This window comes from Protopterus annectens, chromosome 16.part0 (genome assembly GCF_019279795.1).
Source record: "Protopterus annectens isolate FY-2018-M chromosome 16.part0, PAN1.0, whole genome shotgun sequence".
In the NCBI taxonomy this organism is placed as follows: domain Eukaryota; kingdom Metazoa; phylum Chordata; order Ceratodontiformes; family Protopteridae; genus Protopterus; species Protopterus annectens.
In genome coordinates, this window is record NC_056750.1 from 213,724,047 (window position 1) to 213,796,135 (window position 72,089).

The window sequence follows — 72,089 nt, forward strand, 5'->3', positions numbered from 1 at the left end:
CTTCTAAATCTTTGGACCCAACACTTTTCTCTAAGCTTATCTTTATTGCATCCAAAACTCATCCTGTTCCAGAGCCAAGTGTTTCTCTGGAGTCAGTGTCTCCTTGGCCCTGATCTCCCTTTCTTCAGTAGAGAACTAGTCACTGATCATTAGGACCACTGTCCACAGCTTCCTCCCTATGGTTAGTCTAGTCAGTCAGGAGCCTCTCCAAAGCAAATGTAGATCTCATGATGAGGATGTTCCTCAGGATTCATTTTGGAGTCCTCCTAACTCCGTCCACCACTGGGTCCAGGAGTCATGTCACTTCTCATTCTGTAATAGCTCCTACCATGATCCACTTGTTGGATTTGGGGGGTGCTGATCTGAGCATTTCTTAGAGTTTGTCCATGCCAGATCCAAAAATTTGCTATCTTCTAATCTAGCACCATCTCTGGCCCAAACAGCTCCAATATCTTTGGAGACAGAAGGATCTCTGATCTGAAGAGTTGGTGAGGCATCGGGGGGGACAGGCTCAACCCTGAGGCTTTTGGAGCTGTCCCTTCTTCTGGGAGCATCAGCCCTGGACAGCTTCAACTCCAGTGTCAGTCTTGAATCAAAGCTGAGTGGAATTCCAGGGTTTGCTCAGATATCAGAATTCATCTCCCACCAGACAAATGTCAAGATCTCCTTTGGCTTTGACTTTTGAGGCTGTCAAGAGAGCATTCCTGTGATCAAATGAGTGGAATTCTTTTTCTAGCTCAGTTCCTTCCCCCAAAGAAAGCCCCTGGGCCCTGATTCTTCTCATTTGGTACACTTAAGAAAGCAGGGCCCACCAAGTCTCTATGCAGTCTGTATTAGGGGACTTGCAAATGTCTTAGAATCCTCTCCAGAACACCCCACCGGGAGCCACCTTGAAAGCGCATGTGTAAAAGTAGGCATGTAGACTCCCCCAAGGAATGTCTCACAGAGGACACAGATCATGATGATTGGCAGGGCTCCCCCGGATACCCCTTTGAGAATGTCTTATTTGGGGAAATTTTAAGCTCCTTTATTAATGCTCCTTTTGATGGCTCAACACTCTTTGGGTCTAAAATGAAAGAAATGGTGACCGGAAGTGAACAAGATGGAAAGATTCCTTCTGTCACTGGAATATGGTTTTCTTGCCACAGAGGTCTTTTTCTAGGAACCAGAAAGTGGGTAAGAAACTATGGTTCTGGAAATCACATGGGTTCTCTCCTGACACTACTGGAGATAGAACTCCTTGAAGCAGAAGGGGGAGCTCTAATAATTGATAGGACTTGTAAGGCAGTAGTGGGCTGAAAAACCAAGGCTTCAGAGCTGCTTTTACTGAGAGGCCTTAATCAGCACTTATGAAGGATTGCTTATTCCTCCAAACAACAAATGGGTGCAAGAGGATAATAACCAGAGGCTACTACATTCCCTTTTTGCCCCTTCCCTCAAATTTAAAAACATCTACCAAATGTTTCATCCTGTCAAAGACCAGCAGCACCTAAAGAATTAAAAAAAAACTGCTAAAGAAGTGAGTCTTCCAAGAGGTCCCTCAAGACCAGCTAGGATTTGCAGTTTACTCAAGATTCTTTTTAGTGCCAAAAAGATCGGGGACCTCAGAACAATTTTGGTTCTCATTCACCTCAACCTGTATGCCTAGTAATTCCGAATGGTCATGGTTCAGTCCATTCTCCCACTACTGAGAGTGAACAACTGAGTGTGATCCATAGAACTACAGGATATGTACTACCATATCAAGATGGACAGGCAATCCAGGAAGTTTTTTTCTGCTTCCGGCTGGGAGCCAGTCACTTCCAATAATGAGCCCTGCCCTTTAGCCTTGCCACAGTCCTTTTGATGTTCAAATGGATGGCAGTGGTAGCATAGGTTCATAGGTTCATAGGTTCATACTAGGCTATCTGCCCTAGGGCATTTATAAGCCTAGCCAGAATGTGTTTGGCTTTCGCCACCCATTTTAAATTTATTTTGCTATGCCCTTTTTCAAGGTTAGTATACTGTGCCTCTGTCCAACAGTGACACAGAAGTGATACCCGGGGTAAACCTACGATCTCCCATCCACTCATCAAGATTCCTCTTGAAGAGAGTCAATGAGGGACTCTGCCTTACCTGGACTGGGATTTTATTCCAGAGTAAAGGGAGCCTCTGGGTTATGAATCTGTCCCTCCAGCATGTCCTATTTATTTCAGTGCTGAGGTTCAAGTCTCTCGAGCACGTAGCTCGATGGGATTTGGATTTTCTGAGGTGCAGCATGTCCATTAATTCCGGGTTGGACATGGCTTTATACATCAAGCACAGATCGCCTCTGAACAGGCGGTATGCCACTGAGTAGAGCTGGAGTTTCTTTAACCGGGCAGCATATGGCATCTGTTTGAGCCCTTTGATCCTCTTGGTGAGGTACTTTTGGGGTCTTTCCAGTTGCTGCAGGTATCTGGTAAGGTACATCCCAAAGGGGCATTGTACTCAATTATGGGCCTGATGAGGGATGAGTAAAGAGGCACGATGACCTCCCTGATCTAGATGTGAATCCCTTCATGATTAGGTGGGCTATATAAAATGTTTTTCTAACCACTTTGGCCACGTGGTTGTCAAATGAGAGATTGCTATCAACTTGGGTCCCCAGGTCCCTAATTACTTCTTCTGTACTTAATGGATTACCACCTATGTGGTAATTTGTGGGCACTTTGTTTTTGCCAAAGGGATGACTATACACTTTTGGCATTTAGCTTGAGGCCATGGCTCTGGCACCAGTTGTCTGTTTCTATGAGGCCCTTTTGGAGGATGCTTGTGTCGGCTGGAGAGTCTATTATGGTGCCCAGTTTGCAGTCATCTGCGAACTTGGTCAGCCACAGTCCTTCCGTGTTGGCCTGTACCTCCGAGAAATATATACCGAACAAGAGAGGTCCCAGGACTGAGCCTTGTGGGACACCACTTGTAACTGGTTTGGAGTCTGACATGGCTCTAGCAATTCTAACCATGTGGGTTCTGTCCTTGAGCCAGTTTGCAATCCATCTAGTGACATAGGGGTTTATATTTAAGCTGGTGAGCTTATCTATAATGCCTGAGTGGGGTATTGTATCGAAGGCTTTTCGAGGTCCAGGTAGGCTGTGTGGACCACCTTCCCCTCGTCAATGGCCTTGGTGACTGTTTCAAAGAAATCAACCAGGTTTAAGAGGCAGGATCTGCCCTTAACAAAGCCGAACTGGGTAGGATCCAGTGTTTGTAGGTCCCCAATATCTTTATTTATGAGGTCCATGATGATCCTTTCCATAGCTTTGCAGACCAAGCTAGTCAGGCTTATGGGGTGATAGTTTCCAGGATCCGTTGAGGCACCACCTTTATGGAGAGGGACCACTGTTGCTGTATGCCACTCTTTGGGCACATATCCTGTAGTAAGGCTGAGATTGAACAGTAGTTTTATGTTTGGGTTTAGCTCTTCTTGGAGTTCATGTAGGACGAGCCGGGACACCATCTGGTCCCATTGATGCTGTGTTTTCTTGCTTTGGAGAGGGCGGCTCTTACCTCAGCATCTGTGATGTCAGGGGCAGCACTCTGCTGGGATAGATATTTGCCCTTTTGGTGGGGAGAAGTTTGCTCTGAACCTGTCAGCTAGGATGTTGGCAATGTCTGTGGGTTCAGTGTACTTTTTGTCATTTTGGACTAATTCTGAGCATATCTGGGAATTACCACCCAGGTTCCTAACATAACTAAAGAAAGCCTTGTGATTATCCTTAGTGTCCTGTGCAATTTTTCTCTCGAAGCTGGCCTTAGACAATTTTATGTGTGCCCGTAGTTTTTGCTAATACTGATCAGTGATGCCTTCCCTTTTGGGATTTTGCTCTATCATTTAGTAGCTTCCTCCTTCTATTGTATAGTTTGTTTATGGCTGGGGTCCACCAGACAGGACGTCTGCCTTTGGAGGATTGGGTCTTGGTTTTATTTGGGATCGCATGATCCATGCATTCCTGAAGGTGTTCATAGAATGCGTTTATAAAGGATTCTGCAGTCTGGGCCGTATTTTCCACAGGCCGGGGCTTTGAAGGATTCCACCTCAGTTTTGAGGAGTGTGAAATTTGCTTTAGAGAAGTTTTTCACTGTGGTTTTCTGGGCAGGGGTGGGGTCGGGATGTGAATATCCAGTGAGATTAGTTTATGGTCTGATCTTACCAGTGAGGGATACACTTCTGGTCTGGAGCATAGAGTCCCCATGTTGGTGATGATCAGGTCCAGTATGTTTTCCCCTCTTGTGGGAGTGGTAACAAGTTGTTCCATAGCATTTGAGTTTATAAATTCTAGGAACCTTTGGGCTAGGGTGTTGGAGCTAGAGTAATGCTCCCAGTCTATGTTTGGGTAGTTGAAGTTGCCCAATATAATGGTGTTTGGAGAGACCTTCATATTTTCCAGTGTTCTCAGGAAGGCCCAGTGGGGTTCCTGGGTTTGGGAGGGTGGTCTGTAGCAGGCTATAAACTGTAAGGCAGTTTTACCCACTGTTAGTTGCACATGGATAGTCTCTGATGCTTCATGCTTTGCCACCAACCTGGAGGTGTGGGTACTTTGATGAATATCGATACTCCCCCTCCTTTTGTGGTTCGGTCCAAGTTTTGGGGCCGAAAAGCATGGTATGAGGTATAACCTGGTAGTGCTGGGGTGCTCTCGGGAGCCCTGTACCAGGTTTCTGTTACTGCACAGATATCGATGTTCTCCATGCTAAGGAGAGTTTCGAGTGCGCGCATCTTGAGGTTTAGACTTGGCGTTGAGTAACATTACTCTTAGTTTCTTATCCCTTGTGATACCTATGGAGGTGGGTTTCTCTTTTGGGCCTTGCCTAAAAAAGGCACTATGGGGGTGGCAAGAGCCTTTGCCAATATCCGAAAGCCCAGGGGTGATAGGTGCAAGCCATCCCTAGCGAAGCATCATGGCTTATCGAGCATATCATCCCAAGCTGACAGGCGTTGGATCCCCTTTGAATGACACCAGTACTTAAGCCAATTGTTGAAATTAATCATCTTGTCTTTATATTGTGGCATCATTCTTGGTGAGGGTAAAATGCTACTCAAGGTCAGGGTCATACCGGCCTGGGCTACATGCTCAGAGAGCTCCTTTATGTCTCTTTTCATGTAGTCCAGGGAGGTACGTTTCAGGTCATTCACACCAGCATGGACAATGACTGAGTCATATTTGTACTTGCCTTGGAGTGACCTGAGTGCTTGTTTTATGTGGCGGATCCTAGCGCCTGACAGGCTGCTCACCGTGACCCTCTCCTCGTTCAGCCTGGTGAGCGGGACGTCAGTGTGCCTGACGATAGAGTCACCTATTACAAGTGTATCAGGTGTGTTGTTTAGTCTTAAGGGCTGTGACTGTTTGGCACATTGGCTTTGTGAGATATGTGTTGCATGTGTTTTGTTTTGGGGTAGCGGCTGCTTGGGTGTCTGCTTTCGAGGTCTCTGCTGCTTCGGCAGATCTTTATTTAGAGCCTCCGAGTATGTTTTTGTGTGATTATGTGTTTGGTTTGCTGTCGTGGTAGGTCTATGTGAGACTGGAATTGTAGTGAGTGTGGTTTCCTTCTCCTCCTGACTGGTTATGCCAGTACTGAGTTGAGAGAGCTTAGCCTCCAGTTTGGCTATATGGTTGCATCTCTCACATGTGTTGGAATTTGTTGGGAGGAGGAGAGGGTTGTCTGTGTACATGAGGCAGTTGTAACATTGCCTCAAGATTCCCAGATTCACCAGCTGGACTGGGGAGGAGATTGACAACATAGTACTCATAGTACCTCAGGCTGTAAGGGTTCTAGGTGTTCCCGTATCTGGAAGAATGGCTCATTTCCTCCCCTACCTGGAATGTGCTTATCCAAGCAAGAAACTCCTTTCTTCAAATGTGTTTGATGTTGGGCATCGCAGCAAACCCAGACAAGTCCAAATTCGTTCCAGTAAAAGTGCTAGAGTTCATAGGACCACATTTGGGCAGAATTCGTCAGCCATCATAATTTTCACTTTGCAGGTTATCCACACTTCACAATCATGCTCAAGTCATTTTATCTTCCCAAACACCAGGAACGAGAGTGGTTCTTCATTTGCTAGGTTCAGTGGCTGCAGTCATCATTTTGATCCCTCGCACCAGATACCATATTAGAGAACTCCAGTGTACCCTAGCAGTGCAGTGGCCCATCAGACACCAACCAATGTCTTTCTAAGTATGTCTGACAAACTTTTGCAGCACGCACATTTGCTGGTGGCAGAAATCCCCTATGATAATGCAAGGTCACCTGTTTGTTTTTCCCCAGCCCAAAGCTTTTGTGACCACTGATGCTTCCCAGTTTGGGTGGGGGTGGGACACTATGAAAAAAAAAAAGTCCAAGGCATGTGGTCCCCTCCGAGGCCATTCTTCATATCAGCATTTTAGAGATGAGGGCAGTTCTACTAGCATTGCAGGCCTTCCAGGGCTCCCTCCCTCAAGGACTGATATCTATCCAACCAACAACATGTTGGTAGTCTGGTATATCAACAAGCAAGGTGAGCTCATTCTTACCTGTTATGCCACAAAGCCATAAGGGTTTGGCAATGGACGATATCTTCCAATTGCTTTCTTCTAGCAACACACATTCCAGGGAAGTCCAGTGTTCTAGCAGACAGTGGTCTCTCAATCAAAAGGTGGCAGAACAGGATTTTCAGCCACTGGGGCCAACCTTTTTGTGACCTTTGCACAACACCAAATGCAGCAGGTTCTTTGCCCTGCCCCCCCCCCCCCCCCCAGAGAGAGAGTCACCCAGGGACAGAGCCACACTGGGCCCCCAGTCTCCTTTATGCCTCTCCTCTGACTCCTGTAATCCCAAAAATTCTTCAAAAAGCATTAAGAAGGCTGGATCCCAACCCAGATCTCATTTCTCACCCATCTGGACCATCTCTCCCAGACATTTGAGCCATCAAAATTAGCTGCTTGGTTTCTCCATTTCCAGTAATGACAAGTGAGTCCTAAGTGATCCACAGTCTAATTTCATCAGATAGACCATTTACTAACTAGGAAGATTTACAAAAGCAAATGGAAAAGGTTTTCTATTTGGGCTACTCAAAGGAATTAAACACTTTTTTGTTGCCCAACGTTTTAGCCTCTCTCCTTCAGAATGGTGCCAGCTACTCTACGATTCATTTTTTTGTTTCCACATTGAAGAGAATCAGCTCCAACTGCCTTTCTCAGGTTATCTAAAGCCTTTTTTAAGGGGGACTTTTCTTCTTAGACCTCCTGTTAGGGATCCTAACCCTCCTTGGGATATTACTATTTTACTTTAAGCACTGACTAAACCACCATTCAAACCTGCAGCCCAGTTGGATCTACATTTCTTATAATGGAAAACGTTATTCTTGGTAGCAGTTACTTCCACTAGGAAGGTATCAGAGCTCCAAGCGCTTTCTTGCAAACCTCCATACATCATTTTCATAAGGACAGATTTTCCTCCAAACCAATCCGTCCTTTTTACCAAAGGTAGCTACAGAGATCACTTTAAATCAGAGTATCAATTGTCTAGTTCTCTTCACAAGTTTTTCAAAAAGGGAGACTGCATGCTGCATTTATTGGATGTTCATAGACATCTCCATTTTTACATCCACTTTACAAAAAATTCAGAAAGTGCCTGTTTACTGTCGATACATCTCCAACAAAATGCTGGGGAGGCAGGGTACATATATGCCAATCTAACTGGAGTGTAAAAATACTTAAAGATACTGCAAGTCAAATTATTTATACCAATGGGATTTAGTGGCATATCTGGTGATCTGTATCAGATTCATTCAAGTCTCCCGAGAAATACTGAAATTAAGATTGTTCTCCCAGATCATCGTATACTCTTGCAAATTCATATTTTTGGCCCCTAATACAATCTTACAGATCATAGTTATGTTATTTTTCAAGGGAATGTGCCCCTTTCTTACTTCTGCATACTAACTAATCTATTAGAACCAGTTTACTTGATGAGTAGTAAACCTGTTTTGAAGGGGACTCCTCATCAAACATATTTCCACACCCAATCCAAGTCATTCAGATGCTCCCTCTCTTTTAGGGATAACAATGAAGTTGAATAATTATGATGTAATAATTGATCCAAACATTCCAACAAAAAGCATTTCTTAATACCTGATACTACCTTATTAGTGCCAGTGTCCCATCTTTCTGTAAGTCAAATTAGGTCCATGACTGCCCGTCCAAGTCAGTGTTATTTTTACCTTTCAAAGGCCCAGTCAATTGTTTTAAGTAACTGAGATGTGATGCTATTATGAAATTTAAACAACTTAAGTTTTTCAGGTGGCCATGGTGGTGCAGCGGTTAGCGTTGCCACCTCACAGCAAGAGGTTCTCTGGTTTGATTCTCGGCTGGGGTGCCTTCTGTGCGGAGTCTGCATGTCCTCCCTGTGGTCGCGTGGGTTTCCTCCGGGTGCTCCGGTTTCCTCCCACATCCCAAAGACATGCAGTAGGTGGATTGGACACTCTAAATTGGCCTTAGGTGTGAGTGTGTGGGTGTGTGTGCCTTCTGTGGAAGGTTGGGCGCCGGGCTAGCAACTCAACACTGTAAAACTCCACTTCCAGTCATGAGTGGACAGATGATCTGCTGTGGCGACCCCTAACCAGGAAAAGCCGAAAGAAGAAGAAGAAGAAATAACTTAAGTTTTTCCTTTTTTTAAATCTTGTATAACTTATATGTCCCCAAACTGTTTCAAAAGGGCATTTTTCTGTTTAAAAGTGATCTGCGGTCAAAAAGTCTACTGCAATAATTTTAGTCTATCTACTTTATTAAAATACTCTAGGTCTGGGACCAGTAGACCTCCCTGTTCAATGGATAGTGTAATACGGTTCCAGGTAAGTTTAGTTTTTTCCCATTCTATAGAAAGGGATGTCACCATCTGTAAAAATGCTATGAAGAAGCCCAAAGGTGGACAAACTAGGAAACTTTGTGAAGCACTTAAAAAAAGTGGCAGTACAAATCATTTAAGTGTTTTTGTCCTTTGCTGAAACTGTAAATGTAGTCCTGCTCATTGTACTAAATAAACTATTATTTCTGATTTATTTATATGTTAAGGTCATGGACCCTTTTAAGAAATCTGTCAGTTGAACTTCCAAATATTTCATGTGATTGGGAGAGTCCATAAAGGAAAGATTTTGTTTCAAAGTGTTAGAGGGTTTATAATTTACTTGGAATATATCAGTCTGTGACGCTTTGTACTGTGATGCCACCCCAATTATTATGATCTTTTCAAAAATTTGTCTCCGCCCAAAACATTGACTAATTGGCAGTCCGCCATCATGGCAGATCTGAGCCAGCAACTATTTCCGCTCACACCAGTGCTGAAGCACTTCCCTTCTCCCATAATGCATCTATGTCCTCACAGTATCTCAAATCTTGTTTGCCGCCATCTGCTACAGATGCTATCCTGAATCATTTGTCTGTTTTTATAAAAAGTGCATCCTTTCAATTCATTCCACCAATTTCTGTCAAATATTATTCTTCCTTAAAAAATATTATTCTTCCTCCTATCTTCTAATGTTGTTCTTATTCAAAAAAAACTTTCACTATCTCCTGATTAGGCCCAGGCATGAGCACTCATTTTAGTAGCATTCTCTCATCAAATATATTATATAAACAGATGTTAAGTTGTCAATCTCGCCTTCATTCTTGCTTGATGGGTTCGGAGCCGATCCTCGGCTCCGACTCGGCACTTTGCTAAGCTCGAGAGTCACTTTTACCAGCTCGAGGCAGCCCCATATCCCATGATGCAAGGCGGTAAGTACCCAGATCTCGTTTGCCGCTTCGCTGATGAGGTCCTCCTTTTGCCAGCTCCTGGTAAGTGTTTGATATTAAACTATCTTAGCCCCTTTTTCACTTTTAAATTTTATATTTAACGTTTTTAGTTTATATTAAGCCCTTTTCTGACTAAAATTTCCCTCCCTCCTTAATTTTTTTAGTCAGGCCTTCTCCCCTCCCATCCCCCCCTTGTCAGGGTGTGTGTGTGTGTGTGTGTGTGTGTGTGTGAGAGGTTAGTTTCTCAATATTTTTTGGGATAACTTGTTCTTATTGGGACTGTGTTGTGTGTGTATTCTGCAACTATGTCCAAAGAAAGGGTCTCAGGCTTTAAGAAGTGTGACTCGTGCTGTCAGAAGATGTCTCTGACAGACGGTCACACTTCTTGCTTATACTGCCTGGGACCTCTCCACCTGCAGGACTCCTGTGCGATTTGTCATTCTTTTAGCCAGAGAGTCCTGCAGGAGAGGAGGAATACATTGATTTTAAGGAGTCTTCTTAAACCGGAGGGCTCTCCGGCTAAGTCGGCTCCGAGCAAGACTTCAAAGTCTTCCAAGGCCCAGGCTTCTGTGTCTAAGCCTGCGGCCTTGGTTCCGACTCTTTCTGAGTCGAGATCGGCTCCAGCTGGAGCCGATCCTGGTTTGCATAAACCTTCGGCACCGATGGCTATCGGTGCCGATACTGGTTCAGTCACATCGGTGTCGGCTCCGACTGGCTCCGACCACCATGTGGCTCAGGCTTCAGTGTCGGCGCCGACCGGCTCCGACACCGTTACTTTTATGTCTGTATCGGCTCCGGCTGGAGCAGATGCATCAAGACCTTCTGTCGGTGCCGAAAAGTCCTCGGCTCCGACTGCATCTATGGTTTCTTCGGCTCCGATGGTTCCTTCGAGGAAGAGGTCCAGGTCCCCTTCCTTGGAACCGATACTCTCGGCTCCGGCCTCACCTCTCCTCTCGGAACGGAGCCATCGGAGCCGATCATCTAGGTCATCCAGGCTTTCTGACCATGATTTAGAGAGGGTGGTCAGTAGATTATTGAAATCACAGGCACTGGCCCAGATGCTACATAGTCCGTCTCAACAGACGACTATTAGTTCACACCCTCTTGTAGTTCCTCCTTCGACTCTACCTCAGAGTTTGGAGCTGGAGTCTTCGGGAATAGTTTCTGCTATGGCTGAGGGGCGGATACCCCCCCCTTCTGCTCCCTCAGCATCTACTCTTATCTCCTCTTCGAGACCTTCCTTAGAGGGATTCGGTGGTCGGACTTCCCTGGTCTCCTCCGAGGGGGTGAGTGGCATCGGACCCTTGTCTGACCCCACTCTTCCCCTTGGAGCCTCGGCCTTGGTGAGCTCGGCTCCGACATCTGCCTCGGAGCCTTCCCTTTCGGTGGGCCCTGGATTTCCGGTTTCTTCGGAACGGGTTCTCTCGGACCTCCCTGGGAGGGGGGCCTTCGAGATGATGAAGAGTGTGCTGGCCACTGGACTCAGCCAGATGTCTGTTCCCTTAGCTCCTCCCTCTACGGTGCCTGTCGATATCTCTGCCATCTCTCTTGCTCCCGGACCCAGAGATCCTCCGCCTCAGGTTTCCCCACTGGGAAGAACCCCCTCTTCCGAGGATTCTCCTGATCAGTCAGGGGATCCTCCGCGCAAGAGGATTTGTAAGAGGAAACACATAGACTCCCCTGAGTCTATCACTTCAGATACCGACTTAGATGAGTCAGAGGTATCCCCAAGATCCCCCTCTGAGGATGTCTCCTTTTCAGACATCCTAGAACTCCTAAAACAGGGGAAACTGGCCCTCCAATAATCCCTCTGAGGATGAGTCGGTATACCTAGAGGCGTTTGGATCTCGGCCCTCCACCTCCTGGGTGTCTCCGCCTTTCGACCCCCTCATGGAGGTTATTGCTCGAAAGGCTTGGGCTGCTCCTGACTCTGTAGAGCCAGTTCCTAGGAGGCCGTCAAAATTTATTACTGCCCCTTCGGATAAGCAATTCCTTACGAAAGGTGTCCCTGCTGATGCCATGGTGGTGGCGGCTGCCACTAAGAAGGAACTTGCAGATCCTTCCGTACCTGTCCATCCTCCTAATAAGGACTCTAGGACCATGGATAGGTATGGTAAGTGGATGTTCTCTTCAGCGACCTTTGCTATGCGTTCGCTGAACTACTTATGTCACTTCACCAGACTCCAAAGGGACATCCTTAAGGAGCTAGGTGAAGTAGTACAGGATCCCACAGCTGCAGGGGCTCAAGAAAAAATTGCTTCGCAGCTAGGAATCCTTAATTCTATTGCTAACTCCTCCATGCGACTGATATCATATGCAGCAGATGGAGCGAGTAGGGCCGCAGGTACAGGTGTGGCTCTTAGACGCCAAGCTTGGATGCGGCTCTGTAATTTTGCAGATCCCTTTAAGGCGTCCTTCACAAACTCTCCCTTTGATGGGTCAGCTTTGTTTGGCCCTCAAGTGAAGGATACATTGACCAGGTGTGAGCAGGACGGCAAGACTCTTTCTGCCGTAGGGGTCCGTTTTTCCACTCCTTCTAGACCTTACCCTAAAGGACAGAAGGGTGGCAAGATGTGGTTCCGCAAATCCCAAGGAGTCACGCCAGATACATGTGGTCAGTTTACCCCTAGAGGCAGAGGGGGTAACAATAACAGACACTGCTCTAGAGGCAGAGGGGGTCCACAAAACCAGGGAAGCAGAGAGCCTCTCTCTGACAAGCCCTTTCAGCATCCCTGAGATGTTGCCCGACTGTCCATCCTTGGAGGCAGTCGGGGGAAGACTATCGCTGTACCCAGAAGCCTGGCGTTCCCTCACTCAAGACAGATGGGTACAGTCGATCATATCTGAGGGTTACAAAATTCCTTTCGAGGAAAGTCCTTTCTCTCACTCAAATTCCCTTCCAGATGTACCACCCGGTCTAAGGGAAATTGCAGAGTTAGAAGTATTAAAACTTCTACAAAAAAGAGCCATTCAGCCAGTTACAACAGACCATTCAGAGCCGGAATCTACTCAAGCTTCTTTTGGTCCCCAAAAAGACGGGAGACTGGAGACCAATATTGGATCTCAGCAGACTCAACAAGTCTGTGAGAAAGACAAGATTTCGAATGGTCACACTTCAGTCAATTCTGCCCTTCCTAGAGAAGGACAACTGGATGTGCTCAATAGATCTTCAGGATGCGTACTATCACATAAAAATTCACAGACGCTCCAGAAGGTTTCTCCGCTTTCGGCTGGGGTCCAGTCATTTCCAATTCAGAGCCCTGCCCTTTGGTCTCACTACAGCCCCAGAGTGTTCACCAAATGTATGGCAGTGGTCACGGCTCACCTGAGACGTCAAGGATTCCAGGTGTTTCCGTATCTCGAAGACTGGCTCCTTTCAGCCACCAGCAGGCATCAACTTCTTCAAGCCAGGGATTACACAATAAATCTTTGCACTCAATTGGGAATTTCGATCAACTACGAAAAATCCTCCTTATTGCCCTGCCAGTCTATTACTTTCATAGGCACAAACTTAAACACTGTTCGGATGTCAGCAACCCTCACAGACCAAAGAATCTCAGATATACAAAGTCACGTGAGGATCATCCTAGCCAGCAAGAAAGTACAAGCCAGAATGGTTCTAAAGGTGTTGGGCCTCATGGCTGCGGCCATTACCCTTCTTCCCCTGGCCCGCTTCTATATGCGCCTGCTTCAGTGGATGTTGTTCACTCAGTGGTCTTACCAACAACTTCCGATGCGTCACCAAATACTGGTGACACAAATTTGCAGGAATCATCTTTCATGGTGGATTACTTCTCCCCAGATTCACCAAGGCAGATCCTTTGTACCCCCAGCCCTGGTAGCCACTGTCACTACGGACGCCTCCCTGATCGGGTGGGGGGTTCATTATCAGGGCAGGATGGTTCATGGGACATGGCAACCGTTTGAATACCACCTGCATATAAATGTCCTAGAGATGAGAGCAGTGCTTTTAACGTTACAAGCCCTCAACGACTTTCTTCCCTTGGGAACAATTGCAGTTCACACAGACAACATGTCTGCAGTATGGTATATCAACAAACAGGGCGGAACCAAGTCCTACCCCTTGTGTCGAGAAGCTCTCAGACTTTGGCAATGGGTGATCTCCTCTCATCGGTTTCTGGTAGCAATGCATATCCCTGGGAAAACCAACATTTTAACGGACAGATTGAGCAGAGCTATTCTCATGCCTCATGAGTGGTCTCTCAAACAATCTATAGTGGAGGAGATTTTTCTAGAATGGGGCCATCCATGTTGCGATCTTTTTGCTACTCCCCAAAACAGCAAATGCCCAGACTTCTTCTCTCTCTTCCCACTGCCAGGCCATCCCCCCCAGAGACGCTCTAACCCAGGATTGGCCCCAGGGACTTCTTTATGCCTTTCCTCCTTTTCCGCTGATTCCACAAGTACTCCAGAAAGCCACCGTTTTGAGAGCCAAAATGATTCTCATTGCTCCCTATTGGCCTCGACAGATTTGGTTTCCGTTCCTCCATCGTCACCTTTTGGTGCAGCCGTGGCATCTGGACCCAGTGCCAGACCTTCTGATTCACCAATCGGGTCAGCTGTCTGTCCCTTCTCTCAACCTCACAGCATGGTTGCTCCACTTCCTTCCTTAGCCAGGCTTCCTATGATCTCTAATCCTGTTAGGGACATCATAGTAGCTTCCCTAAAATCCTCTATTAGGAGGATTTATACTAGCAAATGGAAACGCTTTTCTTGTTGGGCAAAAGCTAAAAATATTGATCTCTTTACTGCTCCAGTACAAGCAGTTTTGGATTTCTTAGCGAAATCTTTCACGCGGGCTCTTCTTCTTCCACGGTCAAAGTTCAGTTGGCTGCTATCTCGAACTTTCATGTCGGGTTCGCAGATCACAACATTATATCCCACAGGCTTTGTAGAGCCTTCTTAAAAGGAATCTTTCTCCTGAAACCTCCAATCAGGAGTCCTCCTCCTCAATGGGACCTAAATTTAGTGCTGACATCCTTGATTCTTCCTCCCTTCGAGCCAGCTGTTTCATGTTCCCTGAAATTTCTTTCATGGAAAACTTTATTCCTGGTTTCTATTACATCGGCTAGGAGGGTATCTGAACTTCATGCTCTCTCTGTTCGCCCCCCCCTATTTAGTCTTCCACAAAGACAGAGTATCATTGAGAACTAATCCGACCTTTTGCCTAAGGTCGCCTCAAAGAGTAATTTGAATCAGGCTATTGATCTTCCTGTATTTTTCCCAAACTACTCAAACAGATCGGAACAAAAGTTACATTATCTTGATGTTCACCGCCAACTCAGATATTATTTGGACAGAACAAAACAATTCAGGAAATCCGATCAGCTCTTTGTTTCTTATGCTGATAACAAAAAGGCCTTCCGTCTCAAAAGTGACCTTATCTAGATGGCTTTCTTCTGTCATCTCTGAAATTTATCAGCTCAGGGGAAAACAGCTGTGCTCGAAACCTAAAGCGCATTCAACCAGAAGCTTAGCCACTTCCACAGCTTTTCAAGCTAGACTTCCATTAGACACTATTTGTGCAGCAGCCACTTGGGCCACTCCTCATACCTTTATTTCTCATTACAAATTGGATTTGGCCTCCAGGGACAGAGCCAGTTTTGGCTCTACAGTTCTCAAGAGTCTGTTCCATTGAGCCACCCAGGATAGAGGTGCTAGGGATGCGGTCCCATCAAGCAAGAATGAAGGCGAGATTGACAACTTAACATTGAGAAGTTATGTACCTACCATAACGTTCCATGTTAGTTGTCTTCTCTCGCCTTCTTTCTTGCGACCCTCCCTCCTTCCCCCTGGCCTGGACAGACCTTTTCTCTCTACATGGAAGAATGCTTCTTAAGACCATACAGTACTGGTCCTCCAAAACCATCCTTCAGGCTTTTTCTCTCCTTCTTTCTTCCTTTTGGGAAGTTTTTTATGCTAGGTGTTATTGCCTATAGACAACAAACGAGATCTGGGTACTTACCGCCTTGCATCATGGGATATGGGGCTGCCTCGAGCTGGTAAAAGTGACTCTCGAGCTTAGCAAAGTGCCGAGTCGGAGCCGAGGATCGGCTCCGAACCCATCAAGCAAGAAAGAAGGCGAGAGAAGACAACTAACATGGAACGTTATGGTAGGTACATAACTTCTCATTCTCACTGCTGTGTTACTATATTTATTGACTCTATTTTTTAGATAGTACTTTTTGTTGTTTGAGCATTAGATTACATTAGCTTATTGCTCTTCACTGTTGATAGCTAAGGACAAAGCTTTGAGTTTCAAGAGGTGCGAAAAGTGCTACCACAACATTCTGCCTCAGGACGCACATGATCTGTGTGTTGTGTGCCTGGGTTAGGACCACCTCTATGCTTTGTGCAAAATTTGCAAGGCCTTCAGGCATCACACATTGATTGAGTGGCAGTACAAACTCATTCTCAAGTGACTACTCCCCCACTAATTCTGGAGACGTCTAAGGGAAAATCCATTGGTAAGGAAATTGGTAAAGAGAGGGAGAAGGGTGGGTAGAGAGACAAAGAGAGAAGAAAAGGAAAAATTGAAGATTACCCATTGGCTCCCCTCCAAAGGTGTCACATTCTACTTAAGCCTGAACTCCAATCTGGTCAGAGCCTTTTGCTCCCAAGCCACCAATTTTATTACCTGTTGGTTCCTCATCTCTGAAAAGTCTCCAAGAAGAGAATCATCTAGTAACCAAAATTTAGAGAGGGGAACTTTAGTTTTGTTGGCTTTTGCTTCCCCTTCACTTCCTTGTTTAGGTCTAGCAGGTCTGTCAGGAGTGTACCAGATTTGACTGGGATCATATGATGAGGGTCTTTGTCAAGGCACAGTTAGAAATGGGTGTCATCCCATTCCCCTATGTTTCCTGGATGGCTTGGCCTGGCCCATGAACTCCCATTACTTTAGCTCCTTTCTTGACTCATAATGTGGTATTGTGACATTGGAGCCAACCTCATTACCATTATATCATACTTTGGCATCTTGGGTCCACTCCTTTGGTACAATGACCCCATCAAACCAATTCAGTATGGATTTCCTCAAAGTTGATTTGGTTTTGGTGCTGTGGATTTGGTGACAAGTCTTTGGACCTGGCCTCAGTACCACCCTAGTCTATGCCATTTTCAGTCTCTCGGACTTTCACATTTAAGATGTCAGCATCAATCGCAGTGCAGTAGCTAGTCAGTTCCTTGGTACTGGGACACTCTTGTTGGCCTTCTCATGTTTGAGGATAAATTTGGCACCATCAGGGGTTTTCTGGGAGCCACTGCGTCCTGAGTAGGCATTTGAGTTCCTCAAGAAAATGATCACCGATCCATAGTGCAGGAAAGGAGTGCATCATCTGTCTAGGCTTCTCCCTTAGACACTGCTCTGTGTGAGTCATTGAGCCTTCATCAGTGACCCAGTGGGCAGAGCAGCACCACAAACCTCAAGTTTTTCCTTCAACAAGGAAACCATAGCACTTCTGGGTCTTTGGAAGACTCCCCCTTTCAGTTTCCCAGGAAGTGAACATGTACGAGGAGACACATATATTCCCCTATGGAATAACTCACTCTAGACACCAACCTCAGTGAAGGGGAAGGTCTCCCCCAGTCTCCTCCTGACAATCCCATATTCAGACAGATTTTGAAATTGATTTGCCAGAGGGGTACGTGGCCCACTGTTCTCCCCTTCCGCAGAAGAGGAGGTGTTATTTGAGGAGCTCATACACCTTTTACATCCTGGGTGGTACCTCCTACTGACCAACTGATCAACCTGGTGATGGAGAAGTCATGATGTGTGTTTGACATGTTTGGGCCTATACTGTGCAAACCAGATAAATTATGTGTCCCCCCAAGGACAGACCATATTGGAGGAAGAGCCTGCATGTGGGCTCTATTATTGTGATGGTGAACACTATGAAGGAACTTTCTGTAGAAGACTTCACAGTCCATCCCTTAAAATAAGGAATCTAGGATGATAGACTGAATGGGGAAGCACTCTTACTCAGGTACTTTTTCCTTTTGGCGCTTGACTCTGTAACCCACATTTCAAGATATTCATCATTTCCACTGCTGCACTAGCCTTTAGGCTGTATGGGTTGTTTCCCTGCATCTGAAAACAATTGGCAAGTTTCACAAAGCTTTGGCTCCCCCATACCTTCACTGACTGCTGATTAGCTACCCCGCAAGAGAGAAATCAGCAGTCAGAGTGAATATTTTTTCAGTACCGTCTTGCTACCTCAAGAAGTATCTCTGGGGCTTAACAGGAGCAGTAATTGGCCAAGAGCTCTATTTCTATCAGATAATCCCTGTTTGCAAACCCTTCCACACTGAAATTGTTTTCCTTTTTAGTAAATATTATTTATTTTATTTTCTGACTAAACTGGTATTTCTCCTTTAATAAACTTAATATTTTATTAATATACAATGTTGCCTGTCAGGGACTTCTTATTTTTAGCTACCTGTGCTATTTAGCTAATTAGGGGCTAATTTTGTATACATATATGTTTTGTTTGTGTAAACTTTAAATTTTATGACTGAAAGATTCAGTTTGAGATGGGCAGGGACATGTTTTTACAGCGTAGTGCGTATGTTTACTGTGTAACAACCTACCTGCCATTTTTTCTTTTACTGTCAGTGTTTTATCTTAGTAAAGGTAGTACTGACAGGGAAATTGCTGCTTGTGCTTTTACATTGTGTAGGGGCTGGGACAAGGGATCTACTTTATATAATTGAAAAAAAACACTTACTTGAACTTCATAATGTCGAGACCACTTCAGAGAAATTAGATATTATCGAACACCCGGAACATCACATTGTCACTCTGGGAACTAACCACTGGGTTAGCATGGTGAAAATACAAACTGAAGTAAATCAAACCCACCCATATGGGGAACTTTGCCCCTGACATCCTTTACTAAATATACCAACTCCAAGATCACACTATAGTGGAGAAAAGAGCAAAGTTCACCATGGTGGCCCAGTGGTTAGTTTCCCAGAGTGACAATGCGATGGTCCAGGTATCCGATAACATGCCATTTTGCTGAAGTGGTTTCAACGTTATGAAGTTCAAGTAAGTGTTTTTTTTTTTTTTTATTAAAGTAGATCCAGGACAAGAAGTGTGATTGTAAGTGCACTGCTTGTGTACACTAGATGACAACTTATCTTCCAGCCCTCTCACTCCAGCAAAACTAACTGCTTTTGACTTCTCTTTCCCGGCTACAGCATACTACTTACTCTGGTCCTGTTGGTTCCATTCCTGCTGTTCCTAGAAAGAAAAAAAGTACTTACTCAGGAGCTCTTGACATTTCCACAGGTTTAGCCTGTGGCTCAGCCAATAGTGGGTAAACCTGCAGTGGCCATTGTTTGTTCCTCAGAACACACAGTTACCTCTCCATCTTCTGCTGGTGTGGTGCAGTCCTTTTAGCCATCATGAAATGGGTTTAGCCACATCCTCTTCAGTTGTTCTAGTGTATAATATAAGTTTGGATGTGCTATCTTCTCTAGGACTAGGAGAGAGTCAGGGAGATTATTCACAGGGTAACTGAGGGAAGAGATAATAAGACCAGTCAGACATCCCTCCTTTGAGTTGGCCTTCTTCCACAGGGACTCCTATAAAGAAAAATAAGTTAAACATCATGTATCTCAACAGATAGTCACTCTTGGGCTGGGAAACATTCTTCACAGCTATGTCAAAACAGTTAGTCTGTAATGTAATAATTTATATTAGAATTAATGCATTTGTCTGTGGGTGGGGATAAGCTGGCTCAACACTTACTCATTCTATTTTCAAACATATTGTTCGAGATTACACTCAAGCTAAAATTAAAGAGCTAGCACTTGCTAGATTGAATTTTTGTATAAAAATGGAAGTTATGATCACTTAAGAAATTCATTATTAACTTAATTTCAAATGGACATCAATCATTAAAAATGAACTTGTACAGCAGGAAAGTCAGAACATAAACATCAATTTACTTGCATCAGTTCTGGGTAGTAGGAAGGCATACCTGTTTAGTATAAGAAGGAAAATAAGTGTGCATGAGTTTTCAGTTAGTATATTTTCCTTATTTAAGGTTCTCCTGGTCCTTGATGAGCACTGGAATATAGTCTTGTGTTCTGTATCCACTCCATTTCTAGGAATTCAAAAACTTGACAATAGTTGCTTGCATGTCCAAGGTGGCTTCTATGTAAACAAGAATCCAGTTTAGTTACAGATAGACATTGTGCAATACTTCTATGGCATACTGCACCCTCCTTTATTCTAAAATGGGACTGCCATAGTGATATGACCAGTTCCTGATTTAACAAGATGCAGAATCATAGTCTTTTTTGTCCTTATGGTGTATATCAGTTCAGCAGTCCACCAGTAAGGCTGTATCAGAGTCTGTCTGTTTGTTAGCTGCCAGCCAGCAGCAGTATATGTGTGACTGGAGCTAGAAGTATGAATAAATGAATATTTGAAAGTATGACTGACTGACTCAGTTCCTCTATGGTGTATATATTTCAGGCGCAAAGAGGATTTAAAATTCCTTTGTTCTTTCTCTGCAGTTGTTGAAGTTCAGCCATTGCCCTAGTTGCTTATCTTTCCACAGTACACAACCAGGAAGAGGAAGGTGTTGTAGCCATTGCTTTCTTCCATGTTCTGTGAATTTGTCACCCTTTCTAACTTTGCAGCACCTTAATGTCCAGGAAGCAGAATGATGTATAGTTTTATATATCCAGCGCTGAGGTTTATAGTTAGTAATGGCACTTTTTGGTCTTTGCTGAAAACAGATAATCAGTGCAGCTGTTAAGCAGATGTCTATCAGATAAGGCCTTGTGTTTCATTGTTGTATTGCATGTTTCTTTTTGAACATTCCAGTGCATCTTTACTAGGACAACAAACCTTAATTACATACCTTCTGCAGAAGCAGGAATACAGTTTTTAAAAGGCATGACTGGCTTCATGCCCACTATTTCCAGTATTTCTTATACAACATTATATGATATGCATGGAAAATATCAAGATTAATAATTAGACTGGTCCAAAGCACTTCCTTTGAGGTGGTCTTCTTCCATAGAAATTCCTATAAAAAAAAAACAAAAGATTAGAGATGGTTTATCTCTTTAAGTAATTACAGTTAACTCATTTCCTCCAATGGAGCTCTGGAAGTCTGCACTGTAATTTCCTTTTCTTAATAATAGTTTATTAATCTTTTAAGATATGTACAGTACAAAAATGCTCAGCATATTAAAATGATAAATAACTATTTACAAATATGTCTACATCAAACTACTCTATGATATTTTCAGTTACTAGTTATTTAATATAGATATATATATATATATATATATATATATATATATATATATATATATATATATATATATATGAAATAATTCCGCAATGTTTCTCTAATAAAGTACTTAACTTAATTAGAAGTAATTTTAGTGGTTCAGTAGTTTTTATTTCATGTTGACAAACAACTTTAGCAGTTAATAAATTCCACAACTGAGGGTGTAGTTTCATTCTTTCAGTTTTTAATTGCTACTTTTCTAGCTATTGCTAATATACTCCAAAGAAGATATTTTTTTTGTAATTCTGGAATGTTACCAGACATTGGAGCATTAAATAAAATTAAAGATTTAGTAAGGTTAAAATTATCAGACTGTAAATCTTGTATAAAATTATTTATTTCATTTCAAACAATTGTGCAACAACCCATTAAAAAACACATTTTACCAATCAACTTTCAACATGGATTTACATCTTCAGCATCTATTGTCTTATTTTTCATACATATCTTATATTTTATGAGACTGATAAAAGCTCTTTGCATATTTTTCCATTCATATAATTTTTAATATAGAGAAGGGGCATTCACTGATGATTTCAAGACCATTTTTCCATCTTCTGTTAAGGCTGAGAGAGATTAATTTATGTAGAATAATCCAAATAATTGCTTTTAGTAAATTATTTATAATTTCTTATTATTTTATATATTTTAAATAACAAGATTTATTAACCTTGCTGTTTCATTCAGATTTGTTTAAAAATTCAGTTATAGAATATATGTTTTTAATTGTATCTGGCATTAATTATTTTTTTGGATATTGTATACTGTCTATTACTTTGTATGGGAAGCCAGTTTTTTTATGTCAAGGTCATATTTTAAATTTATTCCCAAAAAATTAAGCTATTATTCTTTAAAGTCAGTATTTTAGAAATGTTTGAGGAGTTTAGAAATCATCAGTAAAGGCAATAGTAAATAAGGTAAAGAAGCATGATTTTATATCTGGATTTCTAAAATATTTTTTAAAAAAGAATAATATTATTACTAAAATATGAATTTGATGGTTTATCAGTACTTTTAGCAAAATATTTTTTTCAATAACCATATAAGTAGTATTTGACAGAATGATTTGAAAGTGCTTTCATTGTTATTCAACCATATATTTTATATATTGATTTCCATTTGACTGTATAAGATATATTAATCCATAGAAATACTAATTTGACAACTGATGATAAAGCATATATTTCAAAATGGATTGCATATATTTCAAAATGAGGGAACCCAATATCACCAGATTCCCAATTTCTTATATTGTGTTCAAAAGCTGTTCTTGATTTATTAATTTACCAAAAAAATTGAAATATAGGATTACATTTCTTATAATGTTCCTACAGTGAAAACTAGAAGTAGTTTGAATGATATATAAAATCTTAAGTAAAATGATCATTTTAATTAAAATCAATCTTTCTTCCATAGTAGAAAAGGTTTTTCCATGTATTAATTAACTGAACAATGTTATCCAAATTATAGCTACAATTGTTACTAAATGTTTAAAGTTTGTGTGTTGATATTATACCTTAATATGTATTATTCTGATTAAGTTCACTATTGTTTTTTAATAATTTTTTTTTATTAATTAACTGAACTTTTTTTATTAAAAGTTAAACCTAAATTTAATTCAAAATAATTTAGAGAATATATTAAAGAAGGCAAAGATGAATATATATTACCCGTAGTTAAAACTGATAAAGCTTTTGTTTCAAATGATTTAGTAACAAGAATAGAGAAGATCAATATTGTTCCATGCCCCTTACTGGGCCATAATACTATTACTTTTATATTTTTGATTAAGTCAAGAAAGTTAATCTTACATAATAGATTGCCAGCTTACATATCATAATTAAAAGATTGTAAAGATATTAATAATAATGGAGAAGTCTTGGATACTATTCTGTGGGATTCCCTTAAAGCTTATTTATGAGGTAAAATAACATTTTGGCATTTAGGGAAAAGAAAAGAATGGAATAAAGACCTAATGGAGTTGTAGACTAACAATGATAATTTAAAGCTCATATTACAAAAATATAAAAAAAATGTAGAGGCAGAAATACAAGTTTTAAATTTAAAATATATGGAAAATATGTAACATAAAGTTTCAATAAGCCTAGAGAAAGTTAAATAACAAAGTTATTTCTTAACACCCCCAACTTACACAGACTATCAGATCTAAAAAATAAATCTAATTATATTAAAGAGATTACTTGTCAATATACCAAAAAATAGTTACTGATACAGGAGATGTCATAGAATGTTTTAGAAAAAAATTATAATGACATAAATATATCTAGTAGTGTTATTGAATATATAAATATAATTAAAAATGAAAATATAATATATTAACATTAGAATGCATAAAGAAAATTGAAGAAGCTATTACAATGTCAAAAATAAAAGAAAAAATTAAGAAATTAAAATATAACAAAGCTGAAGAAAATTATATTATTATTCTCAGACCACAAAATGAATGTTGTTAGAAATGCTAAGCTCTGTTAGAAATGTTATATCTAAAGAAATCCCAGTCCTTCCGCACCACACACTTCAGAAACCTCAACCTCATTACCACAATCTACTGAACAAGCTGGAGGGACACTTTCCTCACTCAGAGACTGCTCATGCTGTGGAATAGACTTCCCATATATGTCAAGCAGAGCACCTCACTGTCCCTCTTCGAGAGAAATATTGATGAGCAGATAGGAAATAGAAAGTTCACCCCGGGGATCACTCCAGTGGCTGTACTTAATAGAGGCACTGGGAGCTAACGTCGGGCGGCATGATGCCAGTGCTCTTCTATTGGCTAGGCTTATAAAGGCTCCAGGGCCATTAGCCTAGTACACACCTATGAACCTATGTGAAAGAACCAAAGGGGGAGATGTATCCATCTTCATCAAAGACAAATGTACCTCAAGACTGGTTAAACAGTACAACTCCCTAGAGGTACCTGTAAGAAAGACCACCTCTCCATATCATTGTTAGCTGTAGGTCCCCCACCATGAACCAGGTAAACCACACTGCCTATCTGGACCTACTTGAGTCACTCACAATACAGCCAAACACCCTAGTCATGGGTGACTTTAACTAATCCCACCATCCACTGGGCAACATATATGAACACTAATACGCTAGCTCTTAGATTCCTGGACTTTGTTAACAGAAATGCTATGGAACAGATAGCCAGCACCCCCACAAGGGGCTCAAATATCCTTCACCTACTGCTCACCAACATGTGAGATCGCTGCACCACCCCATGTGTGGAGCCTTCCCTGGTAAGGTCAGATCACAAATCTGTTTTTGTTGAAAGTAATCACAACTAACCCCTTTGGTGAGAAAAGGTTTAAAACATTTCTCAAAAGCAAACTATAGCCTCCTGCATGATGGCATGAATAGTTTCAAACCCTCATTCGCACCACTGACAGCAGTGTCTCCCATACAGAGGAGTACACTAATGCCTTGTGCACACACCTATACAAGTATATAGACTCAACTGTACCTGAAGGATTAAATCAGGATCCTCATGAAAAAAAACAAACCACCCTGGTGGACATCTAGCAGAAACAGGTTATACAAAAAGAGAAAGAAACTGCTGACTAAGAACAAGAAGGAAAGATCTCAGCAGAGGAAAGACCCTTCACAGCTTGAATAAGCAAATAGGATATCTTGTTAGGTCCTCCAAATCTAGCTATGAAACCAAGTTAGCATCCCTGGCTAAGGATAATCACAAGGCACTGTATAACTACATCCAAAATGTTGAAGGGATGGCTCCGAATTGCAACAGACTAGTAGAAGGTATCACTCATATGGAACCTGCAAAAATTGCCAACCTGCTAGCAGACAGATTCAGTGAAAACTTCACTCCAATGTCCCACCAATCTTACGCCAAATATATACCCATCACCAGTCTTGTACCTAATATCTCCAATGAACAGGTCATAACCACCCTCTCCAAGGCCAAAAACACAGCCTCTATGAGCCTGGACAGCATCCCAGGCTGCTTAATAAATGGTCTAAAACAGGAGCTGGTGGAACCAATGGATACTGTCTTCAACCACAGTCTAAGTACTGGCTTTGTCCCACCTGATGGAAAACTGCAACTGTGATTCCTTTGCACAAAGGAGATCCTTCAACAAACTCCAGAAATTATATATCCATAAGCCTAACCAGCGTTATCTGTTCCATAGCATTTGTGTTAACAAAGTCCAACTCTGGAAATTATAGACCTATAAGCCTAACCAGTGTTATCTGTAAGGCCATGGAAAGAATCATCATGGACATAATCAACAAGACCTTCAAACTCTTGACTCAACCCAATTTGCTTTCATTAAAGGCAGAGCATGCTTGTTAAACCTGGTGGACTTCTTTGAAAATGTCACCAAAGCCTTGTATGAAGGCAAAACAGTGCATACTGTCTATCTCAACTTAGCGAAGGCCTTTGACACTATCCCTTACTCAGGTATTATTGATTAACTCACCCAACTGGGTAGCCAACTGGCTTACCAACAGAATGCATATAGTCAAAGTAGGGGATTCCACCTCTACCAGCAGACCTGTTATTAGTGGTGTTTCACAAGGATCTGTGCTGGGTCCACTTCTGTTTGTAATCTATTTCTCAGATATTCAGGTGAATATAGATGGCCTGTGGCTTACCAAGTTCACTGATGACTGCAGACTGGTTGCAGTCATTGAAATGCAAAAAGATGCCATCATACTACAAAAAGGGCTTACACAGACAAATGATTGATGCCAAAGCCATAGTCTCAAACTTAACAGAGATAAATGCATTATCATCCCCTTTGGAAAAAATGAAGTCCCTGCAAATTACAAAATTAACAGTACCCCTTAAGTTCAAACCCGGTGGTAAGACACTTGGGAATGCAGGTTGATTACATTGCCCATCTCATAAGTAAGATAATAGCATCCAAAATGAATAAGGTTATAACTCCTCTGCACTCATCCCTCATCAGACCAATAATAGGCTATAATGCTGCCTTCTGTATGTACCTCACCAGACACCTGCAGCAGCTGGAGACATCAGAGATTTCTCGCCAAGTAAATTCAAGGCCTTCATCACATGACCTACACAGACAGATGGAAGTCACTGTCACTATACTCTGTATTGTATAAACTGCTTAGAGGCAACTTGTGCCTGACCTACAGAGCAGTCTCTGACCCTGCCTTAATGGAAATGCTGCACATCCACAAATCTAATGGAACAAGACTCACTTGCTCTAGAGACCTTAACCTAGCCTGCAACATAAACAGGACTTGTTGGAGAGACAGATATGTCTTCCAGAGGCTGCCAGTCCTCTGGAACAAACTCCCAGTTCAAGTTAAACAAAGCTCCTCAATTACCTTATTTAAGCATAATATGGACAAGTGGATGGGAAACCGTAAATTCATCCCAGGGATTTCTCTTATGTCCCTTTTGGATATAAGCAGTCAGTGCTGATCATAAATTCGGGCCCTGAAATAGACTGTTTCTCTCGTCTATGAGGGAAACAAGGTTTAAAACATGGCTAGGCTTGTAACAACCCTAGGGCCAATAGCCTTGTAACCTCCTATGATCCTATTACCCCATGATTTTCTAATTAGTTCATTAAAAGTTATTGCTGAACTAAATCAATTAGCATAGCATCTTCTTGGAAATAAGCTTTAATCTCTCCCATTTTAAAATGAGATAAGGATTCATCTTTATGTTCTCTTACAGATATATATCTTTCCTAAATATTGATTATAATTTTTTATGACTATCCTAACACTTTCTTTCATTATTAGATGATGATCAGACTGTATCTATATTAAACAGACAGATGCAAGATTATATAAATAATAATTATGCAAATAGATTATGCACATTTCATGAAAAAAGAGCTATAAATAATAAGTCTAGATTTAAATAAGGCATTTGATTCTGCTGAATGGCCATACCTGCCTAATTTACTTGAAATATATAATTTGCAAATGATTTTATAAAACTTAATAATCATCTATATCTAAATTCCTTATATTTTGTTATAGTTCTCATAATTAAAATTAATAAAGGTACTAAGCAAAGCTGTCCTTTGTCACCTTTATTATTTGTTTAGTTATTGAACCATTTACTAATTATGTAAGATCAAATGCAGATATTATTAGATGCAATATAAATTTGATAAATGTAATAATGCCTTAGCAGAAGCAGAGTTTTGCTTTATTAGTGGCACTGCTATCATTTCTATTCAATATACAATTAAATTCACCAGCTATAATAAGGCATCCTCTCATATATGAAACTAATATATCTAAATATGTTTTCCAGATTTTTACTGTAGTCCCTGGTAACCGATATACATTAGGTAAAGTATATAGTTTTTTTTCTTGCATTTCGGTTACTACAAAAAAAGAAGTTATGTCTTATCATAACGTTCCATCTGTGTTATAGATCTTCATTCATTACTGTTAGGACTTCGGTTCCGACCTCAGAACCGACATGGCCGTTACCAAGCTCGCACCAGCCAAAATTTCTCAGCTAAGACTTACCCACAGTGCCCCTCTCATAGTCTCTTCAGATCAAGTTTGCCCACCATTATAGTATATAAGTAACAATAGTGATAATAGGAGGCTCTGTCTGAGCAGATACCTTAACTAATAAGGAAATCTTAAAGTCCACCAGAAGTCTAGGCAGGGGGAAGGAGGGCAGGAAGTAATGAATGAATAAAGATCTACAACACAGATGGAACATCATGGTAAGACATAACTTCTTTATTCGAAGTTGTAAATCTTTATTCATTCCTTACTGTTAGGACCGAGTCACCAGCTACTTGAGTCCTGGGTGGCCCTAAGGAAGGACATTCCTGAGCACCATAGAATCAAAAGATGCTCTTCTGGAGGCCAAATCCAATTTGTAATGAGTGATAAAGGTATGAGGTCTTGCCCAAGTTGCTGCTGCGCAGATATCATCTATAGAGGCTCTGGAATGAAAAGCCACTGAAGTAGCCATCGATCTAGTAGAGCGAGCCTTTATTTTGGAAAGTAAGGACACTTTGTTCTGATGGTAAATGAAAGTAATGGCATTTCTGAGCCAAGAAGATAAAGTCATTTTGGAAACAGGCTTACCCATTCTGGGTCCTGCAAAGGCTACAAACAATTGATCTGTTTTTCTGAAAGATTTAGTTTTCTCCAAGTAGAAACAAAGTTGCCTATGAACATCGAGGGTATCCATAAGGTATTCCCCTCTATTTGAATGGTGAGGAAAGAAAACTGGTAGGTCAATAGATTGATTAATGGAAAAAACAGAAATGACCTTGGGCAAAAAGGAGGGGTCAGTATGTAGGGACACACTTTCCCTATGAAAAATCAAGTAAGGTCACTTGACAGTCAAGGCCTGCAACTCATATACTCTTCTCACTGAGGTAAGGGCTACTAGAAGTAGTTTTCCATGACAAAAATTTCACATCACAGGACTTAGAAGGCTTTAAGGGAGGAATTGTTAATGAGTGAAGCACCAAAGTCAAGTCCCATGGCTCTATAGGAGGCTTGACAGGAGGTTTAATATGTAATACTCCTTTCATGAAGATTTTGCACAGTCGGTGTGACATAACAGATGAATTGTCAATTCCATTGTGAAAATTAGCAATAGTTGCTAAATGCACTGTAATTGTTGATGCTGAAGCTCCTGCATGCAACAGGGTAGTGAGGTATTGTAGGATCTTCTAAATAGGCATGGAAAAGGGGTCTGTGTTATGTTCTTTGGCCCATCTAGAGAACCTAGTCCACTTACTGTAATAAACTTTTCTGTGTTATGTTCTTTGGCCCATCTAGAGAACCTAGTCCACTTACTGTAATAAACTTTTCTGGTGGAAGGTTTGTGTGAAGCCAAAAGGATCTCATGAACAGGGGATGAAATATCAGGTAGCCTGGTAATCATCGGAAGTGGAGAAACCAAGCTGTGAGTTTGAGGCTGTGGAGATTTGGGTGAATCAGTCCCTGATGATGAGACAGCAGACCTTGGGATTGATCCAGGATCCACGGGCTGTGAATCAGGTGAGGCCATAGGAAAGGGAGCCAGACTTGACAGGGCCAATAAGGGGCAATGAGGATCACTCTGCTTCTCAAACTTTGAGCTTTCTGAAGGAATTTCAGGATGAGGGGAAATGGGGGAAAGGCATACAGTAGACCCAGGGGCCAATTGTGCATCAGAGCATCCCTCAGTGACTCTCCCTGAGGGGGGATCAGGGCAAAATAGCTTCTGCATTTGTTGTTTAGGGGAGAAGCAAACAGGTTGCAGCAAGGCCTGTCTCAGTGGTGGAAGATCTAATCCGCTATTATAGGTTTGAGGGACCACTCATGAGGCATCAAAATGTTTCTGCTCAGATTGTCCACAATAAGATTGGAACTCCCAGAAATGTGTGTTGCTATGAGAAAGTGGTTGGAAGCCATCACCCAATGGCAAATTCTCATGGCTTCCCAACACAGGGGATAAGACCTAGTTCCGACTTGTTTGTTGATGTACCAAATGACTGACATGTTGTCCAGTTGAATTGAAATGCTCCTGGAAGGAAGGGATGTGTGGAACGCTTGCAATGCCGAGAAAACTGCCCTCAGTTCCAGGACATTTACATACAAATTGGCCTCCATGGAGGACCAGGTGCCTTGGACTGTCTTTCCTTGGAATTGCCCCCCCCCCCAATCAGGGAATGGTCCGTGGTCACTGTGGCCCTAGAATGGGGAAGGCAGACTGGTAGACACCAAAGATTTGATTCTGGCTTCATCCACCAAAGCATTTGTTTCTTACAAAGATTTGTAAGGCATTTCATGTGGTCGAGTGGGTGAGTGAAAATCGGCCATTGTGATGAAAGGAGCCACTGCAGTAGTCTCATGTGCAACCTCGCCAGTGGTACCAAGGTAATGGTTGCTGCCATAGACCCCAGTAGTTGTAGTATAAGGCATGCTGGTGCAAATGTCTGTGGGAGGAGGGCTTGAATCTGGTTTCTTATTTTTGAAAGCCTGTGAAGAGGGAGGGAAGCTTGACAGGATGTTGTGTCAAAGATTGCTCCAATGAATTCCAGTGTTTTTGTTGGAGACATGTGTGATTTGTCCATGTTGATTGTGATACCTAGGTGAAGATTAAGGCCTTGAGTGTAAGAGAGACTGAGAATAAGAAGATTCCTGGTCATGGCAGTAAGGAGCCAATCATCTAGATATGGAAACACCTGGAATCCGAGATGAGCTACTACGACTGCCTTGCATTTGGTGAGCACTCTGGGGGCTGTTGAGAGACCAAAGGGCAGTACCCTGAACTGATAATGATTGACTTCCAGCCAGAAGCGGAGAAATCTCTGGGAGGGTTTCTCAATCTTTATGTGGTAATATGTGTCCTGGAGGTCAATGGATGCACATCCAGTTGTCCTTCCCCAGAAAGGGAAGAAAGGACTTTACCATGACCATCCAGAATTTCTGAGGTCTGATGAAATTGTTTAGTAAACTAAGATCCAGTATTGGTCTGCAGTCCCCTGTCTTTTTTGGCACTAAAAAGAATCTTGAGTAAAAGACGGATCCTCTTTGGTCTGGTGGGACTGTTTGTATGACCCTTTTTCTTAGCAGCTTTTCAATTTCTAAGGCTGCAACCTCCCTCTGACTGGGTGGGACACTGCAGATTAATTTTATGGGTCTGGGAGTGAGGTCAAAAGGGATATGATAGCCTCTGGATATTATCCTCTGCACCCATGCATCCATTTTTATGAGTTGCCAGCCTTGTAGGTGCAGGGAAAATCAATCCCCAACTGCTTCCAGAGGAAAGCAATCAGGCCACTGTTCAGGAGTGCTGGAAGGGTCTGCCAGAGAAGGAATCTCTAGTGCCCTGGTTATGTGGACCCCTTCTGCCCTGAAAGGGGCATCTTCCAGATGAGTTCCTCCCTCTACCCCACAGGGATTGTTCATCACGAGTGTCATGAAAAGATCCTTGGGACTTCTTGAAACACAATTTTCCTCCTCTCTGATTCCTGGAGTAGGACCTCTGGTGGGTAGAAAAACATATGCCCACAGCAGACAAGGTCTTTCCTTCCTTCTCACTATGTGAAAGTGTTTCTCTTACTTTGGGACCAAAAAGGGAAGATTCATCAACAGGCGCATTGACAAAGGAAGATTTAAAGGGGTCCGCAAAGTCACACAAATGCATCCAAGCATGCCGTCTCATAATGATGCCCAATGCTGCTGCTTGAGCTGTCCCCTCAGTAGTGTGAGAAAGCAAGCACATTGAGGAGTTTGATCTTGATTCCATGGTAGCTAGCTGAGAGGCAACAGTGTCACGCACCTCCTCAGGTAGTACCTCTGTCAAAAGGCAGACATTTCTGAAATTAGGTATCTTTGGAGGCGAGTAAAGTGTGCCAGGTAATTCAGCGACCGTATGGCAAAGGTCGCTGAAGCGTAGGTCCACTTCTCCAGTCTGTCCGTAGCCCAGGACTCCCTGTTCAGGGGATGAACAGTGGAACTATCTTCTGCCAGTTCCCTCTTGGTGGCCACTGCCATGACCATGGAATCGACTACCAGTTGTTTGTACCAATTGGGCTGGTCTTCCGAGGTGGACATTTTATCTGGCCTCTGGGGGATGAGTTCTATGTTGTCCAGGGCCTTCCAGGCATCTGCACAATAAGTCAAATGAGCTCATCTGCAGGTGGGGTCACCCAGGAAGTAGATGGCCAAACACGGAAAGCCTGCAGGAGCACCGATTCTTCTAAAGAAGGGCTGGAGGGCTTCCAGTTTCCCCTTTGCTTGAGGATCTCGAGAATGTCTCCAAATGGGACGTCTTCTGGGGCAGACCATGGGGACCCTTCTCCCTCATCACAATCAGTGTCTTCAGTCATGGATTCCTCAGGGGAATCAAGATGCTTCCTCTTGCAAAGTTTCTTCTGGTGTGGCTCCCCAGTGGGATCTTCTGAGGAGGACTCTGGTGAAAGGGTTCCCTTGAAGGGCATGTCTTGCGACTCCCATGCTTCAGGTTTCAGAGTAGGAGGGTGAAGACAGCTGGAAGCTAGAGGGGGCGTTCTGGTTCTGATGCCAGTGGTGTCAACTGTGACCCTGTTGAAGCAAGAACTCCCTCCATCACCTGGAAAACAGGCTCACCTGAGCAGGGACGGGAGCCCAGAACCGAGAAGGATGACTTCAGAACCAGGGTCACACCCCACCCCAGGGAGCCTAACTCCAGGTGAGGAGCTCTGAGAGGACTGATAGCTGCTGTGAAAGCTGTGGCCATAGATGGCACCACAGAAAAAAACTGGTGCTGAACTAAGTGCCACGGTGCTGACAGTCCAATCACTGCTCTGAGAGTGCCCCAGTTCCAAAGGAGCCATGGCACCAAGAGTAATCGGTGCCAACAGGGAAGCCTCCGCTGTCTGCGTTGAGACAGTATGTACCTGGATGGCCATCGGTATCAAAGTCTCCGAAACCCAGGTGGAGGTAGGAGGAGGATAGATAGGAGAATACAATGTGAAACCTTCCACTCCAAGGGGAGGGAAGACCTGGTCTGGGTGGTTAATCCTTTAGCTACCAGAAGCTGGTCCACAACCCTCACTACATCCTGTTCCAAAAGACTCCTGGTGGATCTGAAGGACGCTGCCGATGGGGAGTCTGGTCTCTCAAGAAAGGGACTAAATTGCTGTCCCAGAAAGGGGGAGTCTGGTCTCTCAAGAAAGGGACTAAATTGCTGTCCCAAAAAGGGGTCATAAGAAGGAGAATATCTAGTTCTGGGAAGGTGCTCAACCTTTGGAACTGATGGAGTCATTACCTAAGGAGCCATGTAAGACATCAGCACCATGACCGGGGAAGATTCCGATGCAGGTACAGCAGTCAGGCCTGTGTCAGAAAATCGGCACCACGGGGGATGGTGCCGAGGTTGGTACAGTGGAAGGAGTCTGAGTCAAAATCAAAGGCAGCACCGAGGTAGAAGACAGGGACCCTGGTGCCAAAGTCGTCTGTGCCGACAGTGCTAGAGAAGCCAGATGTCGACTCGATTCTGAGGAGGACGGGGATGTTGGAACCGAAAGACTCCATTTCTCCTTATGTCTTTTAACGTCTTTATGCTTAGGAGGTGGAGAGACCTCCGTCCCAGAAAGAGCCTCCGCAAAGGGTGATTTTAGCATATCCTTAAGGATAAGTTTATTCTTGCATTCAGCCAACATACGGTTGCTGAAGCTAAAGCAAATCTCGTAAGAAACATTAAGGTGGTCAACGTCCAAACAGAAAACACACCGGGCATGACCGGCAGAACTGGGTAACTTACACCCACACTTATCACATTGTTTAAAACCAAATTTGGCCTTATCTGCCATAATACACAGTATAACCACACAACAAACTATATAATTAACAACAAGATGTGAAAGAAAGTACTTATTTATATATTTTTTTGTACAGATAACAGGAAAGAGTACCAACAATGGTACTAAGAAATACCAAAAGGTAAGAAAAGGGCCTACTAAGGCAGGGAGAGAGGGAGTAGTACCAACAAGGGTACAAAAGAACTACCAAGGTAGTGGGTAGGGCTTAGTCAGGAAAGAACAAAGTAGAGATAGGAAATAACTTTAGATGACAAAAAAACTGTCTTATAAAACACTAGAGAGTCAAGTAAAACACAAAATAAGCTAACACTTAGCTGAGAGAAGGCTTGGCACATCTGACAAGGAAAGTGGCAAATGAGATCTGAAGAGACTATGAGAGGGGCATTGTGGGTAGGTCTTTGCTGAGAGGTTTTGGCTGGCACAAGCTTGGTAATGGCTGTGTTGGTTCTGAGGTCAGAACCGAAGTCCTAACAGTATGGAATGAATAAAGATTTACAACATCAGATCATAATTTTAGGCATTAACATAGAATTCTTTCTGAGAATACCATACCTTTTTTTATTAAACCTGGAACAGGTCATTACTGTATATTCTTTTGAATTAAGCCTATTGATGTCATCTTGAATTAGATGAGTTGCTCGCAAAAAAAAAAAAAAACAATTTGAGCTTTATGTAAGTTTAAATATTTAAACAAACTACCCCTGTTATTACCACTATTCAAACCATTTATATTTAATGATCAACATTTTAAATAAGACATATTAAATACATATTAATGGAATAAAAGTCAACATTATCTTTAACAAAGTTTTACATATAAGTACAACTTCACTGTATATGTGATGAGAAATAAACATATACAATATACCTAGAGTTGCATGTATGTTTGATATAGACATAACAATTAGAATAGAATTCATTATAAACAATGTATCTATAAGCCTACACTCTAACATGGAACTTAAGGTTACTCATTCGAAGAGATGCTCCATTTAAACTACCCACCAAAATAGCACTAAACAGCAAGCTCAAACTCAGACTGCATCTGCAGCCTACTAAAAATTCAATTTAGGAGTATAGAATTGAGAAGGAATAGCATAAATAACATTGTTGGGATAAAGTAAATTATTTAAATTAGATTAACCATTCATCTAATAGCTAATTATTTCTAATAAATCATGGAAATCAATAACCAGTATGCATATATATAAATATAATCTATACAAATAAAGATCCCTTAAAGTCTGCTTTCTAAGTAATAGTTAACATATTACACTAGGAATGTATACTGAAGTACCCTAAATTAGTAATGAACTAAAAATGTTTATATATATATATATATATATATATACACACACACACACACACACACACACACACACACACACACACAAATCAGACAAACTATCATATATTGATCATCATACTATAGTATTTTAATATATTTATAAAATAATGTAGCCTTATTATTAGATGCATCTAGTAATATTTGTTTTCAGTATCCAAAAATAATCAAAATATTCATAAACCCCTTATTATATGGCTATTTATGTAACAACAAATGAAGTCTAACATCAGCTTTATGTTTCTCAAACCTTTATAATTAACTGTTAAACATTTGTAACTAATAAAGAGTGTGTTAATATTAACAATAAATAAAACAGAGCTGAAGAATCCAAACAACTTCTTAAATGTAATGTCTGATTATATGGTAAATTAATATATGTTTGTATAACCTGGTTTTAATAATATAGTAAATTGCACCTGGTTTGAATCATGCTTCTGAATGGTTATGAAAACCAATCAGGTATTGTAAAAATCAATTTCCCGTATATAATTTATCTCAATATTTCAGTCAAAATGTAATAATCAACCTGTTTAAAGAATACATCAAAAATAAATATTTTTGGAATCATTTTAATGCTATTACATAAATAATAGCATTTAAGATATCACTTCTTTAATAGAATATAAGTAACATCTTACATCATGACATATTTAGCAAAAAATGTATCCATATCCTAGACCAACAGTAATGGAAATAAGGCATGAGCTAGTAAAAGAAAATCTTCCCAAATAATCAAATATTTGAAAGAATTAGGACCCAGTTCAGTAGACCATTAACTGTACTATACATCAATGAAATTCCTTAATAAATAACACACAGCATAAATTGTTTAGCTGCCACAAAGGCAGTTCAACATATGTCATCTGTAACAGAAAACCAATGTCCCTACAACCAAAACAGATCAGATCCACCAATAAAAAACAAATCCCAGTCAAAAACACCAGTTCAGTTAATCCACACAACTAAATGAATCTAACATAGACAGAAATGGCCAGATAGCAAAGCCAGCAAACCAATCTAAAAAAAGTCTCCAGCCCAACACTTACAGACAGCAAGTTCTTTTACATGCTATCACTTACTATTAAAATAAAGATAGAACAATTTAAATGTACTGCAAAACAGCATAGTTTCAGAAAGCATGAAGATCTCAGAATATATTATATCAATCACAACATAACTCAGTTTACCATTCCAACAGATTTCCATATTAAAGCTCAACATAGACAAGATTCAGCAAACCACCTCACAGCATACATGCAAGACTCATAGCTCTATAAAAAGACACTAAATTAACCCCCATTTACCCATAAAACTACATATGATCTTTTTGTAATGTAACAAAAGGCTCTAATGAATCATTTGATATGATGTAAATCATGTTGTTATACCTAAAGCTACACAAATAAATATCTACCAGTATAATAACTTCCAATATAATATTATTAAACAACAAAACTTATAGAATATATTAAATCACTTACTATTGTGCACTTTTATAACTATTGGAATGCACCTAGTTTAAATAAATCATATATCCAATATTAAAAAAGTGTGAGAGATATTACTTTATAACACAGTATTCTGATACATTAGAAAATATTTGTTTAGTCCATCTGTAAGAGAAGAAAGATAAGTCGGCATTTTATTTATTTGTTTCTCAATTTTTTTTTTAGCTTTTTCAGAAGTCTTCCAACAATTTCTTACTGCATGTCTCTTTAGGGAAGTGCCATTCCAGTCCATTTATTCAGTGTTATCTAGTATTTTGTTATTTTGCATATAGGAAACTGCATCATCCAATGAATCAAAGTTTTTGTCCCTCAGGTAAAAAAATATATAAATATTATTCTTGATGAAAATAACAAATGGACTTCGATACCAAATTTCTTCAAGTCTTTTAATAATGGAATATATGTTTTCCCCATAGGAACTACAGTGGATTAATAGTCATTATTAACTTGATATAACAGTCCACTATTTTTTATGGGAGTAGTGGACTAGACCATTTTTAGGACTAAATATTTGTCCTAGATTGAAACAAACTTGACAATCACAGATCTGGGAGATGAAGGGCTTTTCTCAACTGACATTTCCTGAGAAACTAATTCTGAACTGCTCATCCTGAAGAAGCAGTTGTATTCATCTATATTATTTGACAGAAAAATTTGATAAAAACTTGTTTTCCCAGGTAAACTTCAGTACGCTAGTTTTGAGTATTTCTCCCAAGAGCTGTTTGAAGTATTTTGATAATAAAATCCTGGTTACCTTGGTTATCGCAATGTATTTTGCACGTCTATTTCAATCATTTAGTTCTGCATACAGCACTTTTTTTGGAAATAGTTGTACTATATAGTTCTATTAGTTGTCTTGTTGATGTTTTACTTTATTTATATTGTTCTTGTTCTTTTGTTGTTTCATATATGACAATACAGATTTTAAATAAAAGATATTTGGAAAAAATCAAATTATGTCATCACATTTCAAACAAATGTTCATATCTATGGAACTGTAGGGATTAATTTTGAATTGGATATGGCAAACTCTTCAGCACAAATGATTGCTTATAGTGGTAGCATTGTTTAATTTCTTGGTCTTATACTGAAACTCATTAGTCATAATAAACACAAAAATTAAGTTTGTAACATTTTATTTAAAAAATGCATTATCTCCATAACTACTCAAGTTTCATATATACTGTTAGCATTTCGTTCAACAAGCTGAGAGCTTCCATATGAAGCTTTTATTTTTACCCCTTGGTTGTTGAGATTTTTTTAGAAATATGACATTTATGACAAAAATATTATATAAACAAAATCTCTTTACTTGCACTTGTCAAAGGTGAAGTATTATAGCAGTTTAATTGTCTGGCATGTACCTTTAAGATGAAATATTTCAATATGTTGTATGCAGCATAAGTTTGGAATTATTAATATATATATGAATAGACAATAGACAATATTAGACACTGACAGGTTTTAGTAGGATGTTACTAGAGAAATATCTGGAGGTGTCACCAGACTTTGAGAAAGATTATTTTCTTACCTTAGCAAAGCATGTATTATAGGTTATGAATCCTGGTGTCCAGAATCCATTACAGGTGAATATCCCCAGTAAAGCAATTCCTGAGAAAACAGGGTGTGATAAAATTACTTTCATCATGTGGAGGAATTCCCTTTTAACCAGTCCATAACTAGGATGAATTAGGTATTTTATAGGAGCAAATAGATGTTCCTCTGAACTGAAGAGATATTATATGTTAAAATGTATATTCCTCATTCCTCACTCATCCCTCCTAAACTTCCAGCCTTGGAGGATGTGTTGAATGCTGCCTGTAATCATCCTGATACTCAGCTCTCAGTCTCTAAAAAAGCAGATAAGATATATTAAAGTTCCTTCAGACTAATATATTTCTTTTCTCTTATTGTAGATCAGACCCAGCTGCAGTATCCACTGCATCTACTGCTGAGAACATATTGGTATTGAACACCAACTCTTCACTTGGTGGCAGGGAAGATAAGGGGTTTGATCATCTAGGTAAAATAATATCTTCTTCTTCCACTTTGGCTTTCAAAATTCTTAGTTGCCATGCATACATCTGGAAATTTATGCGTTGTTATATGGATAGTAGCGAGAATTTGCTACTTTGCTTCTTATAGAAGAAATTACTTTTTTGAAACAAACTGATTTTACCTTGTCCCAGGTATCCAAATATGCTTTGAAGAGGTGTATGATTAGGCAGATATTTTCACTAGGGTCACTGCTATTCCTACAGTGTTGAGAAGATATGCTTGGGTACATTACCAGACTTTTGCTGATGAGGTAAAGTCTGAAATCTTAAATTCTGCTTTAGACAAGGAGGTATTTGGTTTATCTGCTGCCCAGGTTTTCAAACAATGTGATGTAAAAGGGAGTATAAATAACAAATTTCTACCACACAAACACGGTAACCAACTCCAAAAAGGGAGTACTCTCTTAGTATTGTAGTAAACCACCATGAAAACCACAGTTGTAAAAAGTTGATTTAAGCTTTTAATTCACAATAAGCTTTTCATCCGTATGCGAAGACAGACATCAGAATAAATTACAGTAAGTCATTGTGTGCTTATAACCATTCAAAATGTTGACCAATAAAAATTATCCATTTTAACTGAATAAATTTAAGTCATACAATTTCAAACAAGACTAAAAACAAAATACTTATAAGTTTATATACAATATAGTACTGTCATAAAATACTGTGTACAGCCATAAAACTTTCATGAGAAATTCAACACAATATATATATTTTTTGTGATAATGATCTTAAAAATGCAAATGTTGACTATTAAAAATAGTTATTTTGTTTAATGAAGACTGTGTAGGTACTCTTTAACTGATATTGCCTTTTGTTTTTGTAAATTAATAAACTACAGTGTCAGTCAGATAATTGTAGTAAGAACCCTAAATCATGCAGAAATGTTTATAATAAATGAAATTGTAATGCAGTACCATATTATAACCTTTTAGCTTTTTGTTTTAGCACAAGTACAAGAGAGGTGCATTTGTTTAATCCAGGGGATCAGGTTGAATATAACTTAAGCTGCCACGTCAGTTCCCCAAGTTCTATATACGTTTTCGAAGGGCTGCCCCTAGGGTTCATTTTTATTTTCTCTAGGATGATAAAATAGAATTACTTGAACTCGGTATATGTAATAGAGTGTCTAAATAACACATTCTTCTGGTTATTTTTTGAAATATCATAGTTGTGTTCATATATGCACTTTCTCAGTTTTCTCTCTGTCTTTCCAACATAGAACACTGCGCTTGTTGAACACTTTGCCAAATATATTATACCCTTCATGTGGCAGTACCCATCCTGAGCATAAACAACTGTAAATGACTGTTTAGTTGTAATACTTTACACTCGAGTATATATCCAATGCCTGTAGGTCAAAAGAGCAGAAAGAGATCTTTAATTTCTAAACCTGTTATGTCAAAGTATCAAAATCCAGAATGTTGACCAACAGAACCTGTTATCCGTCATTCTTCCCATGAGTTATGTGGTAACACTAGTCTTAAAAAATGTTTATTACCACATTCCCATAGCCACATCCTTCAGGAAATTTCTAAGGTTCTCTATTTCTGCGTCCCATTATCATTTCACTGTATTACAACTTCTGATTATCTACTGTTCCAAGGGTGTTCAAAATGCCTAGCAGCAGTCATAGCTTATTGCAGACTAAAACACATTCATATTTTTCCTCATTTAGATGGCTTACTGATCTTTGCAGAGCCTTTATCCAGATATCAGGAATCTTTAAAATGGGTAGTGTCTCTTTTGACCAGTCTGGGCTTCCAGATAAATACTGCAAAACCTTCTTTGACTCTGTTTCACAGGATTGTGTTTCTTTGTTGCCTTCTATATACTTGTCTTCAATAAGTGTTTCTGACACAACAGAAGGTGGATTTTTATCCGGAATCTTCCCTGATCTCCTCCATTCAGTCTCAGACTTCTGCAAAATAATTTCTCAGGATCCTAGGGTTCATGGCATCAATGCTTCTCATCATTCCTCTAGCCAGGTTGCACATGAAAAAGATGCAGTGATTTCTAAAAAAATCACACAGACCCAGCATTTACATTCTTTGCTCAGCAAATTCTAGTTTGGAGTTTTCTAAATTGGTACTAAATTGGTGGAATCAACAAATTCAGCAGAAATCATGTCCTCCTTTTTCTCCTCAGACCCCAGACCAATCTCTCACCAGATATACTTAAGATTTTACTTGGGGATCAGTTTCCACTGGGGAAAAGAGCAAGGCTTGTGATGGCATTTAGACAGTCATCAATATAAAGGAGATGTTGGCAGTGATCCATACCTTGATATCTCTCCATCACCTTTGGTCACCAGGACTACTTCAAGTGATTGCAGACAATATCATAGTTATGTGGCACACAAACAAACAGGGAGGTACAAGGTCATACTCCCTATGCAGTCTGGGTATAATGGCTTGGACATTAGCTCTTCAGCATTATGTAACCCTCCAGGCATCTTACATTTTGTTAGAGCAAAATATAGTGGCTGACATCTGTGCAGAACCAGGACAGAGTCTCAAGCATGGAAACTGGATGATGGATTTTCCAGGAACTGATTCAGTTGTGGGGAACACCTCAAACAGATCTGTTTGCCTCCTTTCAAAATCAACAATTAAAAAACATTTCAAAAGGGTTCCTTGCAAGCAAGCTTGGAAAACAGATATATTATTATTCCTTTGGAAGGGAATGTTCATTTATGTTTTCTACTCTTTCCGCTGATATCCAGGGTAATTCTGAAGATTCAGAAGGTTTCACCAAAACTCATTGTGGTGTCCCCTTTTGGCCCAGGCAACACTGGTTCTCCCTTCTTATGGAATTGGCCAAGGGCACTTAGCATAAACTTCCTCATAAACTGGATTTACTCATACAAGACACAGGGAGTTTAGTATACCATAATCTCAATCAGCTTCAACTTGCTGCCTGGATGATTCAGTTCTAATACATTTTAGGCACTTGTTTCATGAGGATGTGGGACAGCTACTAAAGGAGGCAATAAAGCCTGCTACTAGAAAATCATATATTAATAAGTGGAAGCAGTTTTCTAGTTAATACCTAACCAATAACCAGGGGCCCATCAAGGATTTTTAACCTATGGTGCTCAAATATTTGTGTGAGTTATTTTCCTGTGGCCTCTCTTATTCTTCTATAAAGGCTCATCTTTTGGTTATTTCAGCATGTCTGCCTATAGATCATCCTCCTCCTTCTCTGTTTGTGGTAAAGCAGTTTCTGAAATTAGTTTTACACCTCCTTGTTAACAAGTTGCTTCTTCTTGGGATCTCATCTTTGTGCTGGAGAAGTTAATTATGTCACCTTTTGAACCTGCTCATTAAGGTGATTTAACATTCTTGATTTGGAAATCATCACTGTTTTGACATCTGCAAGAAGAGTTTCCGGGTTGCAAGGTTTTGTGGTGGTTGAACTTTGCCTCATATAGGATCACATTAAGAACAAATTTCTTTTATGCCCAAAGTGGTTTCAGAGTTTACTTTGAATCAAGCCATCAGTCTCTCAATTTTCTACCCATATCCTAAAAACAAGGGAGAAAGGATTCTGCTTACTCTGGACATACATGGGCAGCTCAGGTACTATCTTGACAGTACTAAGTCCTTTTAGAAAAACTGATCAGGTATTCATTTTTTATCAAGGGACAACAAAGGTTTATCTAATGTTTAAACAGGCATTTTCTAGGTGATTGTCCTCAGCTATTTCTTTTTGTTGTCCCCATCACAGCAAACCCATTCCATGCACATTCTATTAAAGCTTTCTCTTCTTTGATGGCATAATTGAAAGCAGTGGGCTGTAGAAGCATTCTAGAGGCAAGGTACATGGTCCCCCGTACATACCTTTACAAGCTAAATATCTTTCCAGGGTGCAGGGCTATCTTTGATATCACCATTCATCAGGGGCTATTGGATCCTTATCCTTCCACCTTTCAGATTGGATAAGCTTTGATAATCAACCCATATAGCGTAAAGGCTACTTTATTAGTGGGAATGATAGATATAGTGCAGTTATGTAATTTCCACTTAACCCATAACAGTGGATGTTTGAATGCCTTACTGCTGCAGTAACCACACCAATCCTCTATCCACCTAATCTTATATATAGTTGTAATTGGTATATAAAGTAGGGTCATGTGTGTTTCAACTTTATATATTCCTGTGTTATTACTGATGAAGAAATTTTCACTGTGACTTCTGATTTCCTTCCTTAGAACAAGCCAATCAGCAGTCATAGTTAAGGTGCGGGGGGGAGACAGAATTTTGTGAAGTTGGCGGATTGTTTCCTGGGCAGAGAAACAACTCATATAGTCTCAAGGCTACTACAGCAGCAATGAATTCGAACATTTACTGTTATGGGTAAGTACCATAGCTCTAAACTGTCCAAATTTTCATATAATGTCCAGATTTTTGTCTCATATTTTTTTCTTTTCTTCATAAAACATTGTGGCTTTTTGGAAAGTAGTGAAGGCTGAAATCACTACATGATGACAGACATTTAAGTTTCAGACTTTATATCGTACAGAAAATGCTTGATAAAACTAACCCTTTTATTCTAGCAAATTTCTAAGTTTATACAAGCAATATTTAAAATTTGTACCTATCTTTGTGCCTTTGTCCCACAATTATTTTTGGCTTTGTCCAGATTTCTTGGGCTTAGAGGTTGAGAGGTATGCTAAGTGCAACTTCTGCAGCTGTACTTTTCCAGAGAGACCTGGCAGAAGAAGGACTGGATTCTCACAGGAGACATCATATCTTTAACACCAGGAATCAACTTTAATCCCAGATGGATACTGTGTTGTCAGTCACCAATGTCTATACAAGGCTGCTACACAATACAGAAAGTATAGCAACTATGGCAGCAGTCAGTAGTATTACCATGAACCTTCATGTCTGTCAGCATCTTTGTGACTTGCAGATAACTTTAGAGTGTCCTTCTTAAATGCCTCTTAGGACTGGCCCTCACTGTTTTTTCCCCAAACTTAAAAATAAGTTATTGAAAAGTGAGCAGGAAGGGAAAATATTATCTGCTGTTAAAATGCACTTTGAGACTCTTCAATGGTCCCTCCAGGAACCAGGAATTCAAGGTGCTCTGCTTTAAGAAGCCACGGTGTCTTTCTTTTGACATGCTTTCAAAAATGAGCTGCTATAGTAGAGGGAGCCCCCTCAACAGGTGCCACCACAGTAGCAGTGGGGATCCATAGGAACAAGGGATTCAAGAGACCCCGCTGTCTAGAAAACCACCTCAATGTCCCTGAGAACTTACCAGACTGCTCTTCACCAAGATTCTTGAATGGTCATCATGCAAGACAAATGAGTAAAAAGCATCATATCCAAAGACTATACAATTCCAGCTTCTCCCAGATGTGCCACCCCAATAAAAGATAGCAGAGTCACAGAAGTCTCTCAGCTCTTTCAAAAAGTGCCACGCAAGAGGTCCCAGCTGGTCAGAGAGGGTGTTTGGTATCTATTCCTGGTTGTTTTTACTTCCAAAGAAGACAATTGACCTCAGGCCCATTTTAGAGTTAAGCAGCCTGCATTATCATGTAAAGAAAATAAAATTCCAGATGGTCACACTGCATTCCATCCTTCCATACTAACAAGAAAAGATTGCAAGTGCTCAGCAGATTTTCAGGATGTCTCCCACCGCATAAAAAAGGAGAAGTCATCTTGGAGGCATCAGCCCTTCTGAATCAAAGCTATTCAGCACTACTGTAGTTCTGAACATTACCATTAGGTCGAACCACACCTCCACTGCATGTTTACCAAATGCATATTAGTAATCAAAGCATATCACTGGCTGAAAGGGTTCCATATGTTCCTATACCTAGATGATTGTCTCCTTGTTGCCACAACATGAGAATCACTTATCTTAGTAGCAGACCTTTTGCTTTGTTCGTGCCTGTTCTTTGTCATTTCAGTAAATCTCCAAATATCCAAGTTAGAGCCTTCTCAAGGCATAGAATTCATTATCTGCTATTTGGTCATTATCTTGAAATTTGCAAAACTGCCAGGTAACAGACTTCTGTTTTTCAGATTTATCATATCCAGAGTTCTTCAGGTCATCTGTTATATATCTTCTTTGGTGCCTTCATAACTCTACTTCCAACTGCCAGAAATCACATGAGAATGTTACAATGCACATTCAGTATGCAGTGGTCTCAGTCTCTACACTTCTTCAATTTTCTCACCTCAGTCTGCAGTCATTTGTTTTGCTGGATACAGTCACTTTTAGCCCCAGAAGATCAACACTTTATTCTATCCCTCCCATTGGCCATTGTCACCACATATAACTCTTCATTGAGATTTGGGGGGGGGGTAGCATTTCAAAGGGCAAACAGTCAAATGAACATGGCCAGTGGGATGATATGGACAAGTACCAGCATAGCCAGATGGAGTTTTGTAAAGAATGATATGTCCTTTAGATATGAAACTGATTTATACAAGATGCATGTCTTACAAATGTATTAGAACTATATGCCATTTGTGTATCAACCTGATTTGTACAGATGTTTGTGATGAAAATGTATTGGTGAGGTTTACTTGTGCTAAAATTTATCAAAAGTGCACCCTGCTAGAATGAAAAAAATGCATATGTATTATTGTAAGTGAATTAAATGTATATGTTTTAATAGAGGATACTGGCACAGCAGAGGTTAACCAGATAACTTACTTTAAGAAATCTAAGAGAAATGTAAATGAGCTGTTAAACCATTAAAAGTTACCCCACAGTGCAGAATAGGACTGGCGACATTGGTTCTGGGAAAGAGCCTTTGTTGATTAGCTCAGTGAAAAGACAGGAGGCCCTAGGCACTGCCATAAACATTTGGATGTGTATTCTGGCCGTCTGTGCTATATTCCTGTCTCAGCTTCAAAGGGGAATACCATGAGAACCTAGAGTCAGGTGACCAGATGAGGTTATTCTGCCAGCCCTCTTGGAAATTATATTTTAGATATTACAAAGAGAAATCTGAGAGTATAGAGTATTCTGTTTGGGAAATCTAACTAGAAAGACCCTCACCCACAGCATCTTGCCTTGCAGTAGTAAGTAACTTAACTAAGGAACAGTAATTATTTTAGATTCATTCAAGAATATAGTGAAAATTAGATATCGTTTTTCTTTATTTGTCTGAGTCTGTCCATCAGTGATCTTTTCAATATTTCCTGTGACCAGAATTCTGTGGTTTATTGTGAATATATATTCAGTATTTTCATGCTCTTTTATTATTTATTATTAAATATATTTAAAACTTTTATTGTGGCTGATCCTTGTAGAAAGTATCTAACCTTTGAGAGTACTTATATTGATTTGGTGACAGTGTGTGGGGCCCACTCCAGACGACCTAGCCATCTTGGTGAACTACTACCATTTGCATTACTATTAATATTATGCAGTATAATTGGACATCCTTTGTTAAGGGCCTTGGAGTAGCTGATTGGGGAGTGTCTGGTGGTAGTGATAACTACCTTATAGTCTGGGCTGAAGGGGGCATGGCTAGTAAACCTGTGCCAGCCTTTCTTGGGTGTGTGTGTGGATGTGTGCAAATCAAGTCACTCAGTGTGTGTGTGTGTGTGTGTGTGTGTGTGTGTGTGTGTGTGTGTGTGTGTGTGTGTGTGTGTGTGTGTGTGTGTGTGTGTGGTTCACCTACTTGAAGCAGGGACATGAAGCACTGGATTTACAGAGAGGGTGCTGGAGGACTTGGTCTGGACACGCGGCTGAGGAGCTAACGCTACAGCTGTACCAGTAGGGACTCTTATTGGGGACCTGGAAGGAGATAGAGATAGAGACATCCAGACCCCTGGCTGAGTGTCTTCCCTGTGTGCTCTTAAGGGAAATTGTACTTGATGCAGAGGGGTCTGCATCTGGAAATACTGAATTTATCCATTTGTATTCCAAGTGCATGTCTTTCTCGAGTGTCACTAGTGAGGATTCAGGCTCCTTGATTACTGGCCCAGCATGGGGATGATACATGTTAGTGGCCATCACATATTGGTAGCAGTGGTGGGCATCACATGTTGGTGGCAGTGGGGAGGATCATCACATGCTTACACATTGGTGAGCAGTGATGTGGATATTCAACTCCTGTAGCCTGTAAACAGTGGTCACTAAAGAAGGTGTTTGTACTCTCAAACAGCCACATGGTAAACATTCAGAGTTTCCTATCACAATACTTTTATTTATTTACTTTTTGTTAGCTTAGTTAGTCAGGGAGAGCAGGCAAGGATGTCAGCAGAGGATTATGGCAAGCTGACAGGGAATCAGTTGGCTGAGATGTGCCAAGCCAAAGGACTGAGGCATGCCAACCTGACTAAAGTGGAAATGATTGCAGCCTTAATCACAGCTGCATCACAGACCTGCAACTAGGAAGACAATCAGACTGGCACTGGGGATATACAGCTCTCAGAAACAGGACAATTCAACTTTTCCTCAGAGGACTTAAAAATCTGTCTGGAGTTAAAGAGACTTGAACTGGAGTCCAAACATTTGGAATTAGAATCAGCAGAGAGCCTGCAGCTTTGGAAGTTATACTAGAATCTGCAGAGAGACTGTGGCATTTGGAATCTGAAGAAAATGAGAGATAGAGGCAACATGAAAAGGAATTGCTCACTATTTACCAGGGTCATGGAGGTAATGGGAAAGGAAGTAACCGTACTCCAGAATCAATAAAGTAAACTTCTTCCTCAGTACCAAGAAGGTGATAATTTTGATAGTTTTATTCATATATTTGAAAGAATATGCAAATAGTATAATGTTGACCTGGGGCTCTGTTTAAAGTTCAAAATCCCCTTACTACATGGTAAAGCAATAACTGTTGTTTCTAAATTATCTGACACTGATTGTTTAGATTATGATCAATTTAAGCACTGTTTATTACAACGTTTTCAGTTAACACCTGAAGCTTACAGAAAAAAAATCATGACCATAGATGCAAGGCAGATGAAAGTGTATGTGATTATACTGCAGAACTAAGCACTTATTTTCATAGGTGGGGTCTGGCAGGCCTTTTGGTGAGGGAACAAGCCCTTGGCACTTTGCCTGAGGACATGAGAATCTGGTTGGCAGACAGGGAATGCAACTCTGCAGCTGAGTTGAGGAAAAAAGATCTATACCTAGCAAGCAGGGCATCATTGCACAAGAAAGGGATATTCAGTGCTGCACATGGATATAAGGGAGCTCATGATGGGCGGCCTAAGCCACCCCAACAGAGTCCACCAGTAACAGGAGAAGCCACTAGTTAAGGTACACAGCCAGGATCAAGGGTTAAATGTTTTAAATGTAACCAGTGGGGCTATGTAACATACAGATGTCCACAGAAGCAAGGTGGAGAACAAAAGGTGGGGGAACCAGCAAGTAGGAATAACAGAATGCCAGTGGTAAGTTGTCTAGAGACAACAGGGGTACCAAACTACCAGCAGAGTTTGTAGCTGATCTTGGTGGATGAAAAAATGGCCACTGCTAAGAGAGACACAGCCTCTGATATAACCATTGTGAAGTCTGCAGGGGTTAAAGAGGAGCAGTACTTGCTTGTGTAGTCCAACTCCAGTCAGCTTTAGGAGGGATCCCATTCCAAATTCCTTTGGCCAGGGTTCTCCTTGACTGGGAGGTGGAAAAGGAAGCAAGCAAGTAGGTGGGTAAGGATATCCTTGAAGATGTCTTGATAGGGAAATCACAAAAGCACAAAATACACTGATAAAAAACAATAAAACAGAGCGGACCACGAACTGCAGAACTCCACTTTAATAAAAGTTTAGCGCTTTCGGCAGAACAGTTTCCATCTTCTTCAGAACACCAGCATACAACAGTGAAATGTTTAAATAGGTACCTCACAGTCACATGATACTAACCACTCCCATCTTTCAATTTAAAAATACAGTCTTCTAAAAAAAACTGTTTTTACATAATTCAAAACCTTGCTTGTTACAAAAAACACTTTGATAAAATATGTGTATAAAAACACATACATACTGTATGAACAATAACTGCAGCATTGTGATAACTAAAAAAGCTCATAAACACAAATCTAAGACAAAACATATTCACCCTTTAGTTTCAAAACACCACTGATCGAGGCAGACTCATTTAGCCCAGGGAACTCCAGTGCATTACTCCTGAGTTGCCAAATCAACTCCTTGTATTCTAGGAGCAATTTGTGAGGTCCACCCCTTTGATCAAAACCCATCTCTTCTATACAAGTGTATTTAAAAGAATGTGTGGGATTTTTTTCTCACATGTTTTGCAAGAGCATTTCTTTTGTCATTCTTGTTTATGTCGTATTGGTGCTGATTAGATCCTACTTTTAAATTTATTCTTGGTCTTACCAATGTAAAATGATAAACATTGTTGACACTCAGCAAGATACACGACATTATTGCTCTGGCAGTTCAACTTCTGACAAAATTTAACAACCTCCCATTTGGGTATACAAATTTCTTCACCTTCCTTTACATACCTACATTGATTACAATGTCCGCATTTAGACATGTGGCCAGGGTGACTTTTTTTCTTTTGTCTTTCACGTATGTTTTTGAAGCATAGATCTTTCTTGTACACCACTTTAGGGTCCTTCCCCATTTTCTCCACATACTCACTGTCAGCCCTAAAGATGTCCCAGTTATGTTGTATTATGTCTCTAATGCTGTCAAAATGTATGTTATATGGCAATATTAGGGCTCTTTGAAAATTTATTATGTCTCTCTTACCATTCATGGTAACTAAATCACCATTTGTCCCAAGTAGTGGCTTAAAAATGCCTTCCTGTCTTTTCCTAATAACCTCCCAAAAATATTATCCAAGAATATAGTTGGATACCCTCTACTGGTCAACATATCCTTCAAAATTGCATATTGTTGACTAAAGGTAGAGTCAATACTCACCATACGGGCGAGTCTTACCATCTGGCCTTTGACCAGGGACTTTTTTGATAGATAGGGTGGTGGCTTTTAAAATGAAGTAATGAGTTAGAGTAGGTAGGTTTTCTGTATATATTAGAGTCAAACCTACCTTCATCTCTATTATTTGAGATGGTCATGTCCAAATAATGGACATCCTCTTCACCTATTTCCATGGTAAACTTAAAAAATGATGCACTGCTGTTGAAATGTACAAAAAATTTAAGTTTTTCCCTGCCACCTATCCAAAAAATGATGATGTCATCTGAATATTATCCGTAAAGTGTGCAACAGTTACTAAACTCAGAGTTAAAGACAAATTGACTTTCCCATTGAACAAGGACAATGTTGGCAAACGTGGGTGCACAAACTGCACCCATTGTCACACCTTTAGGTTGTTGAAACAACTGATTTTCAAAAATGATAAATTTGTTTCCTAAAACCAGGTTCATTAAGGTGGTAATAGTCAGTGCTTTGTCATGGTCTACACTATGGTGGTTACATAAAAGCTCATAGAACATATCCAACCCCTCAGAGTGTGGAATGACAGAATAAAGATCACATACATCGATAGTGACAAATAACAATTCTTCAGAATGTAACTCGTCTGAAACATTTGATAAAAAATCACAAGAATCCCTGAAAATATATTTGTGTTCACTCAAGAGATTCTTAATGCTCACATCTATGTATTTAGCTATAGGCAGGGTTTTGAGGCCTTTGCATCCACAATAGGCCTCAATGGGGGGGGTCTTGTAAACTCTTATGAGTCTTGGGTATGCCAAAAATGGTGGGGGTCCTAGGGTACAGTAACTTCAGAAATCAAAGGTCACTCACACTAATCTGACTATTCAACATCAAATCTTCTAGTGCAAGGTCAATCCTATGATATGAAATATTAATTTCATTGACCAAGACTTCTTCGTATGTATCTGTATACAGTATAGATAACATTCTGTCAATATATTCGTTCACATCCATAACCACTAGGCCTCCACCTTTGTCAGGTTATATTACCCTGACCTGATGCATGCCACTGATGTCCTTTAATAAAGTTTTCTTCCTGTATTAAATTATGATGAATATTGACCCCGTTTTTCTTCCCTACCTTTTTCCTGATGTCATTTTCACACATTCTCTCCAATATGTTAATCAAAGGATGCAGGGGTGGGTTAAAAGTACTGGGTCTCTTACATACAGTATTCATATTTAAATTAGGATGTTCATGTGGAACTTGATGAAAATACAGACCCAAGTTCAACTTTCTCACAAATAATTGAAGCTGTACAAGGGATTCATCAATGCTAACCTGTCTCGAGGGGACAAAGGTAAGCCCTTTATCAAATAAGTCTGCCCATTCTGTTGTTACTTGGGCAGAACTATAATTGAATATCTTAAAGTCCCCTATTTTATTCTTGACAAGCTTGCAATTAGATATGTTATTCACCACCTGTACCTGCCTCTCCCCCTCCTCCTGCCATTCATCGGGGGTGCTTTCCTCGTGTAGTGTGGTGTCTGGGAATAATTCAAATTGTTGTTCCCCAGCCAGCCATGTTGTTGTCTCTGCCTTTGATTCATCAATCTCTTGTACCTACTCAGAGGCTGCACTTCTAAAGGGCTGTTAGGTTCAACATCATTTTCATCCACAACCTCATTGTTAACATCATAATTATTGGCTTAGTTGACATGGTTGTTGTTCCTATTCTGCCCTCATGGAGGGTGGGGGTATGCCTTCCCAGACTCATAGTCCAATTTATCTCTAAGTAGCTTTTTCACTTTTCTATTTATCTATCTAGTACCCAGGCTGAGAGTCAGGCACTGCTGTCACAGGATACCAGACTTCCTGTGGAAGGGGAGCTGGGAAGAGTCACAAAGAGGGAGTTGAGACAGGCTCAGTTCTCAGACACTTCATTACAAGGCTTGAGAGAGGAAGTTAGGGAGGCACCTGATTCTCAAGGAAAAGTGGATTCTGTGTACTGGAACAAAGTGTTACTGTACAGAGACTGGACCTCTGAGGGAGGGCTGGAAGGTGGGTTTAATACGGCAGTTGATAGTGTCCAGAGCCTATGGTCTGGCACTTCTTGCCATAGCCCATGACATTCCCTTTGCAGGTCATATGGGCATAAAGCATACCAAGAGACGTATTATACAGAACGATTATTGACCTAGGATTGCCAGGGATGTAACAGGATACTGCAGGACCTGTGAGCAGTGCCATAAAGCAAGCAAGGCAGGAGACACGTTTAAAGCTGCTTTGATGCCTTTGCCTGTGATTGAGGAGCCATTTAAGAGTATAGGTATGATTATTGCGGGGCCTCTGAGTACCCCAAGTTCCACAAGGAAGAAGTATATCCTTGTAGTAGTAGATTATGCTACTAGATACCCTGAGGCAGTGGCTCTGTCCTCCATTGAGGCAGAGGAGGTGGCAAATGCTTTGCTACAGATTTTCAGCAGGGTAGGTTTCTCAAGAGAAAGACTGACTGACAAAGGTGCCAATTTCATGTCAGACATTCTGGCTTGTCTGTGTGAGCGTTTTGAGTTGAAGTACCTAAAGACTACCCCCTACCACCCCCGGACTAATGGTCTTGTAGAGAGGTTAAGCCCTACCCTAAGGACCATGTGATGGGCATTTGCAGAACAGTTTAATAGAGAGTGGGACAAATATTTGCCCCATCTGCTGTTTGCTTACAGAGAGGTACCCCTGTAATCCACAGGTTTTTTACCCTTTGAGTTGCTGTATGGGCATAGGGTGTGGGGACATCTAGATTTGATTCATGATAAGTGGAAGGGTGAGTGTGACTCTCACAAGGAGTCTGTTGTGGTATATGTCCTAAACCTCAGGACAAGGCTTAGGGAGCTCATGGGCTTGGCCCAGGAGAACCTGGCAGGAGCCCAACAGCAGAAAAGGTTTGGTATGACAGGAATGCTCAAGCCAGAGAGTAATGATGTATGCTGTGGGGCAGCAGGTGATGATTTTCATTCCTGTCAGACAATAAAAATAAACTGCAGGCAGCTTGGGAATGACCATTCAAGGGGGTAAGAAAGGTCGGTGATGTTAACTATGTGGCAGAACTGCTAGGCAGGAGGCAGGGGCACAAATTGTACCATGTTAACAAGATGAAGCCTTACCATGACAGGAAGGCCCTTATGCTAAGTATTTGCAATGGATGACAGGAGGAGTTTGAGGGGATCTAGTGACTTATCCCCTCAGCGGGGCTCGGACTGACACCTTAGTGGAAGGGAGAGCAGTGTCTTAGCAGCTATCCCATACCCAGGTTCAGAAAAGCCGAGCAGTGTTACAGAGTTTGGGGACATGTTCACTGGGAAACCAGGGTGCACCACCGTGTAGATACAGGGCCCCAATGACCTATAAACAGGCCCCTTACAGGGACCCTGAGTGAGTCAAACAGACTCTGAGGGAGGAGATACAGGAGATGTTGGAACTGGGACTATTCCAGGTGACCAGAAATCACTGGGCATCCCCAGTGGTGCTTGTGACGACCGTGCCCTGGCCCAGCAATCAAGGAGTCTCAATCCTCACCACTAACACTAGGGAGGTCATCTCCGAGAAGAGAAAAGGATAACTAATACACACAGTAAAGTACAATTTCTCTTAAGTGCACACAGAGATCACAGTCAGTCTGGGGCTGGTTGCTCCCTTACTCACCAGGTCCCCAATAAGACTCCCATGTGACACAGCTATAGGGTCCAGGTCTTAGCCTAACTGGGCAAGCTGAAACCTCCAGTACCCTCTCTGTCCAACCAGTGCTTCGTGTCCCTGCCAAGTAACTGACACAACACACACACACTTTGAGATAAGTATTTATATAACTTCACATACACTCCTGGGTAAGGCTGACACAGATTATCCATCTGTGCCCCTTTACCCGGACTATACGGTAGTAATTACTGCTAGCACCCAGTTAATAATATCAGCTACTAAAAGGCCCTTAAAAGGGTGTCCAATTATTACTGCGCAATATTATTATCCAATGGTAGTATGACTAATAGTCAAGGCTTACTTTAGAGTGGCCTATTACAATAACCTCTATAAATATGCAATGTACTCTAGAGCTTATCTCTACACAAATCAGCCACAGGTAGAAGGTTTTAAAAATATTTAATAATAAATAATTGAAACACAAGACAAAACTACTACACCACAGAGATATCTAAGAGTTCAGAGATCACACAGAAACTTAAAATAATACAGTAGGACAGGTCTGATTTCAAAGAATAATACCTAATTAATCTTTACTAGCTTTAACTATTCCTACAATAAATCACAGTGCTAAAACTTACACGTGAGCACATGGCAGAGTGCTAATAAGTTGGATGTCCAAAGTCAAAATGCTTCCAGTCTCTTCTGAGAAATAGTATTTAAACATTACTAACAAACATGTTTGCTGGGTCCCTCCCCAAATTACATCATTTTTGACACGTAGATTTTCCCAGGCAAACAAACTGCATTATTTAGCAATCTAACACCTGCACAGAAACTTACAATAGAAGACATTTCACATGTATATTCTAACAGAAACTAGAGCAATAAAGCACCTTCCACATCTAAATTCCGGTCATAAACTTTAGCCTTAAAACAATGGGCATGAAACCTTCATCCAGCCACAGTGGAGCCAAATTCTAACATGAAAGGGTCACCACATGCTTCACTGGGCCAGTAGAGTGCAATGTTGTCACATATGTTGCAGTTCCACATTTCACAGTATTCTTTTACACTCAAGAAAACATGCCTGCATTTTTCATTTATTTACAAATGCCAGAATTATATATCAAATTATTTTTGACTAGGCTGGCAGCCTTCACCCATCTCTCCTCAATCGTCACAGTGCTGGTACCAAAGAAGGATGACAGCACTAGGTTCTGTGTGGACTACAGGAAACTAAATAGTCACACAGAGTCAGATGCTTACCCCATGCCTGGGAGAGATGAAGCCTTAGAACAGTGGCAGGCATCCCAGCTACAATAAGAGATTCAATTTCATGTGAGTGTCTTCTTTCTAGCTTTGCTTGTGCTACAGGAGTTCTTCTCAGAAGTGTTATTCTGACCCACATGGACAACACCTAGGTAGTGTGATACACCAGTAAACAAGGAGGACCCAATTATATCTGCTATGCCAGGAGGCTGTAAGAGTATAACAATGGGCAGTGTCTTCACAGTGCTTTCTAATTGCAACAGATATTGCAGGTTGGGCCAACCTCCTAGCAGGTAGGTTCAGCCATTGCATCTTGATGCCTCACAAATGGTGCTCAAGCAGATGGTATTGCAGATGATTTTTTTTCCTTATTGAGGACAGTCTTGTTGACTGTTCTTTCCCACTCCAAACAATACTAAATGCAGCAGCTACTTTGCCCTCATCACTCCACTGAGGCAGACACGCTGGATCACTCTGGTTCATCCTTAACCATCTGGTCTTCTTTATGCCTTCTTACTCTTCTTCTGATGATGACGTTCCTGCTAAAAGCATTACTGTGCAAAGCCTTAGTCATCCGCACCCCCCCCCCATTTTTTGCCCAGGCAGTTTGCTTCCCCATGCTCTGGCCTCATCTCAAAAAAAAAAAAAAACAGGCCTGGCTGCTAGATCCCCTTCTGGATCTCTTCTCATACCTAACCAGCATGCCTCATCTGGACTTTGCCTATCTAAAACAAGCAGCATGGTTTCTCCAATTCTAGTGATGGCCAATGATTCATGGTTTTCTACCAGGGTCATTCAGATTCTCTCAGTCTCACAAAAAGACATTGCTAGAAAAAAATTACAAGAGTAATCTCCTTTGAGTTTATAATCAGTAAATAGGTTTACTATCATTTTTGCAAATGGCAAAATAAATACCGTTCACAAGACCAGATCACAACAACGAAAAACAACATCACTGCTAAGGCACAATATCAAATCAGCTGATCGAATTCAGCAGATTCGACATTGTGTCCGGAAAGATCACGTGATGTCCGTATAGGAGCTCATGTAAAAGAATCTCCTATACCTCACATCATGTTTTTGCAGGGGAGCAAGCCCCCCTGCACCCCCACACCCCCTGCTAACTATATATTCCAACTCCGAGATCACAGTACAATGAGGAATGGATGAGTTTCCACACTGCACTGTACTGCGATTTCCATAGAGTACATTGAGTTTATGCTGATATAAACTTTTGAACATGGAGATGTTCAGCAAGATGGACATTTGAACATCCCAGTTTTGAATTGTCCATCTGCGGAGCATCTCTATTCGAAAAATTGATAGTAAACCCAATAAATATATTGGACCCACCTTTAAGACCTATAGTTGATGCTAAGGACTCCTAAGACATTCCCCTTGGCTAGTTTTTTTTTTTATATTAACTCAAAGGGACCATTCATGGGCTGAATATTTAGATAAGAATTCTTTTTGATTTTTTTTATCATTAATTTCAAGACATAGAATGAATGGCTTTTACTTTTGACAACAAACATCAAAGACTTATTTTCAGTTATACCACATCAACAGGGGCTAGAGTAGTTGTTTGAGTTTTTTATTGAAAATGCTGAGTTGAGTGGGAGAGAAATTAAAGTTATTGTGAATTTGTTGGGACATGATTCTGACAGATAATTTTATTTATCTCAATGGTATGATTTTTAGACAGAAAGGAGTAGCTATGGGTTCATCTTGAGCCCCCATTTTTGCCAATATTGTTATGGGGCTGTAGGAGAAGAAATATATTCTAAATTCTAAGTTTACTAACTGTTGATCCTTTTACAGTAGATATCTGGATATCTGTAATTTTTGGATTAACCATCATGATAAGATACAGGACTTTTTTGATTACATCAACATCATCACCTGCTTTTTTAAGTTTACACAGTCAATTTCTGGCAAAACCCTACAATAAGAGAAATTAACATTAGCGTCTCACCAAGACTTTGTAGAGTAAATCTTTATTAGTGTAAAGGAGAAAGGTTGCAAGATTTAATACAAATCATCTACAGGGCAGATGAGGAGGGGTTCAATTCTGAAGTTAGGATTATATTTCAACTAAGATGAACATAGACTAAGGATTGTATTGGTGATCAAAGCTGGGTGAAAAAATAGTCAAGGGCTTGGCTTATTATGAACTAGTGAGAATTCATGGTGCGCCAAAAGATGTTAAATTAGAGATAAGTAAGGGATTAAGAAGTGCTGCAGATAGACTGTGAAAACCACTTACATACAGGCTCAGCTGTTACATTCCCCAATGAGACAGCTCAGTTTTTTTTTTTTTTGCTTCTTACTATGCAGACTTATATGAAACCGATGTCCAACAAGACATTCCACATAGTAAAGCCACACACTACTTATTTTTCTCTTCCAGTGCTGACTACTGATCAGGCTGAGAATTTGTTGTGCCCTGTCACTGCTGAAGAGGTTAGCCAGAGTCTGGGAGGCGCTGCCAAAAGAAATACAAGAGGGCCTGATGTTCTTCCTCTGGAAATTTTCCAGCTGGAACAGAATTTCTTTCTGGAATCATCTACAGAGCTTGCCAGTTATATTTTGTTGGAAAATAAGGTTTCAGATACTTGGATACAATCAAAAGTAGTCATTCCAAAGGTGGGTAAGGATTCTTTATTTGACAGTTCCTATCATCCAGTTTCTGTTTTAAACCACAACTCTAAACTTTTTACCTCAATATTGGCTAAGGGAGTTGTTCAGTTCTTTCCACTTTTAATTTGTCTGGATTAAATAGGCATTAATATAGGCCACACTACTACTGAAAATATGATGAAGACTTCTCTACTACTCTGATGATTGATTATGTAGTTAGGCAACATAAAAACATGCTCCTTGCTATCCTGAATGCACAGAATTTTTTGACAGAGTCAGACGAGTGTTTTCATTTTTGGTTTTACAAAAGATATGTTTCCCAGAATCCTTGATTGCAATAATTCAGTCGTTACATAGAGGTTCTAAGGTAAAGATAAGTTTAGGTACCATATTATCCCCCAAAATTCCAGTATATAGGTGTACCAGTCAGCACACAATCAGTCATGAGGGACTTAGGCACCCAGGTTGATAAACTGACTTTTGACCACCACATTGCCTCCGTTGTATGGAAAGCTTTCTACATGGCACACATCATTAGTAAGGGTATCTCATCCAGGGACAAGGTGGTTATAATATCACTGTATTCTTCCCTTATAAGACCCATTATTGAGTACAGTGCCTCTTTTGGCATGTACCTCACAAATGTATGGGTCAGATTTAAGAAATAAATCACAGCTATAAGATTTTCACCTATTGGCTAAGAGAGCTGTTCAGCATGTTTAATTCATCCTGATCAGATGGGCTTTATTACAGGTTGCACTACATCTAATAAGTGAGTGTTTTCCAAGGCCCCCATCAATACGAGTCCTGAAAGGTTGCTGGACTATCCCACTGTGGAGACAATTGAAAGACATCTTTCCCTTTACCCAAAGGTATGGTCGGCTATTACATTGGACAGGTAGATAAGGGAGATCATATCCAGAGGCTACTCTTTTCCTTTTTTGGAGATGCCCAAAAGCCTGCTCTCACACCCTCTAACAGTTCCTCCCTGTTGGAAGAGGGTAGCAACACAGGAAGCAAGAATTCTCTTTATAGAAAAGAGGCAACCAAGAGGTCCCATAAGTTCAAAGAGGGTCCTAGTTTTACTCTAGATTATTCTTGGGGCTCAATAAAACATAGGACTTCAAACGTAATTTCCACTTAGTCACCTGAACCACTATATGAAGAAGGAGTTATTCCGGATGGTTACTGTACAGAGTTTCCAGCCATGCATGCATGCAGGTGATTGGGTGTGCTCTTTGGACATCCAAGGTGAATGCCTACACATCAAAACAACCAAAGCATCAAGAAAGTTCCTGCACTTCCAGGTGGAAGCCAGTCATTATTATTTCAAAGATCTGACATTTGTACTAACCATAGCCCACTAATTGTTTACCAGTTGCACGGCCCCAGTCATGGCCCACATGTGACTTCTAGGAGTAAGGATTTTTCCTTACCTGGATGACTGGGTCATAGTGGCTTGTACTGTAGAAACAGTACATTTGACAATACAGTATTTATTCCATCTGTCTGGGGATTTCGATCAGTTTGCCAAGATCTCAGCTACTGTAAATACATTCTATAGTTTTCATTGTCTGACAGTTGAACACATTCTCTCAAAATGTGAAGTTACACCCTAACAGGATTTCTTCCATTGTGAATCAAGTAAAAATTCTCTCTGATGCTCCAAGACTTACTTTAGTTACAGTTTCAAAAGTATTGGGACTTACAGCTGCATCCATTTAGTCAGTTCCTTTCACCAGATTGAACATGAGAATTCTTCATTGGACACTCAGATTTCAGTGAAAACAAGCCCTACAGTGTATGACAGACACAATCAGGCTTTCAAATGCATGCAGAAAGTTTGTCTTAGTGGACAAACAAGCAGAATTTATCATTGGGCACACCCTTTATTTGACCCTTCCACTACTGCCACAGTGATGATGGATATGTCCATTTTGAGGTGGGGGGCATTATTTGCGTAGGTCAGTTCACAGTATGTGTACTCAAGAAGAGGCTATATTGCACATCAGCATACTAGAGATGAGACCAGTCCTCCTAGCACTGTGGGTGTTTCAGGATTTTCTCCCTTAGGGTGTGATAGCCATCTACTCAGAAAATATGGTAGTGGTATACTACATAAATAAATAAGACAGAACACAATCTTATCCTCTTAGCGGAGAAGCCATGAGGATATTGGAATGGGCCTTAAGGTACCATCACTTTCTTGTTGTAGTGTACATACTGGGACATCCAACATGTTTGCGCAGACAAATTCTACTCCCACACAAATGGTCTTTCAAGATGAAAACAGCATGGAAAATTTTTGATGATGTGGAAGACTCTGTTGCCATTTCTTCATTTCACCATTCAGTATGAAATGCCAAGATGTTTTTCAACATCATTGTTGAAGAGGGATGGTCGTCAAGAGATGCCTTCACCCACAGTTGTCCTCAGGTCTCCTATATGCATTTCTCCCTTTTCCTGTCATAACTAGTTGCATCCAGAAAACCAAGATGTGCAAAGCAAATGTCATTCTCATAGCCCCATTCTGACCATGCCAAGATATGGTTCCACTTGTTGTGGCCTTATCTAAAGAGAATACCCCTTCTCCTGCAGCACCTCATCTGCTTTCACATCCATCTGGGTCATTTCACTGAGACATTCATTCTCTCCATCTGACCATTGACTCTCCACTTCCAGTGATAACCAGGTATCCAGTGTTTCCCAAAGAAATTATCATCTTACTGTCTGCCTCTTAAAAACCTTTGACACAAATATTATATAAAGGCAAATGCAAAAAGTTTTTCATATGGACATTGAGTTAGGACATAGAGTCTGCTTCAGTTTCCAACTTGCTTTTTTGTCTCATCTCTTCCCGGAAGGGGCAAGTTATTCTTTCATTAAAGAGTATTTGCAGTCATTCCATCTTTTCACTCTGGCTTTCTTCACAGTCTGTAACATCCCACAAGATGTGCAAAGCCTATTTACAATTAATGTTTCATTCCAGATCCTCCTTGGTTAGGCCTGCCCAATCCTGGGACTTTAATTTCATACTGGAAAAGTTAAGGAAACCTCCATTTGAACTAGCCAATTTCATCAACTTAAAATGTTTGACTTGAAGGACTGTGCTAAAAGAAGGGTTGCAGAAATGCATGCCTTATCTCCAATTACCTATTCTTGGTTCTCCATGCAAACAGATTAACAATTATAAAAAACTAACCTTTATGCATAAAGTGGCTACTAAAAACATTTTTTTAAACATCAGGTTAATTAGCTAGCAGTTTTTTTTTTGGTATTGAACCACTTTCATATTTTCCATGTATAACAGTTCCCAGTCAGCAGTGAAGTCTGTCACACCATCCCTTATAACATTTCTGTTATTTGTTTTTCTCATTTTATTTTTATTTACTTAACTATTGCTGCTACCAGTACTCTACTTAACAAGTGTGCAAACTTTCCCTATTAAATCCCTGCTTTCTATAATTTACGTTATATGTTAAAGTGTAAACATTAACAGTTACAAACATTTACTTCCTTTTGGGCCAGTTCAATGATCATTTTCTGTCCCACAACATTCTGAGCAAGTGGAACCTCCTGCCTTTACCTTTGCTTGCTGGGGTTCACTGTACTCCACTGCCTACCCCCAATACCACGCACCCCCACTACATCTACACTTATATTCTCCGTAACTCCACCCACTTTTCCAATTGACTAGATATTAGGAACTAATTATCAACCAAAGCAAAACCTTCCTAATTGCATCCTGCTATTACTGTAATCTAATCTCTCCATAACTGTCTAGTCAACCTCTCCTACTTTTCAGAACAGCCCTTCCACTTTCTAGTTTATCTGATTCACCCCTACATGTATTTAAGCTTTTCCCTGACATTCTTCCTCAGTCCTATACTACAAAGTCCATACATCTACTTAACCTCCCTTTACAACATCTTACGCACTCGCTTTCTCTAGTCAAACTTTTACTTCTTTCTTTATCATCCTAATTTTAAGCTTTCCCAATACTGATTCCTATCTTGCTTTACATCCTTCTACTGATGCTAGCTAACTCCACAACCTACCACATCTGTTTAATTCCTAAGCCTATCCATCACGCTACTAGTCATGATTTATACCTTCACTTCTGCTCTACCATGATATCTCGCCCATTCTTTATAACCTTAACACCAGTCTTCTCCTTAGACATGAATTACTCCACTTTCTACTTCCATCTACAAAAAAATCAAATATGCTGTATTAAAAATCAAACCTGTTTCCACCCATAGACTGCAAGCCTCTAAAATCTTGCTGGACCTCCTCTGCCACCCACATCTATCTCCATCACCGCTTTAAACACTCTGCTTACCTCCCATCATCATCATCATCACAGTCTTTCCATCTCTGTTCTGTCAGTCCTCACTCCAAACCTCACTCAGATTGATACATTCCCCTGAATATTAACACTCCATAAAAAGACCTTAACCTCATCACAGCAAATCTGCATAGTATTTGTAATAAAATAATTAAACTGCATGCATGGATATCTCAGTGCACCCTTGACATCTAAGCCATCACAGAAATCTGACTTAAACCAAATATTAGTGACACTGAAATTATTCCCTGGAACTGCACAATAATTAGGTTAGATAGGTTTAAAAGAGAGAGACAGAGAGCTGACAGCATAGCTGTGTTTTACTCTAACTTCTACACCGTCTCAATTTACCAAGCCAATCCTAAGCACTTATTACCTTCCTAAACCTGAATAGGAATAAGAGCATATCCATTATTTAACCATATATACCCCCAAGCAAGAATATACCCATACTAGAAGGCATTCTCCTCTGAACAACTAGAACAATCCATAATGAAACCATCTTTCTGGGCAATGTCAACATTGACTGGCTAACCCTATCCTCTGAGTACATGTCCTCCAGAATAAACATGTGTGGTTTTACACAGTTCATAAAATCCCCAACCGGGTATAACAACAAGCACAACAAAGATACCATTGTTAGATATATATTGGCATATGATCATGGTAAATATAACTTTGTTAGTACACTTTAGTATTTGTGCTCAGTAGTAGAGCTGTTTAGCTGGCTGTGACTGATTCTACAACCATCTGGACATACAAAGCTGATATAAGTATACTTTTTTGCACTTGTTCTGTTTCAGTGATAGTTAACAAAACTGTACTGCATTTATTTATTTGTTTCATTAAATATTGATTGAATATTAGTGGTCTCTCTCTCTCTCTCTCTCTCTCTCTCTCTGTCTGTCTCTCCAGTTTGTTTCTCAGGCTAGTTCAGCACTAGCCCTGAGAAACAAACTGCAGCACTAGCTGAGACAATAGATGAGGGGAAGATGGTACACACCGCCTACCTTGACCTGGCCAAAGTCTTTGATACTATTCCCCACTAAGGTATAATAGATAAACTCTGTCAACTAGGCATCAGTCCATGTTACCAGATGGGTAGCAAACTGGTTCATTGATAGAATCTACCTAGTCAAAATAGGGGAAGCCACCTCAAGTAGTAGACCCGTAACAAGCGGTGTACCCCAGGGATCGGTCTTTAGGTATCTGCTGTTTGGGATATACTTTGCAAAGGTGCCGGCCAAATCTAGTGGGATATGGCTGACCAAATTTGCAGATGACTGCAAGCTGGGTGATGTCATCAATTCCCCAAGTGAAGTGGATATCCTCTAGAGGGTCTCACCCAAACAAATGACTGGTGCCAGAAACATGGCCTCAAACTGAATGCCAAAAAATGCATCATCATCCCTTTTGGGGAGAGTGATGTCCCCACAAATTATCACATTGATAATAAGGTACTAAGCACACAATCATTCATGAGGGACTTAGGCACCCAGGTTGATAAACTGACTTTTGACCATCACATTGCCTCCGTTGTATGGAAAGCTTTCTACATGGTGCACCTCATTAGTAAGGGTATCTCATCCAGGGACAAGGTGGTTATAATATCACTGTATTCTTCCCTTATAAGACCCATTATTGAGTACAGTGCATTTTTTGGCATGTACCTCACAAAGCACATGCAGCAGCTGGAGAGACCACAGAGGTTCCTCACCTGGAGAATCCAGGGCCTCAAACATTTACCGTATAGAGATAGGCTAAAAGCCCTGTCCCTCTACTCAGTCTCTTACAGACTCCTCAGAGGTGACCTCTGTCTGCCATACAAATCAATCTCAGACCCTGCCCTGATGGGACTGCTGTATATCCACAAGTCAAGCTCCACTCGAGTAACCTGCATGCCCGACCTCAACCTTGTCTGTGACATCAATAGGACTTATTGGCAGGACAGATTTGTACCCTAGAAACTCCCCCTTTTGTGGAATAGACTCCCTCTCCACATAAAGCAGATTACCTCATTAAACCTTTTTAAGCACAACCTGGATATCTGGATGGGGAACAGAAAATACACCCCTGAGATTCCACCTGTGTCCCTGCTGGACAGTGGAATAGGTTGCTGACTTGTTGGAACATGGGCTAAATTCTTGGCTAGGCTTGTAAGGGCCTCAGGGCCAACAGCCGCATATCTTCCTATGATCCTATGACTAGTGGGGGTTGTTTTACATTCAGTGAAGTTATGTATTCATCTGATTGCCTGGGGCTCTATCTTTTGTTTTTTACTACTGGTATGGTTACATTTCAGTGTATTTCGGCTCAGTAGCAGATCTGTTTATCTGACTGTGACTGATTCTACAACCATCTGGACATACAAAGCTGATATAAGTATACTTTTTTGCATATGTTCTGTTTCACTTGACCCCCACCAAGTTCGGATTCATCAAGGGCAGATCTTGCCTGTTGAACCTAACTGACTTCTTTGACAATGTCGCCAAGGCCCTGGATGAGGGAAAGTCAGTACATACAGCTTACCTTGACTTGGCCAAGGCCTTTGACACAACCCCCCACTTGGGCATCATCAAAAAGCTAACACAACTTGGCGTAAATCCCTATCTCATCAGGTGGGTGGCTCACCGATAGGACCCACAAGGTGAAAATAGATGCCTCCACCTCCAACAGCAGATTTGTCATTAGTGCTGTTCTCCAGGGATCTGCCCTGGGACCTCTATTGTTTGGCATCTACTTCTCAGAAGTCCAGGCAAAGAAAAAAGGCCTATGGCTGACCAAGTTTGCAGATGACTGTAAGTTGGGCGCTGTCATTGACTCCTCAAATGATGTTAACATACTGCAAGAGCATCTCACAGCAACAAATGACTGATGCCAAAGTCATGCCCTTAAGTTAAATTTATTATTTATTTTATTTATTTTACATTTGTTTACCGGGATAGTCCGACTGGATACATGTCCATTTTCAGTGGAGGCCCGGGGAGAAAAGCTCCACATAGGAAAACTTACATAGATTACACAGAAGTTACCAAACAATTATAAAAACAAAGTGATTATATACAATGGGTTAGTAGTGTTCCCTAGTAGGGACTCACAATTCTCTTGGGCAGACATTTAAAAGTAAGAGACATCAGATTGGAAGCAGAGCTTGGTGATGTAGTTACAAGTTATGATAATTGCAGAATATGCTTTTAGTTTATAACTTAATCAGTGTTGGTACATGGGCATAGCAATGCAAAACAATATATTATCATAACATTTGGCAAAGACATGGCCCCTACCGATTACCACATCAGTGGCAACCCCTAAGCACACAACCTGTAATGAGAGACCTGGGAACTCAGGTTGACAACAATCTCACATTCGACCTTGATGCAGTGGCAGTGGTCAGTAAAGCCTTTTACTTGGTTCATCTTAAAGGGATTACCTCTCTGTACGTCTTCCTCATTAGGCCAACAATTGAGTATAATGCCCCATTTGGTATGTACTTCTCCAAACACCTGCACCAACTGGAAAGGCCACAGAAATACCTCACAAAGAGAATCCATGGCCTCCATGGATGTCTTATGCAGACAGGGTTAAATCACTATCACTCTACTCTGTATCGTAAAGATTGCTCAGAGGTGATCTGTGTCTCACCTACAAGGTAATATTGGATCCTGCTCTACAAGAGATACTCCATATCCATAAGTCTAACTCCTAACATATTACCTACTCAAAAGGCCTAAATCTAATATGCAACATCAACAAAACCTGCTGGAGAGACAGGTTTGTCTCCCAGAGGCTGCCCCATCTCTGGAATAGACTTCCCATATATGTCAAACAGAGTACCTCACTGACCCTATTCAAGCACATCCTTGATGAGAGGATGGGAAACCACACATTTGTCCTAGGGGTTCCACCTGTCTCCCTCGTTGATAGGGGCGACAGGTGCTGACTGAGGTTTCTTTTTTGGAGATAAACTCTTGGTTAGGCTTGTAAGGGCCTCAGTGCCATTAGCCTAGTAGCCTCCTATGATACTAAGTGACCATTTCCCTGTTCACATCCAAAGAAAGCATACTTACCAGACTAAAAAGCATGAACTAAAGTCATGCAGCCTTTGTAAGTTCAACCTACAGTCTTTCACTGACACATTACTGGCTTTGGACTGGTCTATATTAAAACCCCGGGTCTATATCAGATTGTTGAAGTTTTAATACTTCGAATCACTAAAGATTGAACTTTAATGATCAAAGTCTTAAAACTTCGAATTGCTGTAAAAATATTTGTAAAACAAGAAAAAACAAATGGGTGTAAGCAGGGGGGCAAGCCGCCCTGCATCCCCACACCCCCTGCTCTTTAAATATACCAACTCCGAGATTGCACTACAGTGTAGGAAATGGAAATCTTCCATTTCTGCATGGTATCGCACTAAAATGCGATCTTGGAGTTGGTATATTTAAGTAGCGGGGGGTGTGGGGGTGCATGGGGGCTTGCTCCCCTGCTTACAGCCTTTAGGTTTTACTTTTTTTTGTTTTAAAAATATTTTTATAGCAATTCAAAGTTTTAAGACTTCGATCACTAAAGTTCGATCTTTAGTGATTCAAAGTATTAAAACTTCGATAATCTGATATAGACCCAAAAACCCTACCCCAATATGAAGCCATCAACCATTTCAGCACAGTATTTCAGAACATATTTAATCATCTAGCCCCACTGAGTACAAAAAGAGTCAAATTAAATCATGTTCCTTGGCTTTCTAAACAAACCAAAAACCTTATAAAGGATAGGGATGTAGCCTGGAAACCATGATAGAAAATAAAACAACAGAACATCTTCTAACCTTTAGGTAACGTCATAAATTTGTCAAAAATGAGTAAGCAGCAACAAAAAATATTAATCACCTTCAAACTAACCATAAGGACAACCCAAAAAAAAAAAAAAGTCGGTCTTTTGTCAACATTCTACTGAATCCTCTTAGCAAAAAAAGATCCTAATCCCTCTCCTAACAACTCACCCCAAAAAACTGCAAACTTATTCAATACTTACCTTTTAGATTACATCTCTTCCTTACTATTAATCCAGCATCTTCATTCACCCTCCTCATCCCAAACTACTACAGTCTCTCCATACATCATCTCTATCACAACTGATCCTAAACAGTTTCCACTCAACCGAATTCCCGACACTACTTCTTCTAACTCATCCAAAGCTACCTCATTGATTCCTCCTTAATTCACAAAAATCCCACTTCCATGATAAAAAATTTATTTTTAAACTTAAACTGCCTTCCCCTGCGGTGGCCTTCCCCCAGAATATCTTAATCTAGCTGCACATTCCCTAGCCAATCCAATTAGTATCCTTATCAATAGATCCATACTCAAACCCCACGATCACTCGATGTGGAAACAGACTCATATCATCTCTCTCCTCAGAGTGGAAGCTCAATTAAAGTTACTGACTTCCACCCAATAGCAATACTACCCGCCTCTAACCTACTAGAAAAATGCATCTGCACCCAGCTGCTCCAACATATCTTCAAAATCAACTGTTAACCCCTACTCAGCATGGTTTCTGGCCTGGTCATAGTATAACGTCTGCCCTTCTAGCCTTCATGGACACTGTAAACTGAGCAAGAAACACTGGCAAGCTAGTCTTTGCACTGTTCATCAACCTGTCTAAAGCTTTTGACATGGTCTCTCACTCAAAACTTTTGCAGCAACTATTTAGCATTACTCTCTCTACTTGTGCTGTAAATTGATTCCATAGCTATTTATCTGATAGACACCAGGCAGTAAAATAGCAAGGCTGTCTATCCCCTTACCTCCCTAACACCACTGAAGTACCACAAGGTTCCACATTTGGACCCCTCCTTTTCAGTATCTTTATCAATAACATCTATACCACCTCCTGACAAGCCTGTCCTATCTAATAAGTGGATGACTCCTCACTTATATACTCATCTAATAGTATGTCACATGTCTTATAAATAGCTATGGAACCAGCTTACAGCACAAATAGCTAGATTAATGCTTTGTGAATTGAGAGGAGATGTTTGTCAGTAGAGCAGAGTGCACTGTTTGTGGAGGGGAGTTGTAGAATACCACTTGTTTGGAGCATTTTTCAGGGTGAAAGACTAATCTTTGTGCAAACTGAAGTTGAGAGTAAGTGAGGAGAGGTAGCTCAAACCAGTTTAGGTGCGTGAGAGTAGTGCTGTGACATGTGAAGTATGGCTTGTTGGAAGCAAATTTGGCTCTTTTATTGTACTATTGTTCTAGTTTAGTTGTCATGGTGAACTGGAGGTTGGTGAAAATAGTAGAGACATACAGAAGTATAGCCACCATGTAGTTGAATGCTAATTTTATCTAGCTGCTTTTGGTAAGGTATTGTTTGACTCTATGTAGCAGACTTAGCTTCTGATGTGGGTTTTTGACTGCTTGTTGGATGTGGAGATGGAATGTCATGGTGTCATTTACTATAATCCCTAGTAATATTGTACTGGAGATTACCTCTGTATTTGTGTTATTTGCAGAGGTGATTTGAAAGTTAACTTTACATTTGATATCAGACTTAGGACTATAAAGGAAAAGTTTTGTCTTTTTGGGGGGTTTACATTAGGTCTGATTTTGCTAGCCAGTGTTCTATGGAGGAGAATGACTCATGTGATTTTATTGGAGAAAAATGGGATTTGGGGCAGAGCAGATAAGGGTTGCATCACTGGTGTACTGGAGCAGTTTGTCACGTTTTGAGGCATTACATAAATTATTGATAAATATATGAAATAGGGGTGGTCCTGGTATGGAGGCCTGGGGAACACTGGCAGAGACTGGTAAAAAGGTAGAGAAGCTAGGTTGGCATTAGCAGCTTGGGAGCTGAAGAACCAAGAGATAATAGAGTAGGACAGATCAAGGTAGGCTGGCTAATGGAGCAGTTTATTATGAGAGACAGTGTCAAAGGCTTTAGATAAGTACAGGAAAAGCACAGATACAGTATTACTTGTATTGTGGCTATGATTAGTGCTGTTAGAGAAGTCTATTGGTGCAGTAGTGGTACTGTGATTTGGTCTAAACCCTTGCTGAGTGGAGGACAGGAATATATTTATAAGAATATGGTTGAGAATGGATGCATTTTTTCTAAGATTTTTGACAAGAGGGGAAAGTATGGATATGTGTCTTTAGATGGAAAGACCAGTTGTTTCCTTTGTGCAGGGATAGGATTAATGATCCCTTTTATAAGGAGGTGATGTGAGACTGTCAAATGGATCTGTTAAAGTATACTGAGATGGGGTAAGCAGTAACATTTGCGATTCTCAGGAATTCAGAGAGTAGGGTATCTGCAGCTAAGCTAGGGTGGTAGGTTTTAGTTTTAGGAGGTGCTTGTTAATGATAAAGATTGGGAGAGTATTGTTGGAGAAAGTGTTATAGTTGACACCACCTTAGAAGTTAAGCAGGGGTAAATGGTTAGTGTCTGTGTTATTTAGTGATTTTATGGGTTCTATATTAGATCACCGAACACTTAGGTAAGCGAATGGTGATTAATCAACCCCATGTAAGCGAAAGCTTACATAACCGAACTGTCAGAACAGCGATTTTTTTCCAAGGGAAAAAAAAATCGCTGTTCCAACAGGAAAAAAAAAAGAAAGCACATTAAAACATGAGATTAAGTGGGGGGCTTTGCCTCCCACACCCCCCAACGTGGGGAGCTGTGTCACCCCCCCCTACTTAAATATACCAAACTCCGAGACCGCACTACAGTGCTGAAAATGGCAAAGTACCGAAGTGGCCAAGCAAATTCTTTCCCAGGGAAAGAATTCGCTTACATGCCACTTTGATATTTTGCAGTTTTGGTTTTGTCAGTTCAACCAAGACATATTTGAAAACATACGTCTTCGGTCTGCTGATAGGAATCCATTTTATGGTGTCGAAGTGGGAGTTAAATAATGAAGCAATATTGTCTGGGTGTATGTCAGGGTGTAGACTGGGTGCTCTGTTCTTCCTGGGGTAAAAGTTTATTGATGGCACTCCGGAAAGTAAAAGGATTTTTTGTTGATTGTGTTGTAAGTCAAAATAATGGTTTCATTTATCATTTTTAACTTTCATTTTGGTTTTATTTTGAAGGTGTCTGAAATGTTGTAGATTTTCCTGCATTTTTATTAAGTTGCCATGTTTTCCATGCCTTATCCTTATCCTCATTTAATTTTTTGGTTGTTGCCAATAGTGTGGGCAATGTTTTGATTGGCTCTCTTTCTGAGTATTGGTACCAGTTGTGTATTTATAACATTAAGGAAGGTAGTATTAAATTGGTGGACTGCATCATCTAAGAGAATGGTTTTGAGAGTATTCCAGTTTTTATAAGTAAGACGTTTCCTTATTAAGTTTTTTAGATTTCATACTTCTTTAAAATTGTATTTCTTGAGTTGAGTTGTGTATCTAAGGGCAAAGATTGGTAGAAGATTACTAAATGTATCTGGTAAGTTTCAAGAAGATAACATTTTATCATGCCTGTTTGTTAGAAACTAGTCTAGTGTTGATTTTTTTCCTGTTTGGCTTGTTGTGTCTGGCTGTGACCTTTGTCCCCCCATTATTTTAGGCTTTGTCAAGATTTCTTACACTAAAAAGTTGAGAGGTATAACTGCCCTGTGCTGCTTGCAGAAATGCTAGATTATCTTTCTATCAGAAAAGTTTATCTACAGATGTTTTTACACACCCATAAAATAGCCTAAACAGTTACAATTTCTGATGAAGTACTCCATGCATGTGCTTAACAAACAATGACATCTTAATATCTCATTAACTCAGTAAAAGTGTATAAAGCCTGTAATATACCACTGAACAGTACGCATTTTATTTTATTTCTCTCAGTTTGCAGCTTCCCCTTTGGCACCGGATTGTATCAGACAAATTGACTCTGAAAATCATTCAACAGGGTTACAAAACTGTGTATCTACTCGCTATGCATTTTGCTGTAGGAGCTTGGGTGAATCCTGGCTGTCAAAGGTTTCTCTCTTGGCTCTGGATGTTCCTTTGGAGGTCCTTCTTGATGTTTCTCTGGAATATTCAAGGATTTTTTCTTTGGATGGTCCGGCTGCAATAAAAGACATTTTAATGCTCAGAATGGTGAGATAAAAACACACAAGTTCTCGTTCTTCAAGTTCTTTATTGGCAGATGAGTGCTGCTTAGTAGACTGAGTATACAGATACACAAGCCAGGTTTATATCCTTGACCTAAGGGGTGTTTCCAAGTCAGTTCCCTCCCAGTTACTTTTCAAGGAATTCCTCCTTGCCCAGTAAACCAAATATCCCTGTTTTTGCAAGCTCTGGGTCAAATACTTTCACAGGGTGTCATGCAAAGAGTGTCTATCTGCCTTATGGCAAAAATGTTTTATTTAAGGATTTTTCTAGTGAAAAAGAAAGAAGGAACTTGGGGACAAGTGCTAGATCCCTCCTTTCTCAATCTCTTAATCAGGGTCCCAAAGTTCAAAATGTTATTCCTGAAGACCCTGTTACCTTTTAACCACACACTAGCTTTCATGGTGAAGATAGACTTAAAAGATATCTATTATTGCATTTGAATACTCATACATTTTAATGGTTTCTTAAGATTTTATTTATCTGGTTTAAACTATTAGACGTTCTTCACATTGATCACTGCTGCAGTAGCCTATGCTATATGGCTTATATCCTGCAATGATATAACAGCCAGTCAACTTCCAAAGCTTCAGGGTACCTTCCATGTGGCAAAACCATTAGTCAGTTTGAGATGAGCTGAATAAAAAGACAGGTTTTGGCACAAAGCCATTTAGAGCTTTTCTGCTGCCAAAAAATACCCTCCTCTGAGTCTTTCAAGGATTGACAGTTGACTTGTGTTGTTCCTTTCCTGAGCAGGTAAGTTCCCTTTGGGATAAAAAAATTCCTTTTTAAAAAAAAAACATGTGTTAACACTTTCCTGTTCAGGGAAGTTATTTTAAAGCTCGTAGTTTGTGTTTTGATGGACTGTTACGAGACTGTTGAACTTTTAAACTGGAGCATTCTTTTTTTCTTGTTAGTTTATTGTTTAAAGTATTTAAACCATTTTTTTCTGTGGAGAAATTATGTTTATTTTTCTTTTTGTGGCTGGCAAAATGTTTTACAGTGCTTTTTACTGTGTTTTTCTGTGAAAAAGATGAATTCTAAAGACATTACATTTTTAACAGCTTTAGCTGCTTGTTTCCCCCAGGAAAGATGTACCATTTTGGCTTGACCTTGGAGCAAACTTTCAGTCCTATGGCTGATCCTTTTTCCAGCCATAAAAAGAAAAAAGTTAAGCAAACAACCTTTGCCACCACAGCAGGCTAGCAGTTTGCTTCAAATGCAGGTCGGTGGCTTTGCTCTGGCCATTAGGTGTGCCTCAGACCACTCACCTTTTACCCTGGCTCCCTCTGGTATAGCTCCTGCAGCCTCTATAGATTGGGGTTAGCCACATCCTCCACAGTTGTTGGACTCCATTCAGTGGACAATGGAGTCCCACTTTCATCTGTCCTGGAAGGTTTTACTGTTTTGTCAGAATGTTGTGCCCATCCCTAAGGAAGCTGTTTCAGCCAATAATAACAATGCTTGGTCTCATTTTTCCTGTCAAAATGAAACAGAAAACTAAGCATTTATCTACTCCTTCTCAAATGTCATTGGACAGGACTAATTTGCTGGATCTGGCTCAGGGTTTAATTCATGCTACTGATCATTATTAAAAAATAGTTTTTGGTTAAAGAAAAAGGGATACCCCTTTTCCTGAAGAGATTTATGATTCTGAATCTGGGCAGGGAGATGAAGTGACAGATATTGGGATTTCTCCTCAGATTTTAGATTCAGATTCAGAGGAGTGCTTAGTTTCTGATTCTTCCTGTGGGGGTTTTATCTTTCTCTGAGACTATTTCCAGAATGTCACAATATTTTCAGTGGGAGAACACTGAGGTTTCT